This window comes from Triturus cristatus, chromosome 8 (assembly GCF_964204655.1).
Source record: "Triturus cristatus chromosome 8, aTriCri1.1, whole genome shotgun sequence".
In the NCBI taxonomy this organism is placed as follows: domain Eukaryota; kingdom Metazoa; phylum Chordata; class Amphibia; order Caudata; family Salamandridae; genus Triturus; species Triturus cristatus.
This window is the reverse complement of record NC_140591.1, coordinates 464,144,442-464,216,530: the sequence shown is the minus strand read 5'-3', so window position 1 is coordinate 464,216,530 and position 72,089 is coordinate 464,144,442. Positions and strand designations below refer to the sequence as shown.

The 72,089-nt window shown below is 48.0% G+C and overlaps 1 protein-coding gene across 1 annotated transcript; it reads right to left on the bottom strand.

Moving 5' to 3' along the window:
* Positions 1–32,777: 32,777 nt before the first annotated feature.
* Positions 32,778–38,997, bottom strand: ARL11 (ARF like GTPase 11). The gene is made up of 2 exons (XM_085621922.1): positions 38,528–38,997; positions 32,778–37,664 (listed from the first exon to the last, which is right to left on the bottom strand). The coding sequence occupies exon 2, from the start codon at positions 37,652–37,654 to the stop codon at positions 37,112–37,114; it is 543 nt and encodes a 180-aa protein (XP_085478048.1). The 5' UTR covers positions 37,655–37,664; positions 38,528–38,997; the 3' UTR covers positions 32,778–37,111.
* Positions 38,998–72,089: the final 33,092 nt, after the last annotated feature.

Genomic DNA, 72,089 nt, shown 5'->3' with positions numbered 1-72,089 from the left:
TGGCACCCGCACCTCCGTCTACAGACCCCTTACGTTCGTGCCGGTCCTGCAGCTTCGGACTGCTATTTTGGGGCCCCTCCAGGGTTACCTCCAAGTCAGGCACCTCTAGAGCTGAGCACCTCCTGGCCCCCCCCAAGAACGTCCCAGGGCACAGGCTTTTGCAGGATGGCGGGATGCTGGATAGCGCGTCCCTAATGCGTCTTGGCGTCCATTTTTCTTAGCCATGCCCAAATGATTGTAACTTTTAAGGTTTGTTGTAAGTCATTTGTAATTTTTGAGAAAATTGTAATTTTGTAACATCATGTTATATTACATTAAAACTGACCAGCAGTACCTTGCTATATGCACCCCAAATTGGCTGCCTTAAAGTGAAGGCCTGGAGTGCTGCACGATTACATTATTTGTTTTAAATAAATGAACTTGTTTTTATGTAGCACTTAAAATTCCTGTTTTTTTAACGATTCTAATCGCTTTTAATGGCACTGTACTATCCAAATTAAATGGTACGCCCATACAACAAAACTTGTTCATTTGACTGCTAAGCGACCCTGTTTTTAATAGTCTAGGTGACCAAAGGCCATGCAAAAGAAAAATGTATTTAACTACTTCCTGCTCGGTCTGGGGTCCTCCATCTCTCCAAAAAGCACTGACAAAAACGGTCAAATAATATTCAAATGTGTATGACTTTGACACGTTTTATCTTCTGCACACTAATACATGATATAAGTAATTTCTGCAAGGATCGTACACATGTAGTGCACCAAATGTTCAAATGTGCAATAGATTTATTATGGACCATATGCACGGTTGTCTGTTCTGTGTTGGGAGAAAATCATAAATAAAGCTTCAAATAAAAAAAGAGATCTGCAAGGATAGACTTCATTATGGTCGCCCGTTTTGTGAATGTCTTTAAGTGATGTCAAAGGGTGGTCATAGTTTGTGGCCACCTGGTGCCTGCAGAGGTAAATTGTGTTCCAGTCCTCTAGTGCCCAGCAGTGAGCAGCAGATTTCTCTTTGGAGAGTAATTCTATGCCTGTATGGATGGTGGATAGAGCACTTATATTCTGTGGACTTACAGGGGTCCATATTAGGCATGAGTGCCATGTTGCAAAGTCCATTATTATGCAACCTGTATTGGCCAGGGCCATCTGTAGCGCTGATGGCAACTGTTGCAACAATCTTTGTTGGCACCCAAACACCTCCTTTTCAGGGGATAACTCACTACCACCCTCCACGGGTGCCCCTCATCTCTCCATGGCCCTTCTCTCACATGTATTTAATTTCTTTTATTGTGCTACTCATACCAATGTACGGTGTCGGAGCACTTTACATCACACATTATGAGTCATACAAATGTGTAAGTTAATGTATAGGAAGTATTACAGAAGACAATAAGGACTACATGGTTTAGGAGTCACTTGTCATCCATATTGTTAGGGAGTATATTGAATGAGTGATTGGTCTGGAGAAGCATGGACTCTGGATTTAAAATGTAACACAGTGGTTGGGGTTGACTTTACTAATAAGAATTTATTTCTACCCAATCCCTTTTTAACAACCTTAGGATAAGGAAAAACGGGAAAATTGAAGTTTCTAAACCTATGTTTTGCAATTTGCATGCAGATCAATGATGCCAGTTCATAGCTCACTGTGCGTTGTTAGACGGATTGTAACGTATAAACTGCAAGTAACAAAAGGATCACCATGACAAAAGTAGTAACCCACTGGGCTGATCTGGATGTTACACGCGCTTTGCAGTAGGCACATTAACTTCCGTGCTACTTTAAATTGTCATTAGACAAAACTCAAATCTCCAGCAGGTACATTATTCACCAGCGTTATCTTGATATTTTTTATGACTTCCTCAAAATTGTTTGGGCAGTCAAGGAACTTTGCAGCAGGTGCTTTTAAACCCGTAAGATATTTTAAAAATCAGCACCCCCCAAGATGGGTGCAGCAGCACCAGTCACACCTCCCTAAAGACGGCCCTGGTATTGGGTAACGACACACCGCAGGCCTGCTGAGTGCTGGAATGTAAACCAGGTCAGAACGGGGTAGGAATATGGAAGCAATTGATCTCCTCCCTGGATAGGCGGAATACTTTTTGCTAGGGCAATGATCTGTCATACATGGCTGGCAGTGAAATGTCCTTGGTGGCATTCACATTTGGTGGCTTTGAGGGGGTCACCGGGTTGTCGTTTTCTGGTCTGGTAGGCGTGACTAAGCCTCGAGTATGGTTTTCTCCCTGTGGAACTAAGCGCAGTAGACCCTGTAGGCAGTGGCGGCTGCCTCTGTACAGGGATGGGGGGGCAGAAGGGGGAGGCATGATATAACAATTAAAAATTGACTTACCTTCCCCGCCGCTGCACGTCTCTCCCGTAGTCTTGCAGAGCACCGGAAGCACCCAGTCTCCCGTACTCTACCAGTCAATCACGACGCTGCAGGAGCAGCGCCGTGATTGGTCTGAGTGGCTGAAATAGCCGCTCAGGCAGTAGCTGGGAGGCTGGGCAGGTTCTCCACTGTGCTGTGCAACACAGCCCAGTGGAAAACATGGCAAGTGCGCATGACTGTTTGGAGGGTCCCAGAGGGCCAACCAAGCCGTCATGCGCACTTTTGGAGGGGGTGTAAACCAATCCTGCTCCCACTGACGTGGGGGAGCCCAGCCCCCTCTGCCCGACCTGGCTGGAGTCGGAGTCCCACAAAAAAAAAAAATGATAACCATGTTATCATTTTATTTTAATTTTGCACTTTTCAACGAGCAGTGGTGTGACGCTCCTCCACCTTAGCTGAGGAGACGCCACTGCCTGTAGGTGGCTATTCAGCCCCTTCCTGTTACGTGGCTGAAAGTTAAGCTCATGAGTGACTATCCTCGCCAACTAATGGGTCATGGGTACGGGGCTACTAATGGGTACTACTATGGGTTATGTCCAGGAGAGGCTATAGTGCCAACTAGAGTGTGTGGAGGCTAACCCCAGGAGCACATAACCTGTGCTGTATGGTGGATATAAGCATTGTCCATGAGTGACTGTCCACACCTTCTAGGGTAACTGTGTTGGCAAATAGTCCCTGTCCTGTAGTGGCTTTGAGTTACATTGATGAGAAGGTAACCTCACTTACTAGGAAGACTGTGGGCTGTCGTAGGATAATTCTGTAGAGACCCTAGAAGCTGTAGTCAGGAGACAATAACTTCACCTTGCATGGAGACCACAGGTAAAGTCAGAAATCACTCTCCCCCTTCTACAGTGCCTACAAACCCAAATCAACTCTCCTGGAAAGCAAGTATTCCTGCCATGTGTAGGCTGTGAGCCATACCCAGAAGTATCTATACCTAGAAGAGATTACTGCAACCCTGTACAGAAGCTGAGCTATGTAGAAGTTTACTGTGAGTTAGCCAGAGGTTATCCTCACCTACTAAAATGGCTGTGACCTATACCCCTGGGTAACTACTACCCCCATCCTGTGGAATGGTGTTAAGCTGTACCTATGAGATACTGTGTCGTCCTGCAAAATGTTTATAGGATATCCCAGGAGGTGCTATCCCCTGCAGCATGGCAATAAAGTAGTCTTAGGGAAAACTATCATCACCATTTAGAGTGGCTGTAATCTGTACCCCGGCAGAAACAAGGGTGGAATATCCATCTACTAGTGTGGTTAAGTGTGGATTTTCATAGGGTCATCTAGCTTTGTCGTTCGTGCCCATTTTTATTAAAGAGGTCAGACAGATACATTCTCATGTAGTGGAAGCTTGAATTGCTCTACCAAGCACCCATAGTTTTATCAAATTTCTTGAACATCCCTGACTTTCATAGGTCACCTTTTCTGCCTCCACTGTAAGGGTTACTGCGCAACTCCAAATCTTGTACCATATTTAATTTGGCTACCACTAGAGCAACATAAAAATACAACCTTTTATATCTTGCAGCTTTTAGCTCACCCATGTCCACAACAGTACCAATCTGGGTTATAGCAATCCCGGTCTTAGATCTACTGAGACTTTTGCACTGCTGTGCATTTTAACTCTTCACCCTGGGGCTTTTAATGGCATGTATTATCAAAGCAATTCTCTCCACCAATTTGCACAATGGAGAGCCCACCCAAAATGTGAGTAAATAACTGCTCCCTTGGTGCGTCTACAACCGTACGTATTTGAGGATTTAACCAACAAATGTGGTAAAACATGCTTCTGCACATCCCCTTAAGCATATAGAGGAAGCGGTAAAACCAACCACCTGCATCTTTGCTCTTGAGTAGTACCTTCTCTAAGCAAAATCTTCATTTGGATTAACCAGATCTGTGCTTGTATTGCTGCCTTTCTCGGAAGCGTCAAAGCCTCTCCCCAGTTCTCCACCACCAACTTTTATTCTCCTTTGATTTTAGCATATTTAATGAATGCAGTGCATTATTGATTAGCATTTTGTATAGAATGAAGCTACTGATGTTACTTTTGATTTCAACATTTCCATGGGAAGTCGGGTCTCCAGTGGTGAATAATCAGGCAGTTCCATCTCTCCCATCTCATATTTCTCAAGTGCCTGTATTAAATGAGGATACCTAACAAATGAATCGTGGAATAGTTCATTCTCCTGCAGCTAATTAGTGAAAGATAGTGTCATATCTACTCCTCATATCCCCCCAATACTTGCAATATCTATTATGTCCCATTTCGTATATCATTTTAGTCGCTGACTTTCTTCATATTACCCATCCATAGGGAAGTCACTCACTGTGGAGATCGTTCCCTTTTAACTCACCTCCCCCCCTCCTGTGCATGGATCACCACTATTGTGGGGGATGGCCGATCAGTTGTAGCTCTTCCCCCAAATAGTGGAGACTTCCCATATTCCCCATCTTATATCTTTCCATTCACAAAGATGGTTGAACTTGCAGTAAAGCTCATTCAGTTATCACTGCTAGGTGTGCCATAAATGAGTAATTATAGGATTGTACTTCTGGATATCTAGGAATATCAACATACAAGAATATCATGGGCAGAATTTTGAGGGACAAAATATCATACGGTAAGTGCACATAGGGAAGTATAGACTTACTATTCCTAACTCCATATCTACGTACCATGAATATACACACAGACACACACATAATATATATGTATATCACCAAGGTACATATATGTGGGGCTTGATATAGAAAATCTATACTTCCCTTTCAATATTTTGGATTCAATATTTGATCCTGGATATTTGTATGTCTCAGAATTCTGGATTCTATATTCAGGGTGCACATGGTAAGTATAGACATTTAGGAGGGCAATACCACCATCGTAGACCTCCCCCCATACAGGGGCCATTGATATTCTGTGTGCCCTTCCTCCCATTTAAAACGACAATAAAGTTATTTGTGCTAGATAAGCTATCGGGCATCCAGAATGTTGTGTTTTATACAATAATCTTGGTATTTCGAGCATGGTGGCCTGCCCAACAGTGACAATAAAAGTGTTTCCCAATGGTGTAGCGTGGCGGAATCACACGAATCCAAATCCAGGATGAGTTCCAAATAGGAGATTTAATTTACCAGTAGTAAAATCACAAAGAGCCCACGGCACAGGAACAACGCCGTTACTCAGCCAACTCTAATACATCTTATGAGATCATAGAATCATAGAACACAACGATGTAATCATGACATACTATAGTTCTAACATAAAAGGTTCTGCACTTAAAGATACAGATACATACAGCATACTACATACCCCCCCCCATAATAACAAAACAAAACTAAATGAAAGCTAACAAAGAAACAGCAACACAGTTAATATAAAACATAATCTTTCAATTTTACAGGTGGCCCACAAACACGATGATTACGTGCACTCAGATCAGGTGTTGGAGAAACAGCATCTGAAACTGGTGAGGAATCTACGTATGAACTAGAATCTACATACGAACTTGCAGTAAAAGGAACATTTCCACAATCAGGACCAAAAGAGAAATCAGAGTTATCATCAACATTTCTGTTAGCATACACCTTGTTGAAAATATTGACTTGAGGTTCAGAAATTTTGACCACACTATTCTTACTCCACCACCCTCCATTCTCTAAGAACAGAGACGGTTTGCTAACTTTAATAACTCTAACAGGCAAAGAAAATTTGGACTGTCCCTTGCAAACTCTAAACGGTTTTTTAATTAAAACCCAATCACCAGGTTTAAAATCAAGTTGCAACCTTGAAGTTTTATCGTGACACTCTTTTTGTACCAGTTGTTTCCTAGATACAGTTTCTCTAGTTACGTGATAATCAACTGGCATGTTTCTTCTTTTCTCCAAATCAGAACCAGCAGCCAAATTGTTAAACCAATTAGGCATTAAATTAGACTTTGCTTCTCTACCTCTGAGGGCTTTGAACGGGGTGACATTGGTAGTGGAATGAGGTGTGTTAAGATATGCCCAAACTTTGTTTTGTATGAAAACGCCTACATCAACATTAGAAGCCAAAGCAGTTTGTACACCTTCTTTTATGAACCGGTTAGCCCTCTCAACAAGGCCATTCGAAGCCGGGCAATACAGAGCAACTTTGAGATGTTGTATATCATTGCTATGTAAAAATTCAGTAACCTGATTTGAAAGAAAATGTTGGCCATTATCAGTAACTACGTAATTTGGATTGCCTTCAATCTTAAAAATATTCTTTAAAAACAAAATAACCGAATTTGAATTTTGGGCATCCACAAAGGAATAATAAATCCATTTAGAGTGATAATCAATTGCAACAATACAGTACCTTTTCTCTGCGGGAAGTAAAGAAAAAGGACCTGAAAAATCAATGGCAATTTTATCCCAGGGGAGATTTGGAAATGGGACAGGAAATAAAGGCTTCCTATGCATTTTCCAGTGTTTGTCCGAAACAACACAAACCGGACAGTTCTCAATAAATGACCTTACTTGTGTGTCTAAACTAGGCCACCAATAAATACTCCTGAGTTTCTTACATGTCGCTGAAATGCCCAAGTGGCCCTCATGAGCGATATTTATGAGTTTATCACGTAAATCCATTGGAGGAATGAAAAGCCCATTCCTAAGACAAACTCCATTATCAAATGAAAGTTCATCACTGACTTGTGCATAAGACCTAAGCTCAATCTCCAACTTCTTAAGGTTTGGCCAACTAGTTTTAATGAAAGTTCCAACTTTCTCCAAAGATTTATCCTTAGACATAGCAGAAATCCATTCATCCTGTGAGATTTTGTTGGAGCAAGTAGCAACAGCATCAACTAAACCAACTACACAATCTTTAGAGCAATTGTTCTCACCTTCGCTTGCATCAGGAAGGGGAATGCGAGATAAACAATCTGCCCGTACATTTTTCCCACCTTGGATGTATTTAACAATGAGGTTATACTCTTGAAGTTTGGAAAGTAATCTAACCAATCTGGCAGACGACTTACCTAAACCATTACCAGATAACAAAGAAACCAATGGTTTATGGTCTGTAAAAATTTCACACGATATACCCCAAATATATGTTTTAAACTTTTCAGTGGCCCACACTATAGCTAGTGCTTCCCGTTCAATAGTGCTGTAGTTTGTCTCAGTAGGTGTTAAAGACCGGGATGCAAAAGCAATAGTGCTCTCCTTGCCATCCACCCATTGGCCGAAAACCGCCCCAAGACCTTTTTGACTAGCATCTACACACATGAAAGGTTTGGCATTTGGTACAAAAGGGTGTAGTGCAGGTGCATTAATGACTAACAGTTTGACCTGATTAAAACACTCTTGGAGTGTGTCATCCCATGTAAATTTTGAACCTTTCTTGAGTAAGGCCCTCAATGGCTGGACAATTTGTGCGTAACCAGGAACGAACCTAGCATAATATTCACAAAGACCAAGAAAAGAACGCAACGCGTCTTTGTCAGTTGGAGGAGGAGCATTCCTAATAGCTTCAGCATTACAAAATTTGGGTTTGATGCCTTCGTTGGAAATGAGGTGACCCAAATATTCAACCTCGTGTACTAACAACTTGCATTTACTAGCCTTAACAGTCATGCCTGTGTTTTGCAGTATAGTGAAAACTTTATTAAGGATAGCTGTGTGTTCCTCCTCAGACTCTGTGTGGACCAAAATATCGTCTTGAAATGCCTGGACTTGTTGCAAATCACCAAAAAGGCCGTCCATGAGCTTTTGGAACACACTTGCAGCCGATGCTAAACCAAATGGTAACCTCAAATATTTAAAAGCACCAAAAGGTGTTACAAACGTAGTAAGTGGTTGAGAAGTGGACGATAAATGAATCTGATGGTAAGCTGAATGTAGATCTATTGTAGAAAAGAATTTAGACTTACCAATGTTTGCAAGCATTTCGTGAATGTGTGGTAACGGGTGACAGTCTACCAGAATGTTCTGGTTGAGTGATCTAAGGTCAACACAGAGCCTGAGGTCGCCAGTTTTTTTCTTCCGTAAAACTACCGGAGAAACCCATTCGGAAGCATCTATTGGGGCAATGATACCTTCCATTTGTAGATTGGATAAGAGCATTTTCAAATCCTCTCTGACACTAATGGGAATTGGCCTTACTTTGTGTACAACCGGGATAGCATGTTTTTTCAAAATTATAGAATGTTCATACCCCTTAACAGTACCCACACAATTTTTGAACACATTAGGAAATAGTTGTGCAAACTTGTCAATGATGGGAATCTGATTAGTAATGGACAAAACATTAGATGGAAGGTCTCCTAAAACAATAGGGGGATCTTGACCCGGACGTAAAATGATACCTAACAAAGCGAGATCCTTCCACCCAACAATGTCCCTGCCCTTGATTGCTACGTAAATTTTGGTCTTAATTGATCTGCCTAAACAAGACAGCGTATCCCAGAAATAACCAATTAAGTCGATATCCTGTTCTCCGAATGCTTTTGGATTTATGTCAGGAGGAAACAGAGGGAACTTGTTAGGCCATAACCTATAAAATGTAACATCAGCTAAAATGGTGACTGGTGCACCTGAATCTGCCATAGCCAAGACAATTTTGTCATCAATGCATATATCTGTGAATGGCCCTTTAATAGGTTTGTCAGAATTCTCCGGAATGTCAATAGTAACTACTATGTTAGAGAACTGGGAAGTGCAATCTTGAATTTCAGGAGAGTCAAGAGTGACATTTGAAATTCTAATTCTATTGGGGTTATTGGGGTTAGAATTAGACCAGGTATAATTTGACCTTTTATTGCAAACACTTTGCAGGTGTCCAAATTTTTGACATTTACCACATTTCCTCCCTAAAGCCGGACATGAAGGGTTATTACCAATGTGATTCTTTGATCCACAACGGAAACAAATTAATTGCGTTCTAGGGTTTTGGTTTCTCATGAACCTTCTATCAGTGTATTGCCTTGGATTAATGGCACAAACAGTATTCTCATCAGAAATAAAATTCGTGGTTTGTGGTAATACTTGTTGAGGAACACCTTGTGTAAGCGACTGCATGGGTTGAACACTAGATAAAACTTTGGACGTAACAATTGACCTCTCGATGCTTTTCGCGATATCAATTGTTTCGCTCAAAGTGGGATTACAAGAAGTGAGCAATCGTTCCTGTATTTTCTTGGAAAAACAATGAAACACGAACTGATCTCTTATGTGTGTATCAACATTTGCACCAAAATCGCATTTCTCGGCTAATACTCTTAAATTAGCAATATAATCTTCTACTGAGTCATCTGAGGCTTGTTTACACATCGCAAAATTGAATCTCTCCAGAAGAACACTTGTTGAGTCAGGGTATTGTTTCCCCATGCGTAGTTTTGCTTCAACAAAAACATTCCAAATGGTGTCTTCGGACGTAGGAGCCGGGTAATGAGGAAGGTTCTCGAAAACTCTGCGTCCAGCAGCACCTAAATGGTTGAGAAGTAATGCCAATTTCCTGGTAGGGGCATAAGCATCCGCACCTATGGCAGTAAGGTAATTCTCAAAGTCCTTTAACCATTCAGTCCATTTTAATTCAGGTTTGCCTGGTTTTAGAAGAAAAGAAGTAGGCTGAATAACTCCTTGAGCAGTTGCCATTTTAATGTAATGAGGTAAAGTAATGTACTTGAGACAAAAATCAAAACCAGGTTTCGAATAAAAAAAAAATTATTGTTTTGAATATGAAGCTCAATAAATAAATTGCGCCGAGATTTGAATAAAAAATTTTGAGGAAAAACGCATTAAAAATGCCAAAACGAACGTTGTACTGAAACTGATCGAAGAAACTTCGAAACTTAACCAAAATGGCCGCCGGCGTATGACGTCATCACGCTCCCATGAGGCTTTGCGGTCTTTCCTTGAGAGAACACTTGACACAGCAGCAGAACGGATCGAAAAATGGAACGCCTCCGTGAAGCTGAACGCTCTAAGGACTCCGTGAAGCTGAACACTCTAAGAGAGCTCGAAGCGGACGGCACGAGCATCCAGTGGCACGCAGGTTAGAGAAAATTCAAACGTAACTGCCGAAATGGCAAAGTCTTGGAAACGTTTTTTTTCCAAAAATAAAGTCAGATAGCGCTAGCGCTTAACCCACCTCAATTATCCTGTATTGATCCGGTGGGCAGCGAGTGAGAATGGGACAGCCGTGAGCTCTTTAGGTTGGTCAGGGTGCCAACTGACGAATTTCCAAATCTTCAAAGATGTACCCCACTTCTGGTACCAAGAAATGTAGCGTGGCGGAATCACACGAATCCAAATCCAGGATGAGTTCCAAATAGGAGATTTAATTTACCAGTAGTAAAATCACAAAGAGCCCACGGCACAGGAACAACGCCGTTACTCAGCCAACTCTAATACATCTTATGAGATCATAGAATCATAGAACACAACGATGTAATCATGACATACTATAGTTCTAACATAAAAGGTTCTGCACTTAAAGATACAGATACATACAGCATACTACAAATGGCAAGCCTCCAATCAAAATATCTCCAGCCGAACTGGCAAATTTCTGTGATAGAACAGTTTCCTCCTGGGGCGTTAAATAAATTCCTAGGTAAGAGAACCAATCTATGGCAGTTTTTACGGTGATCTCTGCTCTATTCTATGGCCTGCAGTCATCATTATGATAAATAACCGATTTGACCCAGTTAATCCAGAGCCATGAGGAACGTCTGCATATCCAAAAGATTTCTACAATTCTGGCCATTGGTGTGTCTGGATTCACTTAGTACATCAAAATATCACCCGCATGTAAAGAGATTTGTCCACCAGCTTCCACCCTGATTTGAGACTGTTGTGCCCTTACACAGGTAGACACAGGTAGAGTTCAGGAGACTTCTTTATTAGTTCCATGTTCTAAGTAATATTAATCTTGACTCCAGTTGCCAGCCCTTACTCCAGCCCCATCAGGAGCAGCCTCCCTGCTGCTCAGCCCATCTCTAACTGTCACCACTCATCCACACGGGCACCCAGGCATTCCATGCATCACAGTCACACCAACATTCCGTTGCCGTCTCTCACTCTGGCTGAGCAGCTAGGAGACAGCTAGGCTGGATTACATACAATGACACTTAGGAGGATATAACAGAGACCCTTCCCCATCAGAGGTGGTTGTGCATGGAGGAAGGTGTTCATCCCAATTTAAGAGATGGGGAAGGCCGAATCCAACACTAAAAACACTAATACATCACATGAATCCATTTTATAAAACCTTGTGTTGTAGCGATCTCATGTTTAAAAAGAAATGCCCTTATAGTGCGGATTTTCAGAAAGTGAAACCAGGAAACCTAGAATCAATCCTGGCTTCCAGCTTGACTACCTTGTGTGATTCTAGTCAAATACTTTACATAAATATGTTAGGAAAAAGTGAATATGCTACTGCAGTAAAAAGACATTTAAGACTAGTGGCCAAGGAATTGTCTTTTAATGGTGATAGACAATACATGCTCCTGACATGTCCAACGGTATTGGAAAATCGATGAAAATATCCGAGACTACTCTTTAAACAAGCTGGTTTGAGAGGTAGGTACGCAATAGGTTTTTAATAATTTAATTAGATTTGAATCTGCTAAGTGTCCATTGGATTTCCGCTTTTTAACGTTTTTTTATATAATATAAATTTGAAATTGTATTTCAATGAGAAAAATGTTTTTATTTGTACATGGTATTTTATTATACAGTTTTAAAAAGAAACTGTACAATAAAAAGATTGATTGAAATACATTATTTCACTTTGCGTCCTTTTCCTTTATCATATTTCAGAACACTTTGAAATACATCAGTTTGTGATGCATGCTGTGCAAAAAGCTCTCGTGTATATTTGAATAGTCTATTATCTGGGCTGCTGGTATCATGCAGCAGGGAGGGCCAAATTATGCGGAAAGTTTGACTAAATTATGCAGCAAGGAAAAGGCAAATGATGTGGCGTAATGCAGCGCATTTTGTGATAGTTTGACTTCCGTATTTTGTCACTTTTGCACAGACAACCACTGTCTCAGCAAAGGATTCACCCTATAAGTGCCAGATTAACACCCAAATAGAGCAATAAGCAACGAAAAGAGAACCAGTCAACCTTTGCAGAAAGCCTTCCAACACGTGGCTTCACATTGCCACGTTTTTAGTAACTTTTGATCTGTTCGAGCTAGAAACATTTTTTGTTAAAATCCCAAACTGTGGTCCGCAGACCCCCAGGGGTCCGTGACACATTCCCAGGGGGTCCTCAGACAACAGTTTTAAAAACATTCCAAAGTTCCTTGTATAATTAGCAGTTTTCGAGCAACAATGAAAGTGTCAAGATAACTGGTGATTACTGAACCTGCTGGAGAGAGATAAGCGTTTTGTCCAGTGGCAGCTTTGACATTTCTAATGTAGCACAGAGGGTTAATATGCCTACTGCAAAGAATGTGTACCATACATTCTAAAAAGACAGTATTTCATGTGCATAGGTTAGTGGGAGTGGGTTACTGCTTTTGTCACTGAGATTCTTTTGTTACTGTGCAGTTCATAAGTGACAATCGTGATCCAACACCTAGACCTATAAACTGTCATCAAAGAGCTGTTTGCAAACTGCATGGTACAAGTTTGTAACTTATGTTTTTCCCAGTCTTTCATTATTCTGATGCTGCTAAAAAGGTTTCTTTGTGTGGAAACACATTTTTATTGTTAAAGTCAATGCTAACCACTATGTTATGTTCTGAAACCTGAGTTTGCACTTCTCCAGAGCAAGCACTCTTTACAAATTCCTCCCAGTATGACTGACAAGTGAATCCTACACATTGTAGTCCCCTTTGCCTTATGTAACATTTTCTATACACTGATTTACACATAGGATTCATTGTCTCTATATGTGTGTGATGTAAAGTGCTCTGACATCCTACAATGGCAAGAGAGATGCTATAAAACAAATAAAATACATGTGACAGAGGAGCTATGGAGTGATGAGAGACACTGTTGGAGGGTGATAATAAGGGAATCATTAAAGAACCCCAACAAAAATTGTTGTATCTTGATGTATAGTAAGGACATGATTTACTTTTCTTTAAAAGCTAATACAGTTCAATATATAATGATAAATGTGTTGTAGAATGCACCATTGATTCCTAAATTTTCTTGGGGGGAGAGCCTCCCAAAGCACCATTTGTAGTAGTCTGGCTCACTCACTGCAGTTGGTGTGCACTGTATGGGGACTAGTCTGAAAACATTTGCAAGGGCTGCTTTGAGGTTCCAGTCTGGCCCTGGCAGGAGCCTCGTACTGCGAAATAAAACCAACGATTTGAAAGTTAGTCACGGAGATGCAGCACCAACCTTCCCATTAAAAATTTTCATTTTTTGCAAATTCTTTCAATATAAAATACTAAAACTTTTAGTAATTTGATTATTTGTTTTGTGTGCACACGTGTGTTTATTTTTTTAATTACTGTTTTAATGTTTGAAATATAAATCATACAAATTGCTTGGGGGTCCCTGGCTTCCAGTAGTGACTCACTGGGGGTCCTTAGGAGTCAAAAGTTTGGGAACCACTGCCTCAGACTATGCAGCAGATGATGGATTATGTGGCAAATGCAGCAAATCCATAATTATGCAGAAAATGGAAAATCGCATACTTTCAGTGGCCGTGATCATCATAGACTACAGTGGAGCGCATCCGCCTGCTAAGGAAATACACTTTTTGAAATCTGAAGCCTTTATCGTTGTTTTACATGACGACGTTTGTCGCACTATGTTTTGTTTTTTGCTCTTAGTGGCCTCCCCTTCGAGCTCAGCTCCGACAAGAGGTACCGACGGATAGTGCGGGGCCTCCAAATACCTGAGCAGTTGCCAGGTGAGGTGAGGCGCACACCCACCACTAATTGGGTCAGTGAAGTAAAACTACTTCCAACAGAGTCTCTTGGCCCCCACTTGGGTCCAGGTTGTATATATTACTTTTTAGTCACTTTGGCACTATTGATTATTGCAGTAGCTTTATTGGTCCTGATGAAAGCTTGGATGAATTTCGTCCAGTAGCAGAAACATGTAGACCTTCCCCAACACAGTTATTATACTTTTGAAACTGTTACAGCACTGTTTTTAGACATTGTCAACAAGGTATCGATTCAATAAAGTTCTCTTAGTGCCTTGTTAGATAATTTTTAAATAGCACTCACACACTAGCACTTTTCACAAGCACTGCAGCCATCTCACCCTATCTTCATCGAACAACAACATCACACCATTGAATGGTTTGGGAGATTCATGAGACCAGGATCTACAATTCTCAAGTAGAAGATGGTTCTCTGAAAAAGTCCCTAGGTTCCCAGATGATGAAGCTAACCACGTCGGGTGGATGATGGGAATCATACATAGTTGTATATATACACACATAGGCATACATGATTTCGCAGTCTCACTACCTTTAGCATCTCCTTTACTATTGTGTCAAGGTCCTTAACCATATTAGACTCATAAGTTGTTTATGTGTATTAATCATTAAAGAACCCCAACAAAAATTGTTGTATCTTGATGTATAGTAAGGACATGATTTACTTTTCTTTAAAAGCTAATACAGTTCAATATATAATGATAAATGTGTTGTAGAATGCACCATTGATTCCTAAATTTTCTTGGGGGAGAGCCTCCCAAAGCACCATTTGTAGTAGTCTGGCTCACTCACTGCAGTTGGTGTGCACTGTATGGGGACTAGTCTGAAAACATTTGCAAGGGCTGCTTTGAGGTTCCAGTCTGGCCCTGGCAGGAGCCTCGTACTGCGAAATAAAACCAACGATTTGAAAGTTAGTCACGGAGATGCAGCACCAACCTTCCCATTAAAAATTTTCATTTTTTGCAAATTCTTTCAATATAAAATACTAAAACTTTTAGTAATTTGATTATTTGTTTTGTGTGCACACGTGTATTTTTTTTTTTTTTTTTTTTTTTATAGAATTTTATTGAACAATAAATCAATTACAAGCATGGGCCTACAACCACCAGGGCCGGCCGCTAGATTCAGAAAGGATCATACAGTTGTTGAGGCAATAATCGGCTCCCGGGGCCCAGCCCCGTACATGGCTCCGGATAGTCCTAGGGAAGCAGGATACATAAGATTAACATAAATAACAAATAAAAACAAAAGGCGAGGCATAAGGGCAAAAAGTGTGGGTCAGGCTACCTCCGGGGGACTCTACTTCAGACCTTCAAGTAGCTATCAAGAGGAAGGAGTACTGATAGGTCGGGGGGGGGGGTCACGGGAGAGGAACGTCTATATTCGGTTGTTCCAAAAATCGCAAGGAACCATCAAGGGTCAGGGGGACAAAGCAATATCGGTGTCCACTAGGGGGGGGAGTACAGATACCCCCACGATACGCGTTCCATTGCCCCCAGATCCTCCCCCATGCCCCCGGTTTACCACGAGCCACATACACAGTCTTCTCCCTGAACATGCACCAGTCCATGTTCTCCTTCCAGACGGACACGGTGGGAGGCCGCTGGGAACCCCAAAGCTGCGCTATATCTCTCTTGGCAATCATGTTCCCCAGGGCCGCCCACCGAGTCTGTGCCGCGTTATAATCATTGGGCTCCCACACATTCAGGACACAGCGACGCACCTCCGGCAGAAGCGCCACCCCGGTGACCCGGCCCATGACCACATGTACCCGGCGCCAGTATTCCGCCACCTCGCGGCACTCCCAAAGGATATGGAGAAAGGTGGCACTGAGCCCACACCCCCGCTTACAGAGCCCGTCTTCAGAAAATCCCATCGAGACCAAACAGGGACCCGTCACATACACCCGGTGGAGAATCTTTAGCTGGACCAGGCGGAGACGGGCTGGAATGGCCACTTCCTTGGGGGACGACAGTGCGGACTGCCAGTCCTCGTCGTCCAGTTCCACCCCATCCCCTGTCCACGCCTCCCGAAGGCGCACCAAGAGGTCAGCCCGATTATTGATAAGTTTTTTATAAATTAAAGAGATAGTACTGTCGGGGACATGACCATCGAGTATCCGGTCCTCGAGAGGCGAAGAAGCCGGGATCTTGGTCCCCGCCCCAAATACCGAGAGCAGGGCATGCCGAACCTGGGCGTAGCGAAAGAACTCCGTTCCCGTAAGTTCGTATTCGCTCTGGAGCGCCGCAAATGTTTTAACCGCACCCTTAATCCATAAGTCTCCCACTCTACTAATACCGATCGTGTCCCAACGGTCAAACCCCTTCGTTGTCCAGAGGCTTCCCAGTCGGTCGGAGGCAAACAGAGGAGTAGCACACGTTAATCGCTCACTCCAGCCCATGGCTACATTGGCCGCCTTCCAGATCCGCACCGCAATCTTAGTAGGGCCCGTAAGGGTCCGTCCAGCCGATCTGGAGTAAAGTGCCCTGTTATAGTTTCCGCCGGGAAGCAGGAATTTATCCATCCCATACGCCGGATTCAAGCCAGGCGCATACGTGGCATGATTAATGGCCGATAGCTGTGAGGCCCAATAATACCTGCGAATGTCGGGAAGCGCGATGCCCCCGTCGTACCAGGGGAGAGTAAGCTTTGCCAGAGCGATACGCGCCCGTCCGTCCCACACCAGTCTCCTCTGCAGGCTCTCCACCTCCCGAAAGTAGGACACAGGAATGACATCGAAGGAGTTCTGAAGTGCATAGAGGAATCTGGGAAGGGACAGCATTTTAAACAGTGCTGCCCGACCCAGCGGGGACAAGGGCAGCTTACACCACCGAGCCGTGTCCTCCCTCAAACGCCGAAGTGGAAGCAGGAGATTCTGCTCATAGCGAGCCACCGGGTCCAACGAGACGTATATCCCCAGGTATTTGAAGCCGGACAGAGATAATTGGATCGGGAGCCGCGGCGGCAAGAGAGGAGGGTCACCGGAGATAGGATAGACACAGGATTTAGACCAGTTGATCGTTAGACCCGAATTTCTCCCAAAGGAAGTCAGAACATCAAAGAGAACATTAAGCGACCGCCGCGGCGAGGTGAGATACAGGAGAATATCGTCCGCATACAACGAGACCCGATCCTCGAAGCCCGGGGCCCACCGGATCCCTCTGATCGAGGGCTCCCAGCGGAGCCAAGCAGCGAGCGGCTCCAGGGCAAGAGCAAAGAGCAGAGGGGACAACGGGCACCCCTGCCTCGTACCCCTACCGAGAGCGAAGGGCCGAGAGACCCGCCCATTAACCACCACCTGAGCCATGGGTCCCGTGTAAAGAAGCTTCACCCAGCCAAGAAATCCTTCCCCAAAGCCGAATTTGGTCAAGACAGCCCAAAGGAATGGCCACTCGATGGTGTCAAAGGCCATCGTGGCATCTAAAGAAACCAGCACGGCTGGTTCGGAGAGGTACTCCGCCCTGGCGAGGGCGCCGTGAAGACGCCGCAAGTTAAGAGCGGTGTTACGATGAGGGATGAAGCCGCATTGATCAGGATGAATCAGATCGCAGATGACGCTCAACAAACGATTGGCAAGGACTTTAGCCAGGATTTTAGGCTCTGCGTTTAGCAGTGAAATAGGCCTGTAGGAGGCACAGCGGTCTCGTGGCTTACCGTCCTTGGGGATCACGACTATCGTAGCCAGACGCTGGTCGTCAGGAAGGGAACCTGCCTCAAGGGACTCTTGAAACATACGACGGAGGAAGGGCGCGAGTTTATCCGGGCGCAACTTATATAATTCAATAGGCAGACCGTTGGGACCCATCGCCTTGCCCGAACGAAGGGACCGAATCGCAGTTGCTATTTCATCTACAGACAAGGGAGCGTCCAGCTGCTCACGGTCGTCGACGGACAGGCAAGGCAAAGCAATATCCCTAAGCAGAAGGCGAGAGTCTTCTTCATCCCTATCAGTCACCGGGGAGTACACGGCCCGGAGGTGGTCAGCGAAACATTCCACAATCTCACCAGGCTCAGTCACACACACTCCATCCGAGACACGCAGCTCCGGGACCACACGATTAACTCTCTCCTTCTTATCCAGCCACGCAATCAACTTTCCCGCCTTGTCCCCGGCATCATACAATCGACCCTGCTGCCCCCTATACATCGTTTTGGCCGCGTCAGTGACAAGAGACCTGTACTCAAACTGTTTCAGGCTGAGGGCATGTAGCCCGTCCGGAGTGACACCAGTCTCCAAGGCCGACTCCAGCCCCGAGATGTCAGTCTCCAGCTTCACCACTGCCTCACTCTTGAGCTTCTTAGCCACCACTATCTGGGAGAGGGCGTGTCCGCGGATTACGGTTTTAAAGGCTTCCCACAGGGACATTGCGGACGACACCGACCCCTCGTTTTCAAGGAAGTATTGGTCCATAGCCTTGACCAGGTTGTCGCGAGTCGTAGGGTCTCGCAGGTACCACGGGTTAATGGGAGCGATCCGCCCTGCAGACCGCGACTCAGTGTCAAAGAGCAGCCACAGCGGGGAATGGTCGGAGATACCCCGTGCCAGGTGCCTAACCTCTCGAATCCGACCAGTCTGCGCCGCGGGCATAAGGAAATAGTCTAACCTAGAAAGACTCCCATGCGCCCCAGAGTGAAAGGTGTACTGACATTGGGTCGGATGCATTAATCTCCAACTATCTACCAGGCCGAAGGTCTCCAACAGTCCACCAAGCCATGCCTGGGCAGCGGGGAGGGCCCTGGGTGGGTGAAGATCCAGGTCACCCGAAACCACCGAATTAAAGTCCCCGCCCATAAGCAAAAGACTATCCGGAAGTTCAAGCAGCATTCGACCCAGGTCCGTGAAGGTGGAGTTCTGGAGGCCCGGGGGGACGTAAACTGAGACCAGGGAAAGGGGCTGCCCCTCCCACCTCCCAGTCAGACACACATAGCGCCCTCTGTCATCCGAGACTACCCTAGTGATATCCAACGGAAGTGAGGATCGCAGGAGAATGCCCACCCCCCTGGAACCAGTTGTGAAACCAGAATGGGCCACGAGGCGGTATCCCCCCCTGTTCATTGCATGACAAACATTACCAACCAGATGCGTCTCCTGGAGAAACACCACATCAGGAGTCAGACGACGCAAATACTGCAGTACTACACCCCGTTTGATACGGTCCCCCAACCCATTGACGTTCCATGACATCAGTCTCAACCCGTCCCCCCCCATCCCCTCCGATAGATCAAAGGCCCCCCAGTCAGTAGCACAGTTCCCAAGTCTGGACAAAAATCAATACCTCGCCCTGCAAACAGAAAACACACAGCAAAACAACCCCTCCTTCCCCCCAACCCCTCCCCAAATCCAACTCCCCCCACCCTGCACCCCTGCGGGCCAAAAAACCCCCCCAACTTGCAGTGTGCCTGTCGCCCTACTAACCCCATTCTACGAAAAGACCCCGGAGGAGGAAAGGGACCCGTCCCCGCCCGCCCCCCACACAGGTCCTAGTGAGACAAAATAAACAAAAGAAGTAAGACCCAGCTGAACAGTGCAAAATGGCAAAATCAAGGACCAAAAGTCACTCCAAAGTGGACCCGTCACCTTCGGCGCCTGCAGAGGGCCCGGGACGGCCACCTCTGTCCGGCAGCGAGTCCAGCCAGTCACTCACGGCCACAGGAGAGTCAAAAAAGGCAGTCCGATCCTCATGTTCCACTCGGAGTTTTGCAGGGTAGAGCATAGAGTACTTGAGGCCCAGTTCACGGAGACGACGCTTCACCCCCTGGAATCCCATCCGCTGTTTCTGGACAAGTTGGGTAAAGTCCGGATAAAAGTTAATGGATGAGTTCTCATGACGAACTGGGCCGTGGACCCGTGAGGCCTGCAGAATCGCATCTCGGTCTCTATAGTGGAACAGTTTGGCCAAGATAGGCCTCGGGGGGGCCCCCGGCCGTGGCCGACCGCCCGGAACTCGATGGGCCCGCTCCACGGCAAAGAACTTACTTAGGCCTGCCGGGGTCAACTGTTGGAGGATGAGTTCCTCGACCAGGAGGTCAACCGGGCGGTTGTCGGAGGACTCCGGTACGCCTATGACACGGATATTGTTGCGTCGGGCCCGTCCCTCGAAGTCCTCCAGCCGCCGGGCCATCTGATCGTTGACCGCCTTGATGTCACCCAGCGCGGCCTGCAGGTCCGACACATCCGCACCAAGGGTGGAGGTCCGCGCATCAAGAGCCTGGACCCTCTCGTTAGTTTTGGAGAGATCTGCCCGAATTAAGGTGACATCGATGGCCACCGTGTCGATTTTACGGGCCAGGGCCTCGTATTGCGTGGCGATGGTTTCCCTGATGCCATCAATGGCGCCCATGATGTCCTGCAGGGAAAGCTCCGGAGAGACGGTCGTGCCACCACCGGCGGCGTCCGGGGGGGGCCGGTCGCTCCAGGGGACCCTCTGCCCTGAGTGTAGCGGTCCATGTTGTTGGCCTGGACCGGTCCCCCGCGGAGGGAGGCCTTAGTCTTACGCCCCTCGGGGCCCCCCTTGCCCCCCATGTGGTCACGGACCCCGAAGGGGACCGCCGATCAAGAGTCGTAGGGGCAACGGCACCGCAGACCAGCGCCTCACCAGAGACCACAATATAGCGGTGCGGGGGGACCCAGGGCGATGGGCACACTAGTGGCAGGTGGAGACAAAGCCTCGCGCAGAGGCCAAGGAAACACCCCGCCACATCAAGAGCGTTCGCCGGCCAGCCCCCTGAAGTCCGAAAGTGAAACCGAAAGTGGTAGAGCGGCCACTGGCACCGCACTGCAGCCGCTGTTGTTCAATTACGACACGGCTCCACGGATCACCTTCGTCCCGGGCACCTCCGTCGGGTGGGTCCCAAAAGTTCGAACAACGACAACTCAGGATTCCCAGGTCCGATTCGAGTTCTGAAAAGAGATACGTGCTCAGCCGGTCTTCATCTGCCAGATTCCATAAACCACATCAGGATATTCTCAGGATAAATTCCGAGGAGCAGCAAGGGTCCGGGGAGCCCTGTGCTCACGCGACCATCTTGGATGCGCGCTAGGCTCCTCCTCCCGTATTTATTTTTTTTTTTTTAATTACTGTTTTAATGTTTGAAATATAAATCATACAAATTGCTTGGGGGTCCCTGGCTTCCAGTAGTGACTCACTGGGGGTCCTTAGGAGTCAAAAGTTTGGGAACCACTGCCTCAGACTATGCAGCAGATGATGGATTATGTGGCAAATGCAGCAAATCCATAATTATGCAGAAAATGGAAAATCGCATACTTTCAGTGGCCGTGATTATTATAGACTACAGTGGAGCGCATCCGCCTGCTAAGGAAATACACTTTTTGAAATCTGAAGTCTTTATCGTTGTTTTACATGACGACGTTTGTCGCACTATGTTTTGTTTTTTGCTCTTAGTGCTATTAATTTGCTGGCTTCTCACTCTAATTATTGATATTACAGTATCACCCAACAGCGAGCGTGATACACCGACTCAGGGTGGTAACTCACTCCGGTTCCCACAGAAGCGCCCACGCCCAGTTGAATGAATAGTATGTGTGCCTCCTTCTCAGCTGAGTTTCTTGGCCTGAAACCCTCTGAGTCACCCACTGAAAATATCTACGCCAAGGCTGAGTACACAGTAGTTAGTTGACTTGTTAGCTGGCAAGGTGCTGTAGCAGCTGTTAACAAAATCACTAGAATCCGTCCAGAAAGAGCAAACGCTACAAACATCTTTGAGCGCTGCCTTCACTGTGGCAGTTCTGGGATCTGACTTTGGTTTATGTAAACAAGTTCTAGGCTCTAGTTTGAAAGGAGGCTGTTTGCGTATCCTGTCCCGGCACGTCACGTGGTCTTCCTGGCAGTGACTGAGGAATGTGCTGTCTAATTAGCCCCAACAACTGCGACACCGCTTTGGACACACTTCATTCAGGCGTCAGACATGTTCCTTACGTAACTCCGCAATGCTACACGTGTTTTACTAGCTTGTGCATCATATACGCAACATGGAATTCACGTTTAGGCATCTACACACCCTGCTATGAATAATCCTTCGGGATCATCACGTCCGGCGCCATGTCAGGCTTATGTGCTCGGATACATTGCACTTTATCAAGTACTGAAGCGGCCATCTTTCATTACTAGCAAGGTCCTGGCGCTTCCAACACTAGCGTTTTGAAGTGGCCAAGGAAACATGGTAGAGCTATACAGTACCTATAAAAACACAAATACGTTTTACTTATGGATCGGCTTAATAACATAGGGGCAGATTTATGAGCCCCTTGCGCCACTTTTGCGTCACTTTTAACATGGGAAAAGTGACGCAAAAGTGGCGCAAGGGGCTCATAAATCTGCCCCATAGTTACTAAAAACTGGCGTAACAATTTTGTCAAAAGAAACAATTGTTCTGTATGTTTTTTCTTTCGCCCTTTCTCTGCGTCACTTGATGAATATGACACAAGGCTTTTTGTTGGAAGAAGCCGCGGCCTGGAGCAGTGCGAGACCTACGCTGATCCGAAATGACAAACGGAGAGAAGTTGCTTAATCTGGTTTTGTGTGTGTTGATTTGTTAGTGGAAACTCGTAGAACTCTGGTGGGTAGTCATGGCAGAGATATTAGCAGAGAGAGGTGAACAACGAATCTCCTGAACTGTCAGAGGTTCCACCTTGTTCTGTAAGCCTTTCATCCACCTCTGTTATGTTGCCATGGTTAGACAGAAGCATCTACACGGCCACACAGAGACACCTTCACCCCTGCCACAGTAAGAGGCACATTCCAGCCAGTGGCGGTTAGAACAAGCATTTACAATGCAATGGTCTCGGCATTGGTAAAGGTAGAGCTATTGGCATTGCTCATGACATTATTTTTGTTTATGTGTTTGTTTTTAAAACATTTAAAGAAACGGCATTGTCATGAGCAATGCCAATAGCTCTAACTTTAACAATGCCAAGACCGTTGCATTGTAAATGCTTGTTTTTGTTTATGTTTTTAAAACATTTAAAGAAACGGCATTGTTATTTACAATGTCAATAGCTTAATCACTCTCAAAAGCGAGATTTATTATGCGAGCATTATTTGGGAAGTTTGGCAAATCCATAATTATGAGGAAAACGCTGCAGCATCGCAAAATGCCAGTGGCCCAGACTAATATGCATGATGAGTATTTGGATCCCATGCCTTCTTTGTCCTCTCTGCTGAAACTGCTGTCTGAAGTGTCACATTTTATTAATACTAAACAAAAATCGCACTACCGTGCCAGGGCCAGACTTGGCGTTGATAATGATTGTTTGAAAAGGGAACTTTGAAAGGATACGAACTTGACCAATTCTGGTTTCAAAATATAAGAGAACACTGTAGAGGCATGCGTCTACCGACTGTTATATATAATTTGGGATATATTTCTTAATCTGTCGAGTTCAGCCACTGCATGATTATATTGTTGTCTCTTTATGAAACTCAGGAGCAGTAACATTGTCGTGGTGTCACTAGGGCTTCAAGTGGATGCTTTTTCAATATTATATACAAGCCACAGTTACTGCTAATTTATCTTATGCAACTAACAACGATTGACAAAGCCAATAGTCCTAACTTGTTGTAGGTATCATGTTACTTGTTGTATCATTATGCCTGGATGCAATGACAAAAGAGACAGCAAAATACAAGTCGATAGACCCCGCGCAACACCGCCCCCCACCCCCACCCATTTTTTTTTATCCCACTTAAAGCCCTGGGTAGGATACTCAACAACAGGGCCGAACTGGAACCCCAAAGTAGGCCTGGCAATTATGTCGGACCAGCTGTAGGGTCATGGGGGAGGTTAACTGTGAAGCACTTTTGCTACAGGAAACGCCCGATGCCCGGGCAAGCCAGCCCGGCCCTGCTCAACAACCCCGTTCTCTCCCGCATTTACCTGTGATCAGGCGCGCAACACCCATTGAACTCAAAGCGCTTCAGCCCCCCCCTCCGTCGTGTGTGGCAGCCCGGGATGAGACCACTCCCTGGCCAGACACAAAGCCGCGCCTGAGCACTCCACAGGTCTTTAAAAAGACCATTTGCATGTTAATGAGGCCTCGCTGTTGGTTCACCCCTTGTTTCCATTGTGCAGGAAAAAGCATCACAGCTGCAGGGTCACTCACTGGCTGCCTGGTGAATTTAGAAAGTGCTGCGTAGTGTTATGCTGCATTACTAGTACTGTGCTAAAAATAGTCCAGGTCATGGGTGGGGGGATTAGTCCTGGCGACAAGCAGCTACTACTGTTATTGGTAGTTGAGCGCTACCAGTGACAGTGCGAGTACATAGCCGGTCTCTTCCTATCATGCAGAAGCCTCCTCACGTGTCCCGTATTGGACCAACCTGCGTCTGACCTAAGTCTCCTCCACAAGTTCGCCAGCCCCCAGCATAGTGTGCAGGCATGCGCCTCAGAGACAGACAGGACAGGGAAGAAGAAACAGCGTGTGTAGTGCGCTGCAGCAGCACTCTGCACAGGACTCGTTCACTGTGGCTCATAATGCTTTTTGGCACCCGATCCGCTGTATCTGAACAAACTTCCATCATAGTTTTTAATTTAAAAATTAGGCTGCGCTCACCAGCGGCACGTTTCAGTGCAGAGGGTGGGTGCCACATAGCTATGGCTCCTAAAGCTGTGTGATACTGCGATAGAGTGAGAAAGAATGAAAAAGGGAGAAATATGCAGAGAAAGAGATAAACAAGATACAGCAAGGTGAGAGAGAGCAAGCGAGAGCAAGTAAAAGTGAAATAGATAGAGCAAAATAGAGACAAAGGAGCATGGATGAAAAGAGAAAGATGGATAAAGAAGGAGCACGTGATAGAAAAAATAAGAGAGACAAAGTAAAGTGCGACAGCGAAAAAGAACGAAGGAGGGAGAAACGCAGTGAGACTCGGTGGCTAAACAAAAGAGCGAGGCACAAAGAGCAGTAGAAAGCAATTAAGAGAAAGAGAAACTGAGAAGTGATATGAGTATGAGGCTGTAGAGGGGTAGGGGTGATCGGGAGGGAGGAAGGTGTTTACTCAAATAAGAAACTGCTGTCAAAATTCTTAGAAGCTCTAGAGCAGGTCTGATCCCCCACAAACCATCCAACGTCTGACTCGTAAACAAAGAAGCCCGAGCCCAGGAGTGAGGGGGAGGGCACAGAGGCGCACCAGGAAGCGAGGAGGATTCGAACAGAACAAAGGGGAGGCATATGTGGCAGCCTCAGAACGTGGGTTCTTTTGGTGGGGGGCGGCATCAGTGCACAGCGGGTATACCATGAATTACGGGTTCAGAGAAGGGGAGTCACGAGGTAGGTGGGGGGGCAGTCGCACAGGGACAGCTGGCAGAAAACGAAGTGGAGCCCTCGTGGGAGAAGGAAAGGGACAATGGGAAGTGGGGGTATGTAAGGGGGAGCAGCGAGGAGAGCAGAAACAAGAGCAAGCACACACCACCGCCTTCCTCCGAGGCAGAGCAGAAATGCCTCGAAGAAAGGCAGCGTCGTTTTCGGATTCGGGGGCGTGTTTTGCTGTTGTCTCCTCCCTGAGACTTTTCGCAAAAACCACGCCCCCCGATCCGAAAAGGACGGGGCCTGATCGGAGTGACGGGACCTCTTCTCCAGTGGCTGGCCAGCATTGAAGAGGCCAGCCAATGGAGAACAGGGGAGAAGAGGGGCTGGATCAAGCCCCTCTTCTCCAAGTCATTAAATCTCTCGACTTCCGGTTCTGCCTTCGGCAGACCGGATGGTCCCGAGACCTAAAAAGGTGTCTACAAACCTGTTGTGGTTATACACAGGCAGACTCAGAGGCGCAACTAGAGTCAAATTTCGGGGAAGGGGAGGTTGGGGGCGGGGGGGGAGGGGGGGGGGGGGCTATGAAGAATTTTCGAGGGGGGGGGGGCAATTCTTCCAGCAATAGGGAGAGTGGAGATGCAGGTGCTTTAAGAAGGGGTGGAAAACAACAAAGCCTCATTAACAAGCAAATGGTCTCCTAAAGATCTGTGAAGTATTGGGGGTGGCTGTGTGTCTGCTCCTGAAGCTGTCTTAGCCCAGGCTGACACTCACGACAGGGGGGTGGGGGGGAGCTGAAGCCCTTTGAGCCCAATGGGCATTGCACGCCTGTACATAGGTACCACCTGGCCGTCCATGAATTTGAGAGAGGCACATTTTAGCCTGTCATAGTTACAGAGGCACCTTCAGGCAGGGCCGTCTTAACAGCATTATAGGCCCCTGGGTAAAGCAGTGCACTGGGCCCTGCCTACACAACCACTCACAGGAATAAAAATGTTTAACGGAACATTAGTGTTTAATTCTGGTCTGCACGGGGCTCCTATGCTTGTGGGCTCCCAGTCAACTGCCCAGCATGCCCATGTGTTAAGACGGCACTGCCTTTAGGCCTGCTATGGTTAGACAGAGCCACCTTCAAGCCTGCCATGGTTATACAGAGGCACCCAGGGCTTTAATTGGGCCGGGTCTCACCGGTGCTGAGCACCAGCAGTTTTTTAAAGGAAGCCTCGAAACGGGTCTCTTATCGGGCTCTTGTTTTTGAAACTCAGGAGCAGCAACATTGTCGTGCTGTCACCAGGGCTGTAAGTGGAAGCTTTTTTAATATTATATACAATAGTTGCTGCCTATTTATCTTATGCAACTAACAACCATTGACAAAGCCAATAACCCTGACTGGTTGTAGGTTTGATGTTACTTGTTGTATCATATATCTGGATGCAATGACAGAAACAGCAAAATACAAGTCAGGGCGGCACACTACGCTAAGCACAGATTTTTGGCTTACTGTTTTTAAGTCACGCCCTTAATTACATTGGCCACGCCCCTTTGAGAGTCCCACAGTTTTTTCATCCCACTTAAAGCCCTGGTGGCACCTTTAGGCCTGCCACGGTTAGACAAAGGCATCTTCAACTCTCTCTGAAGCTGTTTAGGAAATTGATTATTTGAGAGCCCCCGCCACTACCTGTCCTTTCTCCCCTCCCCCAGGAACCTTTGGTTCAGTTAGTGGAAAAACAGACAGTGTACCAGCACATTAGGATATTAGCATTGGTCAAAACTAAATAGGATTTGAAAGGACAACATGACAGTCAGACCATCCCCACCTCACCAGTCAAGAAAAAAATCAGTTGCACACACTGTCTCCGCTAAGCATATTTGGTCAAAAAAATTGATGAGAACGTAGATGGTATTTTCTTGTATTCTCCCTGTTTTCATGGTCATGGACTTACAGTAGGTGATTGGCTGTTTGGATCATGTGAGCAGAGCTGTTTTTAAGGAGGTGTTTTCTTTCATATACAATAAACAGGTCACAGCATCTCCACTGGGTTTTTTCATTGGTGAAGACAACCAAGCCATGTGTGGAAGTGGCCACTTATCCTGCTCACTGTACGTGGCAGGCAAGAACTGGACTGGTGCCTCTTCTACGTGGTTGTGAAGTTCACCCCTCCATTACAGTTTTATTTCTGAGAGAAACACAAACATGTTTGCATGGAAACGTTTTTGGATTCAGGGCTAAAAATCAAGTAGAGATTGTCATCCTCAACATACATTTTCAACTATGGAGTCAAATGCACCAGGTCATTGAAATAAGCATCCCAATCTTAACACCTGGTGGCACCTTAATGGGCAAGTGACTGTCGCTGGACGTCTGCGAAGGGCAAGCACCCTGCACGAGGCTTGCACTGGGGGCAGGTGCTTCACTCGTTGCGTTCTGCGGGTGTATGGCCTATTTCTGAATGCAACGTCAGTGGGTGTCTGGTCAATAAGGGAGCCGATTTGTCCATGTGTGGGTGGGTAGCATGTATGAAGAAAGTGTTATTGCAAACTACTATACTCTGTTCCTTAGAGGAGTGATTCAGTCTAAGAAAACAATATGAACAGGAATTGTACCCGAGCAGCTTTAGCCATGTTAACTCGCACATGAAACGAGATCAACTGAAACATGCACAAAGGGGGCGTGTGATCGGCAAAAAGTGATCCAGATGACATGGCAGTGACAGATTTATTTGTTTGGTTGGTTGGTATGATAAGCTACATGACAGGGCGGTGACAACTTCTATTGTCTTGGCTAAATTTTATGTTTTGTCAGTAGGAGAATACCAAGAGCGGTTCTGTCAGCTCCAAGTGTCCTCCAGATCATGGAGAGCCAGGTGTATTTTCAGATTTGCCGTTCGACATTTTTAAAGTGCACCTGGTAGCTACTAGTTGGCAGAGATACTCTGAGTAATGGAAGCAGGTAACAATGCTCCATTGTTTAGTGACAAAGGGTTTAAGATTTTTTTTTAGTTCTACCAGTATCACAAAAACAGAGGCTGCTTGAGTTCTTAGGTGATGTGATGAAGCGTAAGGGGGTTGGAGAGCATTTTTGCCCGAAGACCATATAAATTGAAAGACACACATTTTTCCATAGGATGCAGGACACCAAAGAGTGAATAGACAATAAGTGCATAATGCATTAATAATTTTAATGTTGGGATGTGAGTTCAGTGGTTGCACGATGGTTACATTAAAGACCAGTTGATAATACATACCTCCAACTAGCTGGCGAGTGCTAACACTGCCTTACCATATGGGAGGACTTGGGGCGCCCGATTTGGAGCTATACTACAGGACAGCACAGGGGGCTCAGGCGCACAGTTGGATCCATGGTGAGGAATCAGTCCCATATCTTAAACTGGAGAGATTGTTTGCTGAGCCTCTCCCGCTGGCGGCGGTCATCTTTGAGTCAGCTGACCGTAGAACGGGATTTTTGGATTCCCTCAACTCAACCAGGCATGCATGGAATAACATACTGCAACACACAGCTGGGGCACTATTATATTCTCCGGCAATGCCACTAGAATGGGCGGTCTGGCTGCCTCCCTGCAGGGATCGTGGAGTGGTGCGGGCCCTCCAGGAGATGGGAATTCGCACAATGGGAGATTTGTTCATAGATGGCACTGCAATAACTTGGGACGAGGTCGCTACTAGGGCGGAGGCCCCTACGCAGCTGCAGCGCTTCCAATTCCACAGGGTGAGGGGGGCGTGGCGGCAGCATCTGGGAGACGACATGGCTGAACCCCTGGTGGTGCCGGAATTAACATATCTTATCAAACATAAATGTCCCCGTAGGCTGATATCCAAACTCTACAGCATAGCAATGTCGCAGAGAACACAGCAATACACTAAGGCCAGACTGGCCTGGCAAAGGGACCTAGACATTGTGATAGACGATGCCATGTGGGCGTACTGCTGCGCTGGTACACGCCGAATATCATTACATGGCAAGCACAGATTGCTACACTTTAAATATATAAACAGAGTCTATTATACGCCAGACAGATTGCATAGGTATGGACTAAGGGAGGAATCAACTTGTGAGAGATGCAGCCACCCAACTGCGGATTTTATTCATTTGGCATGGGAGTGCCCGGGGGTTTATACATTTTGGAACGCTATTTTTCAGAAGATAGGAGCAATGGAGGAATTAGATCTCACGCCGGACCCAGCAGTGGCTCTGCTGGGCTACTCTAAAAAGTTGCCCAGGGCAGTACGCAAAATGGTGGACATGGGATTATTGATGCCAAAGCGCAGGGTCGCAATGTACTGGATGCGGGAAATAACAAGGAGTTTTGGGAACATCTGAGAAATTATCAAAAGGCAGATGCCAAGGAATGGTCTATGGATAATGCGTTTGCTTGATGGTAGGAAGATGCATTTATTCATGGATATGGAAAAGTGGAGGAACAATATTAGTTTGTGGAGGACAGTGAACTGAGTGGCACAATACAGGCAATACTGCAAGTGTAAGACAGCAAGGAAGTTAAGAAAGAGGATGAGAATGATTCCAGGTGTGAGGGGACAACAATGTTAAAATTGTTGTGTTGGTCGATTCTGGGTCTAGACATGCCATCGCTTCAGGACAGGAGTGGTACAAGTAATGGTGTAACAATCAACACAAATTTATACCTGCGTTTTAATATCATGGACTTTTGGGGAAATGCATAGAATTATTAAGATATTTCAATGCAAGCAAATGGGTAAAAGCTAAGCCCATTCAAGGTCTGGTACAGGTGTCAAATAAAAGGCCAGCAATTCGGGAATCCATACCCTATACTGGCCTATAGATAGAGTTGCATCTAGGTGTTCAAGAACAGATTACGATTAGAGGGACAATACCTAGTTTGCAGTAGGTTACAGAAATGAATGCAAGTGTGTTTGCAGAGGAACTTGTTAAGATGCATGCTCTTTGCCATAAGATTGCCTTACAGAAGCATGTCACTCCTACGGCTAGGAATGTATGGGAGCAGTTAAAATAGCTAGTCTACATGTTGTGCTCAACTGGGATAACTAAATAAATTGACACACCTAACTCACCCCAAATTGTGGTAGGCTGCGAGCCGGATTCATTAATACACCTGTGCATCAATGCGAAAGATTTCTACTTCCAAGATATGGGGGGCCAGATACCCGTTGCCTAAAATCAGAACTCTTGTAAAGTGTGATTACTCCCCCATAAGGGTCTCAAGGCGCTGGGGGTGGGGTAGTTGCTGGTCTTAAAGGTCGCTGTGGTTCATTCGAAAAAGCTAGGTCTTGAGGTCCTTCCTGAACTGAGGGGGGAAGGTAAGCTGATTTTCTACTTTTTATTTGTATTCAGTATGTTACCAGATAGATTTGCACTCGGTATTCTGCCACTTTATGTCATTTGTGACACCTTTTTTAGAACAGCATTTTTTTTTGTTCAGTTGTATTGGTAGACTTGCCAACATTTCAAACGGCAAATCATTAGATTTCTGTGGCAGTGGGTTAAACTACTGTGGAGGTTATAACTTGATTCGTGGAGCTATGGAGGAAGAACACAAGGCTGGAGTTAGAAAGGTGGAAGCTTGCAGGCTCACGCTGAAATAGGGAAAATTGTAAGTTAATGTGACACTTCCGTCCAGGTCATCAAGAGAGGTATGGTATCTAAGGAAATGTTGTTGGAGGCGATTGAGAAGCAGTTACCACATATGGACACAGATCACTCATGGAAGAATTTACGGAGAGTTGAGTTCTATACCAAATTTGCACAAACATTTTGAGATAAAATAAAGAAAACGAGAGTTTCAGAATGGATTTCAATTTGAAGGGTTGGAAGGGTACAGGAGGAGTTGGAAATGATAATGGGGGACATCAAGGAGACCCCCTCATGTTGGATACACGGACATCCAAATCGAAGTGATTGGTCCTGCTGATGAACATAAGGTGTGACTTTAAGTCAGGCGAATCGGATAATGGACACTAAGGTGTTGTTCATTACGGGCATTAGTAGGTGGAGGAAAAAATACTTTGTATTGGAGCAAGAAGATTTGGCTGTGTATTAGTCAACTACATCTTTTTTTTCACATATGTGAGAAGTTGGTATGTGTTATTAGTGGTTGTTTATCAGGCAAGATGGTCTGAGGGAGAGCTTGTGGGTGAGGTAACCACACCTAGGGTAGAGAATTCTTGGGAGTGGGCTTTCCAGAGACAGTGATAGCCGTAAGAACCTATAACACACAATTCTGTACATTTGTGTCAGGCGAGATGAGAGAGCACCATGGAGAAAAGGAACTATACGGAGGTGTATAACATTATGCACTCTTGATGCCAGTGTCAGGGTATGAATGGAAGAGAGCTTACAACTGGAGAATGTCAATAGACTATCATGGACAAAGGTTTTTGAAGAGGTGCGGTGGGCTTATGGCACGAATGGACATTCAAGTGATATGGTTCCTTTTCAGCTTACGTGTAGCAGGAAGGCAAAGATCAAGTTATGAGAGCAGTTGTATAACAGAGAGAAGGCTCAAACTGATATTGCTGCTGTGCGAAAATGTGTGAAGTTCTTTAATCAAAAATACTAGAAGCATTATGATGTAGGCAAAGTGGTAAAAATAGTGGAAGATTTTGTGGGTGCAACAGTGAGAATTAACAAGAATTACAGGAGAGAGAGCTTAGGCTACCTCGATTTATTTGGAACCAAGGGTCGTTTGAAGGGTGGGAGAACATGGAGTGGCATGACCGTTCACGCTGTAACAAGGTAAGGTTGGTAAAAGCTTGCGTAGAAGGAAAGGGTGGACTGTATTGGAAACAGATGGAAAGTGGGGAGATTGAAATGCTGAGAAAGGTGTCATTGAGAATAAAAAGCTGGATGGTAGATTGAAGGTTTGCATTTTAGAGTGATGCTTCGATGTATTCTTTGTAGCAAACCATTGCCATACTTTTTAAAATATATTGCTCAATATGTATTTATGTTCTTTTATGTATAGTTCTCATCTCAAATGTCATCTATTGTAGACGGGATTATGCTGTATTTTGCTTTCTTTCTGTCATAGGGCTTTGTAATGTCGCCTTTGAATTTTTGCAGTTTGTTGTCTGGCTCATCTTTCCTACACAATAAGCGTGTTGCATCACCTATATAAGATTGCTTAGGTTTCAAACGCATTGCATAGAACAGTTTGAGTTTTTTAAAACATGTCTGAAATCAATGCATATTAGTAATTATGTTTATCAGCCGATTACTTCCCTTAAATATTTATTTTGTCATTGGATTATTCAGAACAAAGCAAGCGATTCACTGTATTGTGTAAAGTTATCTTATTCTTCTTTATATAGAATGTATCAATTCATTTTAATCAATTAAAAATTACATTTATCATACATGTATCAAAAGGTTTTTTACATAGAAAAATATGAAAATGCATATTTAATATAGAAAAATACAATATAGAAAGCCATTTAAAACTCTAAATATTCAAATCTTCGGTAGAGAGAATTTCTCATAGGTGATGGGATCTCTTATTTGATAGCCTGCCACACTCATTGTTTGAAACATCAATAGATATTTGTCAAAATGTTACAGAACGGGTTTCGAGATTTGCTCAGTAAGTAATTAGTGGTGGGCAACTCTGATAAATTATGGGCGATAGGTTTGCTGTTTGTGTCCAGTAATTTGCGGGTGAATGCACATACTCAATAGCCACCTTCAGAAAGTGAGACTAATTCTGACCTACTTAGCACAGCTCAACTGGCAGGTCTCCTGAGATGCCACAGACTATCCGAGCAACAGATGAGAATTTCCTTCTTTGTTGCCCTTAAGTCTGGGACTTTAGCCAGAGTGACAAAGCTTTATGAGAGACCATGCACTGCTATAGTGCTATATTTTAATCTGAGCCTATCTGTGTACGGGTACGTTTGTGTGTAATAATATACCATGTATATATAATAAATGGTATGGGTCTTAAATGCTAGTTCTCTCTTTCCAACATTTTCATGAGGGCTAACATGCACACAGACATGAAAGAAGTATTCTTAAATTGCTACTTAAAACATGAAATGATGAAGCATATAAGGTCAATGCAAATCTAATACAGAAATCATCTTTGCTCAAGCACACAGCAAAAATTGCCAGATAGACCTGTGCTAAACTTGGCAGCAAGTAGAGTTGGTTTTTACTCAAAAAACTATATAAACGTACTCGTAGGGGCATTCAGCCAGCCCTCTTCATCCATTTGTCTATTGTGTAATTAACATGATTTCTTTCACCCACTACAGCATAGAGCATGGGTCCACCCACTTCAGTCACTGGCTAACCTCACTCCGAGCGATGGCATTCATCCCTTTCACAAGGAGCAAATCCGCATGCAAAGTAGTTCCTTACAGTGCCAGGGACTACTAGAGCAATGTGTACTTTCTGAGACCCAAAAATATGTTTTTTCCCCCCCTTAAAATATTGGCAAGAGCCCAGCATCTCCCACAGCGATGCTATAAAAACCATGGCAATACAAAACAAGCAGAAAGCTGGCAGCCAACACCAGGCCAATAAGCTTTGTCAATGCTTGTTAGATATGAACTCCCCAACTTGATTGGCCAAGGAGACTGTGCAGTTCTCTGTCCAGCAATGCAGTTTCGAGAAGTGCAAAGGCTGTTTGCACAAGAGCCCCAACCACCGCAGATCAGAGAGCAGGTCCTCCAGGTATCTTCATTTCACATTGGATCTCGCGGTGGAGAGGTGTGGCTCACTGGTTAGAGGCGGCAGACCCGTAAGCAGAGAATCGGCCAGGGACCAGGGTTCAATTCCCGACGCGGCAGGGTCGTGGACCAGGGTCAAAACGGACTCGATAATTCTCGCCTCGGTACCTACTCTAACCAGGAACACACTCGGCAACTCTGGGCATTAAGCTTGCCTCATCTCTACAACGGCCCCCCACAGACGCCGGGGATGCCTGGTTTCACCTTGGAGATACCCAGAAAGGGACCATCTCACAGGGATAGCCAGGACGGGTTCCCCAGCGGTCTACAGCGCCGGGACGCCCCGTTGCTGGGGCAGCTGTGCGCTTTACAAGTTTACAACATTTACATTTACATTTACATTTACATTTACATTGAATGAAGGGCGTTGCCATCAACCATGCACAAAGTCCTATCCTCCTGCCGTCAAAGCCCACATAACAAGGTCTTAGCGTGCACCTTGTGCCCGGTCCAGCTGGTATCTAAGCACATTACACCAAGCCTTTGGCTTTACCCACTGTGCTGAACTTTGGGCGGTCACACACTTTCCCTACCCCCTTCCAGCCCTCAGGACACAGCTTGTCACTGCAGGGCCTGGCCTTTGTCATTGCCCACAGGGCATGTATTTCAGTCCAGAAATGCACCCAGTGCCCACAATCTCAGTGTCCATTTCGGGATGGAAGGTGCGTTATAGATTTTATATTTTTGAGGTTCGTAAACTGCTCTTGAACCGTAACTGCTGGTAGCCAGCTAATGGATTTTTTGGACAAGTGTTTATAGCAATTACAATTATATTTTAAAGTGCATAGTTATGTTACAGAACTATTCACAACACGTTTGTTAGCAATGTTCAGTAGTTTGCAAACTGATGGCTTGTAAACGGTTCACAAACCTCAAATTAACATTTTTGTACCTGCCCGACACTGTTAAACATCCAAAATTTCTCAAAAACTATTAAATACAATTAAACCCAAACTGAAAAGGAAAGGACATATAAGAAACTTTTCTACGTGTGCATTATAAGTTAGAGGGCATTCTGTAGCTCATTACAAAACTCTCTATGCAAGCTTACATAGAAAGGTCAAATCTTTGGATCATACAGATATAGCCACATTATTTTACCAATCTGCATAAAACTTCTAAGGATCAAAGTAGACAATTTTTAATTTGTGCAAACAGAGCCATGGTTGAACTTGTTAGCAAAATACAATGTGGTTTTCCTATTGACTAACATATCTCACCATAAGCACAAAAGTTCTGTCAGTACTTGAAAGCTATTACCGTTTAAAGGTTCTCTTTTTGACATACATACGATAGATTTTAATTCACAATGCAGATATTTTTATCTTGCAGCCTTAGAATGTGAGGCGCAGACGGTCTCACTGTATATTCCATCACGAGTTACTCCTTCCAAGCATTAGCTAATAGGGAAGTTGAGCAATGTGATTGCTTAATTTTGTCAACGTACTGTAAATAGTGTTTTCTAGTCTGTAATTATCACTGGAGTTAACCCATTTTAAAAACTTCCAAGCATTGGCACACTAGAGAAACGAGAAAGATGATTCAGCCAGTCGCACTGGATCACGCAACTTGGTTCAATGAGGAAGCTGCTATTACAGCCCGGTGGTCTTTTCCTACAATAAACCAAGTTCAACTCAAAATATAGTTTCAGGAAGAGTCAGTGACTACATAGAGAGAATCCTACATAGGAAACCAGAACGTTGGGGCCAAACCCTGGAAAGAGCAGTGAAATCACAGTCAGTAGAAGATAGCTCAATCTATAAACAGCTGTCCTTCACCCCTAAATTTAAACAGAATTGGCACCATGTCCTCCCCAATTAAAAAGAAATGCCTAGTGTGCTGCTACCTCTCAGATTTGAAGCATACATTGTATGTAGCCTACACCAGCATCCTCAAACATACCAGGATCCCATTCAGAACATGCCTGGTGACCTGCTTTGCTTTTAAATTCACTGAATATCATATGTTTCCCTTTCAATTCAAAATAGGATTTGCACCCTTCGGTCGAGTAGCCCGCCATAAATGAATAAATAAATATTAATGATAATGTCCCACCACTACTCTCAATATAAAGGACTACCCCTCTATTTAGAATAGAAATGATTTCCTGTCTCCACCCAGTTCAAAAGAGAATTACAAACATGCCTTTTGGCCTGTTTGCCAAATCCTGATTCTTTGCCTGTTCTCCCATATTCAATCATATCTGAAGCCCCCCTCCTTGCAATTCAAAACATACAATATCTGATTCTTTATTGTCTCAATTAAAAAAAAAAAAACACAAAAAACAAACAAACCACAGTTATGGATTTATGGCATCACTATTTGGATAATATGCAAGCTTTAGACAAGTAGCATAACACACCCCAGTCTAAACGAGATTTCACTTTTTTTTATTGCTGACTAGTTGTGAAGGTACAACGGCACCATAACAAAATGATTTACCCACACTGCATAGAAATTGTGACTTTTAACTGTTTCCTCTGGCTAATTTTGCTAACACGGTCTCATTCTAGAGACTCAGGTTACACAGACATGACTTGTATTCTCACTTTAATCTTTCATAATCACTTCCCCGGTGGCCTGGAAGCCTTAGAAAGCTTTCTTATGATAGACAATAGATGTATTCTCTGCAAGAAAAAGATCTGTACTACTGCCGAACATCGTGTCTGAAATCAGAGTCGTGCATCGCTGAAAAAAAATACACCTCTGACACACTTAGGTCCATTTCTGGAAAGAGGACCAGTTTTTCCAGTTCTCGGCAGAACTGGTTTCCTAATGCCCCATATGCAACAAGAGAAATGTGCACTAGTTCATCAGTGACGCCTTCATGAAAGTCTCCTCTGCTTCAGAAGCTTGCCCACGGTGGAGAGGGCCTCAGGCACCCCTTCTCCAGTGGATGCGCTGCAGCCCTTGATCTCCCATGCCCGGTCTTTGTAGTCCACCACCTTGAGTTTGGCCACGAGGTCCTCAAGAGATAAAGCACTGTGCAAGTCCTGCTTATTGGCAAGGATCAGAAAGGGGACACCGGCCATGAAGTCATTGTTCAAGACGTTTAAGAGCTCAGAGGTGGCGTCTTCCAGCCGCGCCTCATCTGTACTGTCAATGACAAAGATCAATGCATCCGTGTCCTCCAGGTACTCCTTCCAGTTGGGGCGCAACTTATCCTGCCCGCCCACATCCCAGATAGTGAGAGACACGTTGCTGTTCGTTTCCAAGGATTCCACGTTGAAGCCTACGGTGGGGAATGTCTCCACGGTCTGATTTCTCTTCAGTTTGTACAGGAGTGTCGATTTACCAGCAAAGTCCAGGCCCATCATCACCACTTTTGCCTGCCTCTTGGATTGGGGTTTGGAGTTAGGTGCACCCATTCTGAAGACCCTACAAATGCAGAACAACAGTCATTACAAATAAGTTATGTTTTCATGTTAGCTAATGCACATAATCTTTAGATAAAGACGGAATAAAATCGCACTAAAGAAAGTATAGGGGCCGTGCTGGGCACAGGGGCCAAGAGCTCCCTGTCACTTATGACACTGAGCCAGTAATGGTATTTTAGCACTTGGTAGAGTAGACCAACGTCCTACGTAGAAAAGCTCAAACTACAATACCCAGAATGCAGTGTTCGTTGCTAAAAACAACTCAAGGTGTTGCCTTTGGCTCATTTGTAAGCACTGGTGTACATGGTCACTGTGGACAGAACGGGTGGCTCAAAGGTTTGCTGATTAGATATATACCTGGGGCCATGATTCAAACTTAGCAACTTTAGGAAACCTTAACCAGACGGCATACACTAGACCTCTCACATAAGTAGGAGGATGCCGTAGGCGCTTCAGGTATCAAGCGGACCACGACTGAAGTTTTTACTTAACATTCTAGCATTTGAAATCTTGCATTTCACATTATACAGGAAGGGACTACACGTAGCAGATTGTAAATAAATGAACACATAACTGAATGAGAGGTCACCAAATCATGTGTAACAAGAAAAATGATAATCAAATAGAGCTACCACAAAACTGGGGTCAGTTGGCTAATACCTCTGCATGCCACGCCCTAATGGGGAAAAAAAGCCCAACTCGAGATTGCACTGTTCTTAGAGTGAAGGCTGGTGAGCCAGTAAGGTATGCGGTGTATGTGATATTAGTAAGCGGCGGAGAATACCTGGTGCTCTGGATAAAAACAAACTCGTCAAATAAAGTCTTAGAGGAACACGTATATTTGGCTTGAGGCATTGTACTTACCACGTAGCGGACAACGAGTCTTCGTTTTAGCAAACTCCAATCTGCCGCTTCATCATGCAGCTAAAAAGTCAAACTCTGCTTTTGTCCGGCCGACTATGCTGCCTCCTCCTCGGATAGCAGGTCTCATATGAATTCGAAGATGCAAATTCTCCTGTCCAATAAAAGGAGCAGTGTACGCATTAACCAATCGTAGAGAGGCCCTTGCCGCCGTATTAGCATATTTTGCGTCTTTAGCCAATAGGAGTAGCGCCGAGTCTCCAGTATTTGCTCTTCCCACAGTCATGCACACCTGCTGTCATGTGGGAAGTCAGCAGTCATAACGTCCGGGAACAGGCTTACAAGCTGGTTCCACTAAGGCGGCGGAGGCGCAGTCCCACGAAGTTAAACATTATCTACATAGCGGTGGTGCATACTGTTGGTGGCTTGTACAGTATTCTGGCGGTCAAGTGACGACCAGTGTGCAAAGCGCCTAACTCGCCAACAATTCGGGGATTTTATGTCTTGTCTTCCTAAAGAAACTCAATAGACGCACACTTTCAACAGGAAGTTGCAGGAATGTGGCAAAAGTGGCGACTTATATTTCCCTACAACACGGGACACGCGTCGCATTTTCTGGTTGGTACGGCGTTTGAGGAAGCTAACTGCGCACGAAGAAACGAGCGGAAGCGCTTTCTTCTTCCTTATTTAACATGAAGCATGTTTATGTTGTAAGCAGGGTCGAACTGGGACAGAAAATAAGCCCAGCAGTGGCGTAGCTTGGGGAGGGGCGTGATGTTGAGGTGTTACACCCCCCTAATAAATGTATTGTCTGCTAATTAGTTGGGTACAGGTGCTTTCAATCGGGCATGGTGAGGAGTTGGTCGGATTTCACAAGGAATTTTTACATACACACAAAAATGTACACTCTCCCTCTCTCACTGTTTTGAAAGTCTTCAAAGTGTTGGTTATTTTACAAAATATTGCTGTTTTCTCTCACCTGTAAAGGTCAGGGCCCTAGGCCCTCATTCACATACAATCATGACTCAGACACAGTTACACATGGTGTCTGGAACAGGCCCAGTGCACGTGCGCCCGGCCCCTTTTATTAGCAGGGTCACATGTCCTGTGACTCCTGTGATAGATGGGTGTGGGGTGGTAGTGTAAGCCAGCCCTCGGGGAGTGGCTGGTACAATAAACACTAGAACAGTGACCAGCCATTCACTACATCCCTCCCAAACTTTTTTTTTTTTTTTATTTTTATTTATTTTTTTTAAAGGTTTTTATTGAACAATAATTCGATTACAAGCACGGGCCTACAACCACCAGGGCCGGCCGCTAAGGACAGAATGAAATATACATTTATCAAAGCTGCAGTCGGTTCCCGGGGCTCGGCCCCGTAGTGACTCCGGATAGTTCTAAAGGAACAGGAGACTTAAATCCAACAAACACAAAAAACTAAAAGAAAAAACAAAAGGCGAGGCATAAAGACAAACAGTGCAGGTCAGGCTTTCTCCGGGGAACTCCAGTTCAGACCATTAAGCAGCACGCAAAAGGAAGGAGTACCGGGAGGCTGGGGACGGGGGGGGGGGCCAAGGGAAATGAACGTCCATATGTAGTCATTCCAAAAGGTGCCCGGAACCGTCAAGGGTCAGGGGGACATGGCGATATCGGTGTCCACCAGGGGGGGCGTACAGATACCCCCGCGATATGCATTCCATTGCCCCCAGATTCTGCCCCATGCCCCCGGCTTACCACGGGCAACATACACAGTCTTCTCCCTGAACATACACCAGTCCATATTCTCCTTCCATACTGACACGGTGGGCGGCCGCTGGGCACCCCAAAGCTGCGCTATATCTCTCTTGGCAATCATGTTCCCCAGGGCCGCCCACCGAGTCTGAGCCGCGCTATAATCATTGGGCTCCCACACATTCAGGACACAGCGACGCACCTCCGGCAGCAGCACAACCCCAGTGACCTGTCCCATAACCGTATGTACCCGGCGCCAGTAGTCCGCCACCTCGCGGCACTCCCACAGGATATGGAGAAAGGTGGCGCTGAGCCCACAACCCCGCTTACAGAGCCCGTCGTCGGAATATCCCATCGAGACCAAGCGAGGACCCGTCACATACACCCGGTGAAGAATCTTAAGCTGTACCAACCGGAGACGGGCTGGAATGGCGACCTCCTTGGGGGACGACAGTGCAGACTGCCAGTCCTCGTCGTCCAATTCCACCCCATCCCCCGTCCAAGCCTCCCGAAGGCGCACCAAGAGGTCAGCCCGATGATTAATCAGTTTCTTATAAATTAAAGAAATAGTACTGTCAGGGACATGTCCGTCAAGTATGCGGTCCTCGAGGGGCGAGGAAACCGGGATCTTGGTCCCCTCTCCAAAGACCGAGAGCAGGGCGTGTCGAACCTGGGCATAGCGGAAGAACTCCCTGTCCGTAAGCTCATATTCGGCCTGAAGAGCCGCGAAAGTCTTAACCGCGCCCTTATGCCACAGGTCTCCCACTTTGCTGATACCAATCGTGTCCCACCGGTCAAACCCCTTCGTAGTCCAGAGGCTCCCCAGGCGATCGGAGGCAAACAAAGGAGTAGCACATGTCAGTCGCTCACTCCAGCCCGTGGCCGCAGTGGCAGCCCTCCAGGTCCTCACCGCAATCTTAGTAGGACCCGGAGTAAAGCGCCCTGTTATAGTCCCCGCCGGGAAGCAGGGACTTGTCCATCTCATACGCCGGATTCAGGCCAGGCGCATACGTGGCATGGTTGATGGCCGAAAGCTGCGCGGCCCAATAATACCTGCGAATGTCGGGAAGCGCGATGCCCCCATCGTACCAGGGGAGAGTAAGCTTAGCCAGAGCAATACGCGCCCGCCCGTCCCACACCAGTCTCCTCTGCAGGCTCTCTACCTCCCGAAAGTAGGCCACTGGGATGACGTCGAAGGAATTCTGGAGTGCATAGAGGAACCTGGGAAGGGACATCATTTTGAACAGCGCGGCCCGACCCAGCGGGGACAGGGGCAGCCTGCACCACCAGGCCGTGTCCTCCCGCAATCGCCGAAGCGGACGCAGGAGATTCTGCTCATAGCGAGCCACCGGGTCCAGCGAAACGTATATCCCCAGGTACTTAAAGCCGCTCAGAGATACCTGGATCGGAAGCCGAGGCGGCAGGAGAGGAGGACCACCGGAGATCGGATAGACGCAGGATTTAGACCAATTGATCGTGAGACCCGAATTATTCCCAAAGGAAGTCAGAACGTCAAAGAGGACGTTGAGCGACTGCCGCGGTGAGGTGAGATATAGGAGAATATCGTCCGCATACAGCGAAACCCGATCTTCAAAGCCCGGGGCCCACCGGATCCCTCTAAGCGAGGGCTCCCAGCGGAGCCAAGCCGCGAGTGGCTCCAGGGCGAGAGCAAAGAGCAAAGGGGACAACGGGCATCCCTGCCTCGTGCCCCTGCCGAGGGCAAAGGGCCGAGAGACCCGCCCATTCACCACCACCTGGGCCATGGGTCCCGTGTAAAGAAGCTTCACCCAGCCAATAAATCCCTCCCCAAAGCCGAATTTAGCCAAGACAGCCCAGAGGAATGGCCACTCGATGGTGTCAAAAGCCATCGTGGCATCCAGAGAAACCAGCACGGCCGGTTCGGAGAGGAGCTTCGCCCTGGCAAGGGCGCCGTGAAGACGCCGCAAGTTAAGAGCGGTGTTACGATGCGGGATGAATCCGCATTGGTCCGGATGAATAAGATCGCACACGACGCTCAACAGACGAGTGGCAAGGACTTTCGCCAGGATCTTAGGCTCCGCATTTAGCAGTGAAATAGGCCGGTAAGAAGTACAGCGGTCTCGCGGCTTGTCCTCCTTGGGGATAACGACTATCGTGGCCAAACGCTGGTCGGCCGGGAGGGAACCCGCCGCCAGAGACTCACGGAACATGCGACTGAGGAAGGGCGCAAGCTTGTCAGGGCGCAATTTATATAGCTCAATGGGCAGACCGTTGGGACCCATAGCCTTGCCCGAGCGAAGGGAGCGGATCGCGGTCGCTATTTCATCCGCCGACAAGGGGGCGTCCAGCCGCTCACGGTCAACAACGGACAGGCCGGGCAAGGCGATATCCCTCAGAAGAAGGCGAGAGTCGTCCTCATCCCTGTCAGTCACTGGGGAGTACACAGCCCGGAGGTGGTCGGCAAAACATTCCACAATCTCGTCAGGCTCCGTCACACACACACCATCCGCAGCACGCAACTCCGGGACCACACGATTCACTCTCTCCTTCCTGTCCAGCCACGCGATCAACTTTCCCGCCTTGTCCCCGGCATCGTACAGTCGACCCTGCTGCTCCCTATACATAGTTTTGGCCGCGTCAGTGACCAGGGACCTATATTCAAACTGTTTCAGGCTGAGGGCATGGAGCCCGTCCGGAGTGACATTCGCCTCCAAGGCCGACTCCAGCCCCAAGATGTCAGTCTCCAGCCTCACCACCGCCTCACTCTTGACCCTCTTAGCCACCACTATCTGGGAAAGGGCGTGTCCGCGGATCACGGTTTTAAAGGCTTCCCACAGGGACATTGCAGACGACACCGACCCCTCGTTATCCAGGAAGTATTGGTCCGTAGCCTTAACCAGGCTGTCACGAGTCGTAGGGTCTCGCAGGTACCATGGGTTAATGGGAGCGATCCGCCCTGCAGACCGCGGCCCGGTGTCAAAGAGAAGCCACAGCGGAGAATGGTCGGAGATACCCCGCGCCAGGTGCCTGACCTCTCGAATCCGACCAGTCTGCGCCGCGGGCATCAGGAAGTAGTCTAACCTAGAGAGACTCCCATGCGCCCCAGAGTGAAAGGTGAATTGACATTGGGTCGGATGCATTAATCTCCAACTATCCACCAGGCCGAAGGTGTCCAGCATCCCACCCAACCATGCCTGGGCAGCGGGGAGGGTCCTTGGTGGGTGACGATCCAGTTCCCCCGAAACCACAGAATTAAAGTCCCCGCCCATGAGCAGGAGGCTGTCCGGAAGGTCAAGCAGCATTCGACCCAAGTCAGTGAAGGTGGAGTTCTGGAGGCCCGGGGGGACGTAAACTGAAACCAGGGCAAGGGGCTGCCCCTCCCACCTCCCAATCAAGCACACATAGCGCCCTCTGTCATCCGAGACTATCTTAGTGATCTCCACCGGAAGTGAGGTTCGCAGGAGAATGCCCACCCCCCTGGAACCAGTTGTGAAACCAGAATGGGCCACGAGGCGGTATCCCCCCCTGTTCATTGCATGACAAACATTGCCAACCAGATGCGTCTCCTGGAGAAACACCACGTCAGGAGTCAAACGACGCAAATATTGCAGTACTACACCCCGCTTGATACGGTCCCCCAACCCATTGACGTTCCATGACATAAGCCTCAACCCGTCCCCCCCCATCCCCCCCAATAGATCAAGGGTCCCCCAGCCTGCAGCACAGTTCCCAAATATGGACAAAAATCAGTACCTCGCCCTGTAAACAAAAAACACACAACAAAACAACCCCTCCTCCCCCCCAACCCCACCCCAGGACCAACTCCCCCCACCCTGCACCCCTGCGGGCCAAAAAACCCCCCCAACTTGCAGTGTGCCTGTCGCCCCTCTAACCCCATTCTACGAAAAGACCCCAGAGGAGGTAAGGGACCCGTCCCCGCCCGCCCCCCTCACTGGTCCTGGTAAAACACAATATGCAAATGAAATAAGACCCGACTGTACAGTGCAAAACGGCAAAATCAAGGACCAAAAGTCATTCTAAAGGGGACCCGTCACCCGCGGTGCCCGCAGAGGGTCCGGGACGGCCACCTCCGTCCGGCAGAGAGTCCAGCCAGTCACTTGCAGTCACAGGAGAGTCAAAAAAGGCTGTCCGATCACCATGTTCCACTCGGAGTTTTGCAGGGTAGAGCATCGAATATTTTAGGCCCAGCTCGCGGAGACGACGCTTCACCCCCTGGAATCCCATCCGTTGTTTCTGGACCAGTTGCGTGAAGTCCGGATAAAAATTGATGGTCGAGTTCTCATGACGAACCGGGCCGTGGGCCCGTGAGGCCTGCAGAATAGCGTCGCGGTCCCTGTAGTAGAACAGTTTGGCCACGATAGGCCGCGGGGGGGCCCCCGGCCGCGGCCGACCGCCCGGAACTCGATGGGCCCGCTCCACGGCAAAGAACTTACTTAGGCCAGCCGGGGACAACTGTTTCAGGATAAGTTCCTCGACCACGAGGTCAACCGGGCGGCCGTCGGAGGACTCCGGTACCCCTATGACGCGGATGTTGTTGCGTCGGGCCCGTCCCTCGAAGTCCTCAAGCCGCCGGGCCATATGATCGTTAACCACCCTGATGTCTCCAAGCGCGGCCCGCAGATCCGACACCTCCGCACCGAGGGTGGAGGTCCGTGTGTCGAGAGCCTGGACCCTCTCGTTAGTTTTGGAGAGGTCGGCCCGGATCAGGGTGACATCAATCGCGACAGTGTCAATCTTACGGGCCAGGGCCTCATATTGCGTCGCGATGGTTTCCCTCATACCATCAATGGCGCTCATAATGTCCTGCAGGGATAGTTCCGTAGAGACGGTCGCGCCTCCCTCCGCAGTATCCGAGGGGAGGCCAGCAGCGCCAGAGGGCCCCCTGCCCTGAGTGTAGCGGTCCATGTTATTGCTCTGGACTGTTCCCCCGCGGAGGGAAGCCTTGGTCTTGCGGCCCTCGGGACCCCCTTTGCCCCCCATGTGAACACGGTTACTCAAGGGGGACCTCCAATCAAGAGGTGTAAGGGCACCAGCAAGAAGACCACAAAATGTCGGTATAGGGGGTCCGAGGCGATAGGCACTCTAGTGGCAGTTGAAAGAAAGCCTCATGCAGAGGCCCAGGAAGCACCTCGCCACCCCGAGCGCACCCCCCTGCGGGTCTCCTGAAGTGCAAAACCGAAACCGAAAGTGGTGGATCGGCGGCTGGCACCACGCTGAAGCCGCTGTTGTTCAATTGCAGCCCGGCCCCTCGGGTCACCTTCACCCCGGTCACCTCCGTCGGGTGGGTCCCAAAAGTTCCGACGACGACAACTCAGGATTCCCAGGTCCGATTTGAGTTTTGAAAAGAGATATATGCTCAGCTGGTCTTTATCTCCCAGATTCCATAAGCCACGTCAGGATATTCTCAGGATAGATTCCGAGGAGCAGAGAGGGTCCGGGGAGCCCTGTGCTCACGCGACCATCTTGGATGCGCGCTAGGCTCCTCCCCTCCCAAACTTTATTAAAACTGGAACAACAAGTCCAACCTGGGGGAGAGAAGAAAACAACAGAAAACTCCACTGAGATTATTTAGCTGCTTTCAGAACAGGACGATGGTACAATTGCGGCTAGGATCACCAGTTATAATTGGCACAGTTCAGTGGTGCACTGCGGGTCCTGTCCTCCCTGGACTCAATGCATGGAAGTTTACAACCAAGGGCTATATGCACAGTTTACTGTGATGGTGCATGTGGAACGATAGAGAAGTCTGTGAATGCTACGTTTTCAAAAGACTACCTGGCTCCATGAACATCAAGCCTCTTACGACAGATGAATCCAGGTTATTGTTTACAAATCTTCCTCCGATGCCACAGTGCTTCCAGCAGCATGACGGTGGAGTAACTTCTGACATCCTTCTCTCACCAGGATTACCCTCTCATACTAGGTTTCCCCTGAGGTACTCTTCACCAGACTTCCACGGGACTGTGTGGACTTCGCCGTGTCGCTCCAACGCTATACTTTAGGCACATGAAGAAATCGCTACGAATCCCACCTTCAAGTCTATCGCTCCGCCTAGAGGGTAGTTGTTTCCAGATTGGATTACTCCTGCCTTCCAGACTCTAGTGCATCGGCATTAACCGGACAGTCTTTGGTTTATCCAGCTTCTGACAAAAGATCTTCATGCTTCCTGGGACCTGCGGGGGAGCTGTGGCAGACACATCTCTCATATCGAGATCCCTCTCTCATCTGTAATTCCTGAGGCCCTTGCCACTGGATCGCCACCGTCTGGTGTGGATTGGTCAGATCCTCTCCTAGACCCCATGACCGAGGTCACTCAGGACATCCTAGCAACACCACAATCCAGTCTTTCGTGCGACCCCAAAGGTGGATGGTACAAATGGTCCAACTTGCTCTCTTCTGCAGGTGCCAGGTTTGCTTGGTGTAACCAAATACTTCTCGGCAGACAGCCTCTAATTAAGCCATGGATTCTTTATTGACCTCTGGACGTTACATAGGTACTGTGCTTCACTCACGATGTCCAAAACTCCTATGATGTTCGTTCACTCAGTCATATTCTGTACCTTGCGGTATGCCAGATGGCTATCACACACTCCTCTTCTTTTCTTTCTTTGGACTCATTATGCTGTGAGCTCGTGCCACACTTCTTCCTTTTCCTCTTCTTTCACTTCACAGCGCAGTCTGGTCCCATCTTGTCTTACCCTTCTTCTTTTCTGACCAGGCCTCTCCATGTGTTGTGCACTTCACACGGGTCTCCCTGGCCATGTCCCACCCCTAGGACGATGCTTTCTACACGTCCAGCGACCAGACCTCTTGTTGTGATCTTCTTCACTTCACGGCCTCACCTAGGTCTTCTTCCTTCGATTTCTTGCCAGTCTTCTTTCCGACCTTTTCACAGGTCATCTTTTCCAACCTCTCGCAGGTGTCTTCTCTGACCTCTCGTAGGTCTTCTCTCCGACCTCTCGCAGGTCTGTTCTCTGACCTCACGTAGGTCTCCTCTTCGACCTCTCACAGGTCTCTTCTCAGACCTCGCGTAGGTCTCCTCTTCGACCTCTCACAGGTCTCTTCTCTGTCCTCTCATAGGTCTCCTCTTCGACCTCTTACAGGTCTTTTCTCTGACTTCATGTAGGTCTCCTCTTCAACCTCTTCCAGGTCTCTTCTCTGACCTAAATCCGATTGGCCGCACTCTGCTAGTCCTATCAGCGTGTTGCCCCAAAGAATTGTGGTCCATGAAGTAGCGTCGGCGGGTACGCCTATGCCAAAAGTTTAAAATGAGAATGAGTGTCGCGTTAGCCATCCCTGGACACGTGTTTCGAGGTAGTTGCCTCTCGTCAGCAGGGAGTAGGTATGTGTGTGGGGTTGCTGCGTAGGGTGCCAAAAAATATTCTCAGGTAAAGTACCACTCAAGGCGCGCAGGTGCGTAGCCATGGGCTCGTCAGCCCCACCGGCTCAAGGGAGCCTGAATATAAACAATAATCCGATTGGCCGCACTCTGCTAGTCCTATCAGCGTGTTGCCCCCCCCAAAGAATTGTGGTCCATGAAGTAGCGTCGGCGGGTACGCCTATGCCAAAAGTTTAAAATGAGAAGGAGTGTCGTGTTAGCCATCCCTGGACACGTGTTTCGTGGTAGTTGCCTCTCGTCAGCAGGGAGTAGGTATGTGTGTGGGGTTGCTGCGTAGGGTGCCAAAAAATATTCTCAGGTAAAGTACCACTCAAGGCGCGCAGGTGCGTAGCCATGGGCTCGTCAGCCCCACCGGCTCAAGGGAGCCTGAATATAAACAAAAATCCGATTGGCCGCACTCTGCTAGTCCTATCAGCGTGTTGCCCCAAAGAATAGTGGTCCATGAAGTAGCGTCGGCGGGTACGCCTATGCCAAAAGTTTAAAATGAGAATGAGTGTCGCGTTAGCCATCGCTGGACACGTGTTTCGAGGTAGTTGCCTCTCGTCAGCAGAGAGTAGGTATGTGTGTGGGGTTGCTGCGTAGGGTGCCAAAAAATATTCTCAGGTAAAGTACCACTCAAGGCGCGCAGGTGCGTAGCCATGGGCTCGTCAGCCCCACCGGCTCAAGGGAGCCTGAATATAAACAAAAATCCGATTGGCCGCACTCTGCTAGTCCTATCAGCGTGTTGCCCCAAAGAATTGTGGTCCATGAAGTAGCGTCGGCGGGTACGCCTATGCCAAAAGTTTAAAATGAGAATGAGTGTCGCGTTAGCCATCCCTGGACACGTGTTTCGAGGTAGCTGCCTCTCGTCAGCAGGGAGTAGGTATGTGTGTGGGGTTGCTGCGTAGGGTGCCAAAAAATATTCTCAGGTAAAGTACCACTCAAGGCACGCAGGTGCGTAGCCATGGGCTCGTCAGCCCCACCGGCTCAAGGGAGCCTGAATATAAACAAAATCCGATTGGCCGCACTCTGCTAGTCCTATCAGCGTGTTGCCCCAAAGAATTGTGGTCCATGAAGTAGCGTCGGCGGGTACGCCTATGCCAAAAGTTTAAAATGAGAATGAGTGTCGCGTTAGCCATCCCTGGACACGTGTTTCGAGGTAGTTGCCTCTCGTCAGCAGGGAGTAGGTATGTGTGTGGGGTTGCTGCGTAGGGTGCCAAAAAATATTCTCAGGTAAAGTACCACTCAAGGCGCGCAGGTGCGTAGCCATGGGCTCGTCAGTCCCACCGGCTCAAGGGAGCCTGAATATAAACAAAAATCCGATTGGCCGCACTCTGCTAGTCCTATCAGCGTGTTGCCCCAAAGAATTGTGGTCCATGAAGTAGCGTCGGCGGGTACGCCTATGCCAAAAGTTTAAAATGAGAATGAGTGTCGCGTTAGCCATCGCTGGACACGTGTTTCGAGGTAGTTGCCTCTCGTCAGCAGGGAGTAGGTATGTGTGTGGGGTTGCTGCGTAGGGTGCCAAAAAATATTCTCAGGTAAAGTACCACTCAAGGCGCGCAGGTGCGTAGCCATGGGCTCGTCAGCCCCACCGGCTCAAGGGAGCCTGAATATAAACAAAAATCCGATTGGCCGCACTCTGCTAGTCCTATCAGCGTGTTGCCCCAAAGAATTGTGGTCCATGAAGTAGCGTCGGCGGGTACGCCTATGCCAAAAGTTTAAAATGAGAATGAGTGTCGCGTTAGCCATCCCTGGACACGTGTTTCGAGGTAGTTGCCTCTCGTCAGCAGGGAGTAGGTATGTGTGTGGGGTTGCTGCGTAGGGTGCCAAAAAATATTCTCAGGTAAAGTACCACTCAAGGCACGCAGGTGCGTAGCCATGGGCTCGTCAGCCCCACCGGCTCAAGGGAGCCTGAATATAAACAAAAATCCGATTGGCCGCACTCTGCTAGTCCTATCAGCGTGTTGCCCCAAAGAATTGTGGTCCATGAAGTAGCGTCAGCGGGTACGCCTATGCCAAAAGTTTAAAATGAGAATGAGTGTCGCGTTAGCCATCCCTGGACACGTGTTTCGAGGTAGTTGCCTCTCGTCAGCAGGGAGTAGGTATGTGTGTGGGGTTGCTGCGTAGGGTGCCAAAAAATATTCTCAGGTAAAGTACCACTTAAGGCGCGCAGGTGCGTAGCCATGGGCTCGTCAGCCCCACCGGCTCAAGGGAGCCTGAATATAAACAAAAATCCGATTGGCCGCACTCTGCTAGTCCTATCAGCGTGTTGCCCCAAAGAATTGTGGTCAATGAAGTAGCGTCGGCGGGTACGCCTATGCCAAAAGTTTAAAATGAGAATGAGTGTCGCGTTAGCCATCCCTGGACACGTGTTTCGAGGTAGCTGCCTCTCGTCAGCAGGGAGTAGGTATGTGTGTGGGGTTGCTGCGTAGGGTGCCAAAAAATATTCTCAGGTAAAGTACCACTCAAGGCGCGCAGGTGCGTAGCCATGGGCTCGTCAGCGCCACCGGCTCAAGGGAGCCTGAATATAAACAAAAATCCGATTGGCGGCATTCTGCTAGTCCTATCAGCGTGTTGCCCCAAAGAATTGTGGTCCATGAAGTAGCGTCGGCGGGTACGCCTATGCCAAAAGTTTAAAATGAGAATGAGTGTCGCGTTAGCCATCCCTGGACACGTGTTTCGGGGTAGTTGCCTCTCGTCAACAGGGAGTAGGTATGTGTGTGGGGTTGCTGCGTAGGGTGCCAAAAAATATTCTCAGGTAAAGTACCACTTAAGGCGCGCAGGTGCGTAGCCATGGGCTCGTCAGCCCCACCGGCTCAAGGGAGCCTGAATATAAACAAAAATCCGATTGGCCGCACTCTGCTAGTCCTATCAGCGTGTTGCCCCAAAGAATTGTGGTCCATGAAGTAGCGTCGGCGGGTACGCCTATGCCAAAAGTTTAAAATGAGAATGAGTGTCGCGTTAGCCATCCCTGGACACGTGTTTCGAGGTAGCTGCCTCTCGTCAGCAGGGAGTAGGTATGTGTGTGGGGTTGCTGCGTAGGGTGCCAAAAAATATTCTCAGGTAAAGTACCACTCAAGGCGCGCAGGTGCGTAGCCATGGGCTCGTCAGCCCCACCGGCTCAAGGGAGCCTGAATATAAACAAAAATCCGATTGGCCACACTCTGCTAGTCCTATCAGCGTGTTGCCCCAAACTATACTATACTATACCTTTAATATTTTGGCAGTCTACTCGGCACCCCATATATTTACCTGCTCCCTGCTGACGAGAGGCAATTACCTCGAAACACGTGTCCAGGGATGGCATTAAGTGACACACTCGTGGCATAGGCGTACTCACCGCTGCCACTACATTATCCAGAGTTCTTTGGGGCTATTTGCTGGTATGACGAGCAGTGTGCATCCTACTACGTTTCTGTATTTAAGCTCTCTCGAGCGACTTGGGCTGACGAGCCTTGGGTCTGCACCTGCGCGCCGTGAGAGGTACTATACCTTTAATATGTTGGCAGACTACTCGGCACCCCATATATTTACCTGCTCCCTGCTCACGAGAGGCAATTACCTCGAAACACGTGTCCAGGGATGGCATTAAGTGACACACTCGTGGCATAGGCGTACTCACCGCTGCCACTACATTATCCAGAGTTCTTTGGGGCTATTTGCTGGTATGACGAGCAGTGTGCGTCCTACTACGTTTCTGTATTTAAGCTCTCTCGAGCGACTTGGGCTGACGAGCCTTGGGTCTGCACCTGCGCGCCGTGAGAGGTACTATACCTTTAATATTTTGGCAGTCTACTCGGCACCCCATATATTTACCTGCTCCTTGCTGACGAGAGGCAATTACCTCGAAACACGTGTCCAGGGATTGGCATTAAGTGACACACTCGTGGCATAGGCGTACTCACCGCTGCCACTACATTATCCAGAGTTCTTTGGGGCTATTTGCTGGTATGACGAGCAGTGTGCGTCCTACTACGTTTCTGTATTTAAGCTCTCTCGAGCGACTTGGGCTGACGAGCCTTGGGTCTGCACCTGCGCGCCGTGAGAGGTACTATACCTTTAATATTTTGGCAGTCTACTCGGCACCCCATATATTTACCTGCTCCCTGCTGACGAGAGGCAATTACCTCGAAACACGTGTCCAGGGATGGCATTAAGTGACACACTCGTGGCATAGGCGTACTCACCGCTGCCACTACATTATCCAGAGTTCTTTGGGGCTATTTGCTGGTATGACGAGCAGTGTGCGTCCTACTACGTTTCTGTATTTAAGCTCTCTCGAGCGACTTGGGCTGACGAGCCTTGGGTCTGCACCTGCGCGCCATGAGAGGTACTATACCTTTAATATTTTGGCAGTCTACTCGGCACCCCATATATTTACCTGCTCCCTGCTGACGAGAGGCAATTACCTCGAAACACGTGTCCAGGGATGGCATTAAGTGACACACTCGTGGCATAGGCGTACTCACCGCTGCCACTACATTATCCAGAGTTCTTTGGGGCTATTTGCTGGTATGACGAGCAGTGTGCGTCCTACTACGTTTCTGTATTTAAGCTCTCTCGGGCGACTTGGGCTGACGAGCCTTGGGTCTGCACCTGCGCGCCGTGAGAGGTACTATACCTTTAATATTTTGGCAGTCTACTCGGCACCCCATATATTTACCTGCTCCCTGCTGACGAGAGGCAATTACCTCGAAACACGTGTCCAGGGATGGCATTAAGTGACACACTCGTGGCATAGGCGTACTCACCGCTGCCACTACATTATCCAGAGTTCTTTGGGGCTATTTGCTAGTATGACGAGCAGTGTGCGTCCTACTACGTTTCTGTATTTAAGCTCTCTCGAGCGACTTGGGCTGACGAGCCTTGGGTCTGTATCTGCGCGCCGTGAGAGGTACTATACCTTTAATATTTTGGCAGTCTACTCGGCACCCCATATATTTACCTGCTCCCTGCTGACGAGAGGCAATTACCTCGAAACACGTGTCCAGGGATGGCATTAAGTGACACACTCGTGGCATAGGCGTACTCACCGCTGCCACTACATTATCCAGAGTTCTTTGGGGCTATTTGCTGGTATGACGAGCAGTGTGCGTCCTACTACGTTTCTATATTTAAGCTCTCTCGAGCGACTTGGGCTGACGAGCCTTGGGTCTGCACCTGCACGCCGTGAGAGGTACTATACCTTTAATATTTTGGCAGTCTACTCGGCACCCCATATATTTACCTGCTCCCTGCTGACGAGAGGCAATTACCTCGAAACACGTGTCCAGGGATGGCATTAAGTGACACACTCGTGGCATAGGCGTACTCACCGCTGCCACTACATTATCCAGAGTTCTTTGGGGCTATTTGCTGGTATGACGAGCAGTGTGCGTCCTACTACGTTTCTCTTCTCTGACCTCATGTAGGTCTCCTCTTCAAACTCTTGCAGGTCTCTTCTCTTGAGAATGCACTCCTGGGGCCTCAAGACTATGCCAATGTGGCTCTCTCTTAAGCTTTCACTCGGGCTGGCTTCGCAGGATCTGTCACCCCCTGTGACAACATGGCCCCTCTTCCTTGCAGGGCTCTCACTAGTGGGCTCAAGCCTGGACAGTCAGCTTCTCTCATGTGGTCTACGGCGCACTTCTGTCTTTGCGCCTTCTGTCCTTCACTTGAGGGTACTCCTTCTTCTGGCGCCTTGCGCACCCAGTTCCTCCTCTTGCGATAACGTCCTTTTGCCACTGGGCACGCATGCAGCGCACTTTCTTCTGTCTTTTGTTGACTTGCTGCCTAGGGCTTTGCTGCTTGACAGTTCTTACCATTAGTGGGCTCTTAGCAGCTTCCTTAGCTGGCAGCCTTGCGCTTCTTGGGGTTCCCTGCATTGGGATACACTGTCTCTCACCCACTTTGCCTATGAACCATGGACACCTTCCTCGCACTGGGGCTGTTGCACTATACTACACATGCCATCCGGGTGCAGTAACCACCTGTGTCCTTACTGCTGCAGTGACCACCCATGGCCACTAGGTGTCACTGCATTCCTCTTCACAGGTCCTGGCAGCCTTCCTCCTCCAGGTTTCCTTCAGCGCTCACTTGCTGAATGGGGATGTAGTCCTTCCTGCACACATAGCATGACAAGGTCTTGGGGGGGGGAGGGTCTGCCACTTTAGTTTATGCATGTGCAGTCTTCCCCTTCCACTTTGGGGCGTAGAAGCTGTCCCTGTGCTGTGGTCCGTTTCCCTGCGTACTGTCCCTTAAAATGTATATTTTTTCTTCATGGCAGGCCGTGGTGCCTCATGCGACCTGTAGGTGGCGCTACCACCGTTTCTTCTTCTCGGTCTCTTCCTGGCTGGGCTGCCGTCGGAGTTCCTTCATTTCCTGGCGGCAGTTGTTCTTCGTTCATGGGGGCCGTGGGAGCCTCTCCTCATGCTGGCATTGCCCACCTGCAACCCAGCCCCTTTCTCCTGCGGGTAGAACAGGAGTGGCAGTAGGCTTGCCACTCAGAACATCCTCCTTCAGCCCTCCATTCTGCTCGCTTCAGTGACTCCAAGGGCAGCAGAAGCTGAGCTCACGGGAACATCTTCCGCTCTCCGGTAAGTGAATGGCTATTTCCCACACGGTCTCTTCAGGTGTGGGAGGGGCCTCACCTCATGTCAGTTCGCTTCTAGCTTGCCACTGCTTATGAAATCACTCAATGCCGTATGCTCTTTCTCCTCCACAGTAGCTGTCCTCATCGGCACCTTATTAACTCGCGTAAAAGGCAGACCAGCCTCCATGGACTTTTGTCGGTGAAGCAGGAATGCCTCACAGATGCATTTTTCGTCTGAGTCACCGTCACTTCTCCAGGGAACACAATGTCTAGGACCCCTAATGCCGGAGCATAGCGCAGTTGTGTCGTGCCATGTAGGGATGGCACTCTTCTTCTTCCTCACTAGGACGGCTGGTGAGGCAGCTTGCGTCAAACTCTGCAAGTGGGAACCGGAACATGCACCAGCCCCTTAGACACATAGAGGGGCCAGGGGGTGTATTTTCTTCTCTGCGCCGTCCCTCATACGGGTCGGGTGGGAGTCCGCTTCACTGTGGGCTTATGCGGCAGTCTCCTTTCCCCATGCAGGATCTTCACACAGCCTAGCCCACTTCTATGCAACCGCTCCGGCTCACCTCATGCTCGACGACTCCGCAGGCACTTCAGATGTGGGGTGGGCTCCCGCTCAGCCCATGTGCCGAACATGGCACTCCACCCCTCTGTAGCACCTCCTTCACCTCACAGGCTCACCACATGCCCCACGTGCTACCAGGCACTTGCTAGGACCCCTGGCAGCGGGTGCCCCCAGCACGGGTTACTCTCTCCCCCTTTTCCATGCATCAAGGCAGCTGCACACAAGAGTCCACCCGCTCGTCTCCAATGTAAAGGTCAGGGCCCTAGGCTCTTATGAACATACAGTCATGATGTAGACACAGTTACATGGTTTCTGGAACTAGCCCAGGGCACATGCGCCCGGCCCCTTTTATTAGCAGGGTCACATGTCCTGTGACGCCTGTGATGGATGGGTGTGGTGTGGTAATGTAAGCCAGCCCTTAGGGAGTGGCTGGTACAACAAACACTAGAACATTGACCAGCCGGTCACTACATCACCTACATACATGCCAACTTGAAGAACAATCTCACAGTGTGTGAGAAGGGGAGAGGCTTTGAAGGTGGCGGAGCCTCATGCCGAGAAGTAGAAGGAGGCACTTTTGAACCCCACCCGTCCTAAAGCCCCCTCCTCCCAAAACAAAACAAGCATTTGCAATGCAATAGGTCTTGCATTTAAGAAAGTTTGAGCCATTGGCATTGTACATGAAAATTGCAAAAACAACAGTTGATGGACAGAATGCAGAACAATGTCATACATTCACCCCAGTACAGAGATCTGGGCCTAAATCCAACGTTTTTTTGCTCACCATGCCGTTCCAGTTTGAATCCAGCCATATGCAAATCAGTCTTGACCCTGTGCCTCATGGGAACAGTCCAGCCCGAACTACCAAGCCAGGTCCTCCCTGGACTGGAAACAAGCATCCTAGGACCGGTTTCGGGGTTTCACCCCTCTTCAGCCAGGATAGCTTGATTCTAGTAGCATGGAGAGCACGGGACCCACGTCTCGGCATAACCTTCCCACTCGGGGTGACAAACGGAAAAACAACAGTTGATGGACAGAATGCAGAACAATGTCATACATTCACCCCAGTACAGAGATCTGGGCCTAAATCCATCGTTTTTTTGCTCATCATGCCGTTCCAGTTTGAACCCAGCCATATGCAAATCAGTCTTGACCCTGTGCCTCATGGGAACAGTACAGTCCAGCCTAAACTGCCAAGCTAGGTCCTCCCTGGACTGGACCTGGCTTGGCCGTTCAGGCTGGACTGTTATCATGAGGCACAGGGTTAAGACTGATTTGCATATGACCAGTTCTAAACTGGGGTGGCATGGTGAGCAAAAGAATGATGGATTTAACCCAGATCTCTTGACTGGGGGCGAATGTTTTGATTTGTTCAGCATTCCGTTCAACAATTGTGTGTCTTTTACTTTCTCGCCCTAAGTGTGCCAGGTATGCCTAGACGTGGTTCCTGGGCTCGCTGTGCCACTGGAGTCAAGCTATCCTGGCTGAGGAGGGGTGAAACCCCGAAACCTATCCTAGGATGCTTGTTTCCGGTCCAGGGAGGCACCTGGCTTGGCAGTTCGGGCTGGACTGTTCCCATGAGGCACAGGGTCAAGACTGATTTGCATATGGCCAGTTCTAAACTGGGGTGGCATGGTGAGCAAAAGAATGATGGATTTAACCCAGATCTCTTGACTGGGGGTGAATGTTTTGATTTGTTCTGCCTTCCGTCCAACAATTGTGTGTCTTTTGCTTTCTCGCCCTAGGTGTGCCAGGTATGCCCAGACGTGGGTCCTGGGTTCGCTGTGCCACTGGAGTCAAGCTATCCTGGCTGAGGAGGGGTGAAACCCCGAAACCTGTCCTAGGATGCTTTTTTACGGTCCAGGGAGGACCTGGCTTGGCAGTTTGGGCTGGACTGTTCCCATGAGGCACAGGGTCAAGACTGATTTGCATATGGCCAGGTCTTAACTGGGGTGGCATGGTGAGCAAATGAATGATGGATTGAACCCAGATCTCTTGACTGGGGGTGAATGTTTTGATTTGTTCTGCATTCCGTCCATCAATAGTGTGTCTTTTACATAGAGAAAATGGCCTCCCCGTAGGCGCAAGGCTGGGCGCCGTCTGCACCAATCCAAACGCTGCCATTGTAGCATTGTGATTGGCTTAGGGGAGGGAGGCTGCCTGTGGAAAACACAGACCCGGCGAGGAACAGCAGGAGCTGAGGCAGGGACCCGTGACTCGGGTGAAGGCAAGTTTTAAAAAATTCTAATTACGGCCCACTTCAAAAGTCCTTCCCCCGCGAACCAATGCGACTCCCTACCCCCCGCCTCCGCCGTACCGGCTACGACTGATCATGAGTCTCTCTCGTTAAAGACATTCCTTTTTATGTTTGAAAAGCTTTATTCAAGAAAAAGTAAATACAGAGACATCAGCTGAAACGTAAGAGATAAGTGAATGGAAATTGAATAACAGTAAACAAGCTAATATCATATAAAAACAAACAAAAGCATTTTGTACAATTTTAAGGACAAATTGGAAAGGAGGAAGGGGAAGGAGGGAAACGAGAAAGTAAAAAGGGAAGAAAGGGAAAAGGCAGTAACATATTATGAAAATATAAAATTATGCAGTAAAGAGTGGGTGCTGTAGGCAAAACAACAATCAAAATGTTACTTAGCAGATCAAGTAGAATCATAAACAAATCCAGTATTATTAAAATAGGAGAAGAAGGAGTAATTCCCTCAAGGTGGTTCAAAGTTTTCCGAAGTGATAGTTGAAACCTTCTTCGGGACCATCTGAACTAAGTACGCGGTAAGAGGTAGCCAGAAGAGATCCCTATTATGTGTAGGATTATAGGAGGAAGCAAAAGCAGTATCAAGCCTGTGAAAATGACACAGCGAATTCCACCAGTGACGGATGGAGAGATTTGTAAGGGATTTCCAGTTAGAGGAGATGTGTTGAAAGGCTAGAGCAAGCATGAGGTCGAAAAGACCTCGAGAGTATAGAGGAAGACTTAAAGAATCAGATAAACTGCCTAGAAAAAGGGTAGAAATTGAGTATTGAGAAGGGAGTGTGAAGATACGAGAGACATAAAGCCAAACAGAATTCCAGAATTGAGAGACAGAGGGGCATAAGAATAAGAGATGAAAGAGATTAGCATTAGAGGCAGAACAAGTCCAACAATTAGAATCAGAAGAGGGAGAAAAACGGGCTAGAGAAAGTGGAGAGAGATATAGTCCATGATATAGGTAGAATAAAGACTGAGTGAGGGAGGCAGAACGAGAGATTTTCAAGGATCTGGACCAAAGCTTATCCCACAGGGCAACGGACCAAGCACAACCCAAGTCCCCCTCCCAAGCAAGCTCCAGTTTAGATTTAAGGCGCTCTGGATTAGGAGATGAAAAGAATTTATAAATGAGAGAGGCTTTGGGAAGGGTTGAAAGAATTTTAAGAAGAGGAGCTTGGGAAACCGAGGAAGGGGAGGAAGAAGGAGAGTAAAGAATATCAAGGATAAGCGTCATCAACGTAACAAACTTTTGCAAAAAGGAACGAGGACAGTGAAAGGACATCTGAAACTGGGGAAAGGAACAAGGAGAAGTTCCATCAAAAAAACTGGTTCACCCATATGATGCCCAGTGATCTCCAAGATTTCCAGAAGATGGGTCTATTATTTATAAGGATGAGGGAATTATACCAAACAGTGGAATCCAAAAAAGATTCCAGAGTAATAGGCGCAGGATTGAAAAGAGGTCTTAAAAGAGAAGAGGTATGCTTAAATAAAGGAAATGACGAGTGCGGGACCTTGGCAGAGAAGCGTATGACCTCTCCAAAAGAAAAGGGTAATAACAATATATGCTCGATGTGAAGCCAAAAAGGAGCAAAAGGAGAAGGATCAGAAGCAAGCCATCTAGACGCCTGACGAAAAGAAAAAGATTTATGATAAAGACGAAAATCTGGGAAGTTGACACCACCATTGGACTTCGATTTACGAAGCAATGCCAAAGAGATTCTAGATCTTTTCTTGTTCCAAAGAAAACTAGACAAACAAGAATCAATACGTTTAAAATAAATTGCGGGGATGTGAACGGGTAGCATGGAAAAAACGTAAATTAAAATGGGGGCTGTAGGAGAGTAGGGTCTGCAATCCTATGATCACCCAGATTTTTTGCTTTTGCTTCATTGGTTTACGACTTTCCCTGGCTGTGGGCCTGCCAATCAGACCCACAGCCTAGCTGTTCTCTCTCGAAATTAACACACATGTACATTAGGTGCATCCACTAATTGGAAATGGGCCGCCTTGTCAGTCCCTGTCTCAGCATACCACAGGTATCCAGGGCATCGGTGTACCCAGGGCTTACCAGGGGCTGCAGCATGTATTATGCCACCCCTGGATGGCCGCCCAAATCTGACACAACTGGCTGCACGACAGCTGGGGCAAGGTGGTGTAAACACCCGTTGCTGTAGGTGTAGTATTCCTATACCTAACCCTAAAATGGACACATGGATTCCTATCAGTCACTCCTATGGCAGGCCTTATCAATCCTGAAGGCAGAGTGCTGGGGATCACGTGGGACGGTTCTCTGGCGCGAGCTGAGCCCGTCGACGGCTTGCGGAACCAAGTCCTAAATAGCCGTTCCATGGTGACGCGGGCCAACTACCTTAAAATGCATTATAATCCTTGCGGTTATTTGCTAACTTTGGCATCGCATCACCTACACATGTCGAGTAAGGTGTCATACGAATTGGAATACGAACCCCTCGCCAATTCTGGTGACGGGGTTAGCATTCCCCCCTTTTAGAGGGGCACGACATGGAAGTAACCTTGAACCCCGGTTAAAGTTGACTCAAGCCTCAGCATCACAAAATGGATGCTGCCACCAGACACAAGTCTGACCTCCTGCTGCTGGGAGACCTTCCAGCGAAGGGAGCTTGGACAAAGGGTTTCCTGTCGAGGGCGGTGTTAGCACCATCCCAGACAGGGTTTGTGTATCCCAGGTAGGCAGGGCTGAAAGGAAGGTGATTGCAAGTGGCACCCCGGTGCTCACTGTGCATAGCCCGGCTCAAACCAGTTTCGGGGGCACACCAGCCCCTGAGCTGGGGCGAAGCCGGACAAAGGATAGGGGTGTAATCACCCCCCTCCTGGTCCCACCCATAGGTAGGACCTAGTCACAGGCCAGCCCCTTTTTCCTAGAATAAAGGTGGGAGCGGGTCCCCTTCCCAAATTGGATAATTCTGAATCTTGAACTACTTTCCACGAAAGGAACTCTTGACTTTTCTGAAGACTCTCCCTTGTGGCTAAGGAGTAGCCACCCTGCACCAGCAGGCACCAACTAAGCGCTTGCGGTTTGCTGTACGTCTCTCCCACGGATCAAGACTGCCCAGCTCGACGAGACCCGGGTTCCCTGCCATCTCTGACCTCTACCTACATCGTCAGCCCAGCTGAGATTTGTAGGTGTGACGAGACCTGCGGGACCGGCCATCTTCAGAACCTGCACGACGCTTATCTAACACGCCCACCGAGGGACCCTCGAGTGAGTGTACCCAGGGTTTGAGAAGCCCTAACCCTGAGCGGCTCCAGCACCGAAGTCCGCCTCCCCAGCATCCACGAGATCTGCGTGGGGGCCCTTCTGCTCCTTGCTGTTCACCGCGTTGTCCGACCACTCGCCGACCAGCTTGTGGCCCTCTTCACGACGCACCACGATAGTTTGTTTTTCATCACTGGTCTGGGTGCTCCAGACTGGCCCTTGCTCCCCTTCAACAGAGGAGTACCTCGGACCCTCCTGGTCCACTCCAGACGCCATCTTGACTCCCCCGCGTGGGTTTGCCACTGCCAAGACCTGCTGCCCCACTCCTGGGCCCAGCATCATCGACAGCAGACACCTTCGTGGGACAGCTCGCCCTCCATCCTGGTCGCCGCCGCGCCTCCTGGTTCGAGGACCAGCCGAGTCCGACGTCATCCACTCACCTGGTCGAGGTGACTTCAGCCGGTACCTTCCTGGTACCCACACGATCGCTGGCTAGCGGTTGAGAACTGAGTCCCCTCTGCTTTCAGGTTTCCTTCAACACCGATCCAGGCTTGGATCTCGCTGAAACATCGACACTGGTCGTTTGCCAGCAACTTCTTCTTTCAGGCTCCTGAGACTACAACGAGGACTCCCGACATCTTGCCGAACCTCACGCAGCCGCAGCCTCTGGGCTAGGTAACTCGAGCATTTCGGTGCTCCATCGCAGGTTCGCTCTACAAGTGTCCAGTTCCTTTTTCGTTTAGTCCCACTGATCGGATCACTCCGGAATCAGTAACTCCAGACTCTAACCACTCGCATTTCACTGTTAGCGTAGATGGTTTCTCGTGCCCTTCGGGCATTTGTGTAAATTGTGCAACTGAAGTATTTTCTAAGAGTTTTGTAGTGTGCTTAGCTCCCTGACTCATAAAGAGCCAGGGTAGTCTTGTTATAAATAAATATCTTTTATTTTCATAACAACTTGTGTGGTGTCCTTTCACTTGACGTTCAAGGGGTATATGTGATGGTAAACAGCTGGCTTAACACGCCCTCTAGAGTTTAGCCTAAAGACTGCTCGTATCCACGCTACTAGGATAGCTGGTCTAAAAGGTTGACTTACAACCAATCATCAATAAGGGTCGTTTGGAATGATACACAGTGATCACTAGAATAGTGAGCACTACATATCAGGCCAACTTCTCACATTGGTGAGCAGCGGTTGGGATTTGAGCTTGCTGTTGTTTTACCACACACGTATCCTAAGAATTTCAAAGTGAAAGATCACATAAGTACCCAGGTACATATAACTTAACTTAGAATACTCTGAGTTCTACTGAACCAGCTGTTGTAGCGTAACAGGGCTTAGCACACCCTGACTACAACTCTTAGCAAGGGATCAGTAGGTAAACAAATAGTGTAGGTAGGTGCATCACTTACACCTCACTAGAAGCATGTCGGTCCACGGAGAGTCTGCGGAGACTCCCTTAGTGGTCAGTGACCCTCCACAGGTCGTGTCACGATATGCAGCTCTTAGCTTCAAGGAGATGAGACAACTGTGTGCCTCCAGGAAGCTAAACCAGGGTTCTAACCCTACCATCGCATTTCTGATAGGTCTCTTAGAGACGTACGATGCCAGGAGGTCCTCTAACACAGGTACCCCAATGCTGATGGGAACATGCCTCCCTTAGAGGGAACCCTTGGTGACCCAGACCTCGACCTCCATACAGAGGAGGAAGACGAGGAGGAGTTATCAGGAGACGAGGCAAACAAAGGTCCAGTGGTAGTCGGCAGGCTTACGAGGACCAACTTAAGCAGGCATGAGAATGGAACTGGGGGAGCCCCGGGCCCACGCTCAAGCAGGCCTAACATTGGGAACGGACGAGCTAGGTCTCTCTCCAGAGGCTCTAACAGATCTGTTCGAACACATGTCTCTCAGGCATCTTCTCAGAGAGGAATGACGTCCCCTCAGAGAAGGGAGCATGAAGCGAAGATGAGGGAAGTCAATCTGAGGATCGAGTGGGAAGAACTTGCCCTCGCCAAAGAAAGACTTGCCTTAGCCCGAGAGCAGAAATTAAGTGGGTTAGATCCCACTGGTGGCAGCATTCTCCTTAGAGAGAAAGACAGGGGTATAGACACTAGACACCTGAGTAAAATAGTGCCCCCCTTTAAGCAAGGGGACGACATCCACAAGTGGATAACTGCTTTGGAGAGGGCCTGCACTGTCCAGTGCGTCCCCCAAAGTCAGTGGGCAGCTATACTGTGGCTCTCCTTTGAAGGTAAAGGTCGAGACAAGCTCCTCACTACTAGAGCTGAGGATGCAAACAACTACCAAGTCCTGAAGAATACACTGATTGATGGGTTTGGCTTAACCACGGAACAGTACAGGTTGCTGTTCAGGGACACCCAGAAAATCCAGTCTCAGGATTGGACTGACTTTGTCGATTGTGCCACTAAGGCTTTTGAGGGCTGGTTGCTGGGTAGCAAGGTTACTGATTACACAGGATTGTACAATCTTATCATGAGAGAACAGATTTTAAACAACTGTCAGAACCAATAGTTGCATCAGCACCTTGTCGACTCGGATCTGACCTCTCCCCAAGAATTGGGAAAGAAGGCAGACAGATGGGTCAGAACAAGGGTCAAGCAGAACCAGACTCAGAACCAGGGTGGTCAGAAGAAAGCAGACCAAAAGGGTAGTAACAAGAACGAACAAAATGACCAGAAGTCTTCGACAGGTCCCCAACAAACCAAAGAGGGTGGGGGTCAGGCTTCACAGAAGAAGAAGACTCAAGAAGGCCAGTCAAAAAGGTGGTGCCAATACTGTAAAAGTAAGACTCACTGGTTTAGTGAGTGCACCAAGAAAGGAGGGCAAACTCCTGCCACTGCAGCCCCTAAGGCACCTGCACCCCCTAGTACAGTCAGCAGTGGTAGTGCGCCTCCCAAGGCATTAGTTGGGTTAACCTTGGGAACCGAGGGGAGTGACGACTTAGTCAGCACGCTCACTCAGGCCGTCCTTGTCTGTACAGGGGATATGGATATGTCCCCTGATGCCAGTCCCAATACTTTGGGCAAATACAGACAGACACCTTTGATCAATGGAAAAGTGGCTCAGGCCTACAGGGACACTTGTGCCAGTGTCACCATGGTGACGCCTAACTTTGTGGACCCTGGACAGATCATGCTAGGTACCGATTACCTAGTGACCAATGCCAGCAACGTCACTACCAATCACAGTATGGCAGTTGTTGATTTCTCCTGGGGAGGGGTAAGTGGCCCGAAAAAGGTTGTGGTTAGTTCAGACCTCCCCGTAGAATGTCTGTTGGGCAATGATTTGGAAACGTCACAATGGTCAGAAGTGGAGCAGAGGACTCACATGGAAATGTTAGGCTTGCCAGCACATGTCCTTGCTGTGACCAGGTCACAGGCCAAAAGATGCCCCACTGAACAGGTGCTGGATCCTGGAAGAACGGACCAGACACCTTCCAAGAAAAGGAGCAGTAAGGGTAAGTCTTCGCCTTCCCCCTTGCCCCAGGTCGTGGATCAAGTCTCTGAGGAGGCTGACCTTAAAGAACTGAGGGAAACTGAGCCGAAAGAGCTTGAACTTGGTCAGGTTGAGTTTCTGGGCTCAGGGGGACCCTCCAGGGAAGACCTGGGGAAGGCACAGTTAGACTGCCCCTCACTTGAACCCCTCAGACAGCAGGCTGCTGCTGAGGCTGCAGGGAACGCCACAGGTACCCACAAAGTGTACTGGGACGATGGACTCCTGTACTCCGAGGCAAGAGACCCCAAACCTGGCGCGACCAGGAGGCTGGTCATCCCCTTGTCTCTGAGAGGTTTCCTTCTTACCTTGGCCCACGAGATTCCTCTTGCAGGTCACTTAGGCCAGAATAAGACTTGGGACAGAATTGTTCCACACTTTCACTGGCCCCACATGTCTGAAGATACGAAGGAGTTTTGCCGCTCCTGTTTCACTTGCCAAGCCAGTGGTAAGTCAGGTGGCACGACAAAGGCCCCCCTCATACCACTACCGGTGGTGGGGGTGCCCTTTGAACGAGTGGGGATCGACATTGTCGGACCAATGGAACCCCAGACAGCATCAGGGCACAAGTTTATACTGGTGGTGGTGGACCACGCCACCAGGTATCCTGAAGCTATTCCCCTTAGGACCACTACAGCCCCTGTGGTGGCACGGGCCCTAGTTGGAGTGTTCTCCAGAGTGGGCTTCCCTAAGGAGGTTGTCTCAGACAGAGGTGCAAACTTCATGTCGGGATATCTGACTGCAATGTGGAAGGAGTGCGGTGTCAACTACAAGTTCACCACACCCTATCACCCGCAATGCAATGGGCTTGTTGAGAGATTCAACAGGACCCTAAAAGGGATGATTCACGGACTACCTGAAAAGCTTCGGCGGAGAGGGGATGTCCTGATACCCTGCCTCTTGTTTGCCTACAGAGAAGTCCCGCAGAAGGGGGTTGGCTACAGCCCTTTTGAGCTTCTGTTCGGACATCCTGTAAGGGGACCCCTTTGTTTGGTAAAGGAAGGATGGGAGAGACCTCTCAGAAAGCCGGCATCAAACATTGTGGACTATGTGCTCGGCCTCCGCTCGCGGATGGCGGAGTACATGGAAAAGGCATCTAAAAACCTTGAGGCGAGCCAAGAATTACAGAAAGCTTGGCACGACCAAAAGGCTGTCCTGACTGTGTACCAGCCTGGACAGAAGGTGTGGGTGCTGGAGCCAGTGGCCCCAGCAGCACTCAAAGACAAATGGTCTGGGCCCCACACGATCATTGAGCAAAAGGGAGAGGTCACCTACTTGGTAGACCTGGGAACTCCCCTGAGCCCCCACCGGGTGCTCCATGTAAACAGGCTCAAGGCATATGTCGACAGGGAGGGCATGGGCTTGCTCATGGCCACAGATGAGGGACAGGAGGAGGAGAGTGACCCTCTCCCGGACCTGCTGTCTCAGAACCCTGACGATGGGTCAGTAGATGGTGTTGTCTTTTGCGGCAGCCTCTCTGGACATCAACAAAAGGATTGTAAACAGGTTCTTCAATCCTTTCGACATATGTTCTCTCTGACACCCAGTCAGACCAATTGGTGTACCCATGAGGTCGACACTGGGGACAGTCTGCCCGTAAAGAGTAAAATCTATCGACAGCCTGATCATGTCAGAGACTGCATCAAGACAGAGGTGCAGAAAATGTTGGAGCTGGGAGTCATTGAGCCCTCGGACAGCCCCTGGGCTAGTCCCGTAGTTCTCGTGCCGAAACCTCACACCCAGGGCGGTAAGAAAGAGATGAGGTTTTGCGTGGACTACAGAGGTCTCAATGCAGTCACTAAGACTGACGCCCACCCAATACCAAGAGCAGACGAACTTATAGACCGGTTGGCTTCGGCCAACTACTTAAGTACGTTTGACCTGACAGCTGGGTATTGGCAAATCAGGTTAGCTGAGGAGGCCAAACCCAAAACAGCATTTTCTACCCCGGGTGGGCATTATCAGTTCGTGGTAATGCCCTTTGGTTTGAAAAATGCACCTGCCACCTTCCAAAGGCTGGTGAATCGAGTTCTCACTGGGTTGGACGACTTCTGTGCGGCGTATCTGGACGATATCGCTGTCTTTAGCTCCACCTGGGAGGATCACCTGGTCCACCTGAGGAAAGTGTTAGAGGCCCTGCAAAAGGCAGGCCTCACTATCAAGGCCACTAAGTGCCAGATAGGGCAGACACAGGTTGTATACCTGGGCCACCTTGTAGGTGGAGGCCAGGTTCAGCCATTGGAGAGCAAAATACAGGCCATCCAGGACTGGGCTCCTCCAACCACCCAGACTCAGGTTCGAGCTTTCTTGGGCCTGACTGGTTATTACCGGAAATTTGTCAGAAATTATGGATCCATTGTGACCCCGCTAAACGATCTGACAAATAAAAAGATGCCAAAAAAGTTCAGTGGACAGCAAGCTGTCAGAAGGCATTCGATGACCTAAAGCAGGCCATGTGCACAGCACCTATCCTAAAGAGTCCAGACTACTCCAAACCATTCATTGTCCAAACAGACGCTTCGGAGTTGGGTGTGGGAGCTGTTCTATCTCAGCTGAATTTTGATGGTCATGACCAGCCCATAGCTTTTATTAGCAGGAGGCTGACCCCCAGAGAGAAGAATTGGTCAGCTATTGAGAGGGAGGCCTTTGCTGTGGTTTGGGCCCTGAAGAAGTTGAGGCCATACTTGTTTGGCACTCACTTCAAGATTCAGACCGACCATAAGCCCCTCTTGTGGCTAAATCAAATGAAGGGTGAAAACCCCAAACTACTTAGGTGGTCCATTTCCCTACAGGGGATGGACTTCACAGTGGAGCATAGACCTGGCACTGATCATGGCAATGCAGATGGGCTCTCCAGGTATTTCCACTTAGAGCAAGAAGACTCACCTGGTCAAGGTTAGCTTATTGTCCCAAAGTTTGGGGGGGGGGTCATGTAGGAGAGTAGGGTCTGCAATCCTATGATCACCCAGATTTTTTGCTTTTGCTTCATTGGTTTACGACTTTCCCTGGCTGTGGGCCTGCCAATCAGACCCACAGCCTAGCTGTTCTCTCTCGAAATTAACACACATGTACATTAGGTGCATCCACTAATTGGAACTGGGCCGCCTTGTCAGTCCCTGTCTCAGCATACCACAGGTATCCAGGGCATCGGTGTACCCAGGGCTTACCAGGGGCTGCAGCATGTATTATGCCACCCCTGGATGGCCGCCCAAATCTAACACAACTGGCTGCACGACAGCTGGGGCAAGGTGGTGTAAACACCCGTTGCTGTAGGTGTAGTATTCCTATACCTAACCCTAAAATGGACACATGGATTCCTATCAGTCACTCCTATGGCAGGCCTTATCAATCCTGAAGGCAGAGTGCTGGGGATCATGTGGGACGGTGCTCTGGCGCGAGCTGAGCCCGTCGACGGCTTGCGGAACCAAGTCCTAAATAGCCGTTCCATGGTGACGCGGGCCAACTACCTTAAAATGCATTATAATCCTTGCGGTTATTTGCTAACTTTGGCATCGCATCACCTACACATGTCGAGTAAGGTGTCATACGAATTGGAATACGAACCCCTCGCCAATTCTGGCGACGGGGTTAGCATTCCCCCCTTTTAGAGGGGCACGACATGGAAGTAACCTTGAACCCCGGTTAAAGTTGACTCAAGCCTCAGCATCACAAAATGGATGCTGCCACCAGACACAAGTCTGACCTCCTGCTGCTGGGAGACCTTCCAGCGAAGGGAGCTTGGACAAAGGGTTTCCTGTCGAGGGCGGTGTTAGCACCATCCCAGACAGGGTTTGTGTATCCCAGGTAGGCAGGGCTGAAAGGAAGGTGATTGCAAGTGGCACCCCGGTGCTCACTGTGCATAGCCCGGCTCAAACCAGTTTCGGGGGCACACCAGCCCCTGAGCTGGGGCGAAGCCGGACAAAGGATAGGGGTGTAACCACCCCCCTCCTGGTCCCAGCCATAGGTAGGACCTAGTCACAGGCCAGCCCCTTTTTCCTAGAATAAATGTGGGAGCGGGTCCCCTTCCCAAATTGGATAATTCTGAATCTTGAACTACTTTCCACGAAAGGAACTCTTGACTTTTCTGAAGACTCTCCCTTGTGGCTAAGGAGTAGCCACCCTGCACCAGCAGGCACCAACTAAGCGCTTGCGGTTTGCTGTACGTCTCTCCCACGGATCAAGACTGCCCAGCTCGACGAGACCCGGGTTCCCTGCCATCTCTGACCTCTACCTACATCGTCAGCCCAGCTGAGATTTGTAGGTGTGACGAGACCTGCGGGACCGGCCATCTTCAGAACCTGCACGACGCTTATCTAACACGCCCACCGAGGGACCCTCGAGTGAGTGTACCTAGGGTTTGAGAAGCCCTAACCCTGAGCGGCTCCAGCACCGAAGTCCGCCTCCCCAGCATCCACGAGATCTGCGTGGGGGCCCTTCTGCTCCTTGCTGTTCACCGCGTTGTCCGACCACTCGCCGACCGGCTTGTGGCCCTCTTCACGACGCACCACGATAGTTTGTGTTTCATCACTGGTCTGGGTGCTCCAGACTGGCCCTTGCTCCCCTTCAACAGAGGAGTACCTCGGACCCTCCTGGTCCACTCCAGACGCCATCTTGACTCCCCCGCGTGGGTTTACCACTGCCAAGACCTGCTGCCCCACTCCTGGGCCCAGCATCATCGACAGCAGACACCTTCGTGGGACAGCTCGCCCTCCATCCTGGTCGCCGCCGCGCCTCCTGGTCCGAGGAACAGCCGAGTCCGACGTCATCCACTCACCTGGTCGAGGTGACTTCAGCCGGTACTTTCCTGGTACCCACACGATCGCTGGCTAGCGGTTGAGAACTGAGTCCCCTCTGCTTTCAGGTTTCCTTCAACACCGATCCAGGCTTGGATCTCGCTGAAACATCGACACTGGTCGCCTGCCAGCAACTTCTTCTTTCAGGCTCCTGAGACTACAACCAGGACTCCCGACATCTTGCCGAACCTCACGCAGCCGCAGCCTCTGGGCTAGGTAACTCGAGCATTTCGGTGCTCCATCGCAGGTTCGCTCTACAAGTGTCCAGTTCCTTTTTCGTTTAGTCCCACTGATCGGATCACTCCGGAATCAGTAACTCCAGACTCTAACCACTCGCATTTCACTGTTAGCGTAGATGGTTTCTCGTGCCCTTCGGGCATTTGTGTAAATTGTGCAACTGAAGTATTTTCTAAGAGTTTTGTAGTGTGCTTAGCTCCCTGACTCATAAAGAGCCAGGGTAGTCTTGTTATAAATAAATATCTTTTATTTTCATAACAACTTGTGTGGTGTCCTTTCACTTGACGTTCAAGGGGTATATGTGATGGTAAACAGCTGGCTTAACACGCCCTCTAGAGTTTAGCCTAAAGACTGCTCGTATCCACGCTACTAGGATAGCTGGTCTAAAAGGTTGACTTACAACCAATCATCAATAAGGGTCGTTTGGAATGATACACAGTGATCACTAGAATAGTGAGCACTACATATCAGGCCAACTTCTCACAGGGGCTATCATCATCTTGATTGAGTCCAATCTCCCCCACCAAGTAAGGAAGAGGGGATTCCAAGAGGAAAATAATCTTTCAATGCGAGACAAAACCGCTGATATATTAAGAGCAATTGAAGAGGAAATAGAGTTGGAAAACCATACTCCTAAATATTTAATTTTGGAGCCATTCCAAGCAAAGCCAGTAGGGGAAAAGGCGTGAGGGGTGCAAAATTTTGTAAGGGGAAGGATTTCAGTTTTATCCGAATTGATTTTATATCCCGAGACCTGAGAGAAAGATTCAAATTCAGACAATAGAGGGGGAATGGAAGTTTCTGGAGCAGAAATGAAGAGAAGAATATCATCTGCGTATGCAGAAAGTTTCAATTGATTGTCACCATAGGGAAAACCTGTGATGGCATCATTGTTACGGATAGAAGACAAAAAGGGCTCAAGGGCAAGAACAAAAAGAAAGGGAGATAAAGGGCAACCTTGACGAACACCCCGCTGAAGAGGGAAATATGAAGAAACTTGACCATTGACCAGAACCGAAGCCTTAGGAGAAGAATACAACAAAGAAATACGAAAGATGAAACGAGGACCGAAACCATGCCAGCGCAGTGAAGCAAATAAGAAAGACCAGTCAAGAAGAGACGAGAATTATCAGAGGTCAACCGACCTTTCACAAAGCCACACTGCTCCTTACCTATGAGATGGGGCATTAGGGGATCTAAACGTAAAGCCAGTACTTTAGCAAACAGTTTATAGTCAACATTCACTAAAGAAATCGGGCGGTAGTTCTTACAGAATTTGGGGTCGCGACCGTCCTTAGGAATACGACAGATGGTGGCTTCTTGAAACGTACCCTCTGCCCTACCCGATAAATAAAACGATTGAAAAAGAGACAGGAGTTTGGGAAGTAAAAAGTTAGAAAAGTGCAAATAAAATTCAACTGAAAAGCCATCAGGACCTGGAGTTTTACCCTTGGTAAGAATAGTCAAAGCCGCAGAGAGCTCATGTAAAGAGAGATCAACTTCCAGGTCCGGGAAATTAAGGTGAGAAGTCAAGGGCTTAGGAAGTTTGTCTAAGTAAGCTTGGACAAGAGAGGGAGAAGGAGAAGATTCAGGTGTATAAAGAGTGCAATAAAATAATTGAAATTGTTCAAGAATATCCTGAGCTTTCTGCAATAAAGTATTGTCAGAAGAGTAAATGGAATCAATAAATGAACGTTCTTTGCGCAATTTAAGATAATTAGCTAAAAGCTTCCCTGTTTTATTACGCCCACCATAGTATCGGGCACTACTACGAAGAAGCATTGACGAGGCATTATCAGTAGTTGATTTGTTAAATTCTAGTTTGGCACGAATAAGCTCCGGAGGGACGGAATTATTAGGGGAAGAATAGAACTGATGCTCCAAAGATTTAATATGGGCTAATATATCTTTCTGTTTCTGGAGAAAACTTTTCTTTTTCTTGGAAACGAATTCAATAACAAATCCGCGAGCCGTAGCCTTAAAGGAGTCCCAGAGAAGATGAGGGGAAATGTTAGAAACATCATTTAATAGAAAGAAATCAGTAGCAAAAGAGCGGAAAGAAGAGGAGAAAAAGGGACCAGTAAGGAGAGAATTGTTAAAGCGCCAACGAGAGGACCTGGGATGAGGGGAAAGAAGGTCAAGATCCGTTACAATAGGAGCATGGTCAGAGATAAGTATAGGTTCGATAGAAGAAGACAGCAAGTTTTGCGACAAGGATAGAGAAAGAAAAATATAATCCAGACGAGAGAAAGAGGAGTGAGGAGGAGAAAAAAAGGAAAAGTCAAGGGCGTCAGGGTGTGAAAGCCTCCAAGAGTCAGTGAGATGTGCTTGAGAAATAGTGTCGAGAAATTGTTTGTGGGGTTTGTGAGGTATGAAACGAACCTTTGACTTACGATCAAGAAAGGGGTCCACAATCTGGTTACAGTCGCCACCTAGAATGAAGAGGTCATCTTTATATTGAATACATTTGCTCGTAACTGAAGGCCAGAAAAGTAAATCAGGTTGTGTAGGGCCATAAACATTGAACACAGTCAAAGGAATAGAATTAATTGATAGTTTAGCCAGTATCCATCTACCATCAGAATCTGATTCTTGTAATAAAACTTTACATGCTAGCTTTTTATGACACAAAATAACAACACCATTCTTCTTATTGGTAGAAGGAGAAAATAGAACCATACCCACCCATCCACGCTTTAATTTGAGAGACTCAGCCTCTGAAAGATGAGTCTCTTGTAAGAGAACTATGTCAGGGTTATAAGAAGCAAGGTGAGAAAGAATTCTCTGACGTTTGATAGGGTTAATAAAACCTTTTACATTCCAGGAAATTACTCTGAACTTAAACACTGAATAACATTGTCAGGAACAATACCTACAGCAACAGATAAAAAACAAAAACTTTGTAAAAAGTAGAAGAGAATAGAGACAAGAAAAGAGAGCTGAATCAAGGTAAGGGAAACGAAGAATAAAGAGTGCAAGAATAAAAAAAGGAAGAGAGGGGAAAGGTAAGGAGAGAAAAATACAAGAAGAGACAGTTCAAATTAAAAAAGGACGACTGAAAATAACATACCTGAAGGGAACATGAAGAGGATATCGGGACAATGGAGAGACGCAACAAGAGTGACCTCCCGAAACCAGGAGAACAGTCCGGACCGCACCAGGATGGAATATGAGGATTACGAATCACAAGAGGGAAGAGGGGAATACTTTAATCGATCTGGGTAAGGAAAACAAACACAAGAATAAGAAACGCTGATAAGAAAAGGGAC

Bases quoted from the DNA above. Each gene is read 5' to 3' on its own strand.
- ARL11 (XM_085621922.1), bottom strand. From the start codon at position 37,654: ATGGGTGCACCTAACTCCAAACCCCAATCCAAGAGGCAGGCAAAAGTG.